The sequence below is a fragment of the Notamacropus eugenii genome, chromosome 1 (assembly GCF_028372415.1).
Source record: "Notamacropus eugenii isolate mMacEug1 chromosome 1, mMacEug1.pri_v2, whole genome shotgun sequence".
Lineage (NCBI taxonomy): Eukaryota > Metazoa > Chordata > Mammalia > Diprotodontia > Macropodidae > Notamacropus > Notamacropus eugenii.
Window position 1 is genome coordinate 416,741,271 of NC_092872.1, and position 50,964 is coordinate 416,792,234.

Here is a 50,964-nt window from a genome sequence, read left to right on the forward strand (position 1 = left end):
CAGTCCTTTTCTGCTCCCTTTTGGTAGGAAAATGCTACTATTGTTATCACATTCATAATAATGAAAAGAAAACAAATTTTAAAGAAGGTTTAATCATGTCATAAAAATCCAGGAACCAGATGGGAGAAATATGGTGGAGAGCATATGCATGAAAGTCAATGAAAATAAATGCTTTTATCATCTGAGTATACCATAGACCACCTGGACAGACAGAGGATATAGATAAAGAGTCTATGATACAGACTAGAACAGAGGTATGATATAATAGTGTTCAAACATCTATTGGATTATTTCTCTCTGACAATAACTTCTAGAATTGACAACCAACATTTCATCTTTCAAAAGGTTAAAGAACCAACAGTGGAGAATTCTATTCTTACCAGTAAGGAAGAACTGGAATTTCTATGGGTAGAAACGGTGGGAACTTTGAAGGGAAGTGATCACTCCCTCCTAGAGTTTGTGAAAAAGAGAGAAAAGACAGGAAAAGTCTGATGTCCTCCCAGTGGTGTGTTGGTTAATGTTTAATGACTTGCTCTCTGGGGGAAAATGTATGCATGTATAGACATATATAAAGTTTATTATAAATTTTACTAATATAAATGATGTATAGCACACAATTTAAAAGTAATTATAAATATGAAAAATTCTTTGTTGGCAATTCTATAGGGCTATGTGATTCTTTTTTTTTTTTTTAAGTAAATTTCTTATTCACTTTAAACTTAAATAGAAAAACCAGAAAAGGAAAAAAAATTTTCAGAACATAAAAGAGGATTCAATCTAAAACAATACATTTCCATTTCAAGAAAACCTATGCAATAAATACTACACATTATTTTCAAGCTACCCAGCTTTTCTTTGTTTCCTTCTAGGTTTTCTTTTGTTCTCTGCTGTGCATTTTTTACTTTTTGGAGGGGATTGGGGGCTGATTCTTACAGAATGTTATCGTTGATCATTGCTGAACTCTTGTCTCAGAAGCCAACCTATGATTTCAATTCAACCATGGTTTAATGAAAGGAGTTGCATCCTGATCTGCTAGCTCTTTCCCCAATAAATAGCAAATAGCTAATATTTATACAGGGCCGACTTTGTGCCAGGCACAAAGCACATTACAATTATTATCTCACTTGATCTTCACAACAATCCTGGGAGGTAGGGTTATTATTAAGTCCATTTTACAGATGAGGAAATTGAGGCAAACAGAGATTAAGTGACTTACCCAGAATCACACAGCCAAGTAAGTGTCTGAAGCTGAATTTGGACTCAGGTCTTCCTGATAGAGCTCTATCCATTGGGCCATCTAGTTGCCCCTAAATGTAAATTTATTGTCATTAAATCTGATATATGATCTACTGTTAAACTGTTTCTCTCCTTTATATAGATTCTTTTCATCAAATTTCTTCCATTTTCAGTACTATTGATGACAATTATGTTAACTATTTTTTTAGCTTCTTATTTCATTGCAGGAATTAGGATATTGTTTGATTTTACATTACTACTTACCAAGTGCTGAAAAATATTCAAATTAATTTCATGTTTTAAAATTTTACTTAAATGATACTGCTTTTTTCACCACCTATCTACGGTAAAATTAGTTTTTTATAAGGCCTGGTCAATAGTTCTAATAAATTAAAAATATACAACATATAATAAATTAAAAATGTTATCATCATTTCTGTCTGATTAAAGATATAAGTTGATGTGCTGAATTATATTTTCTAGCAACATTCCAAGGAAAAACATTACTTTTGTTATTTTCATTCAATGGAATATCTTTAAATTTATTGAAATTGACAAAATCTTTAACTTGAAATTCATTCTTTCTAGCACCAATCTTTAAATTTTCCAAAGCTTTTATGGTATGTTTGATTAATTTTTGTGCTTTCTGAATGTTAGTTGATCTTGATTACAAGGTGTTCGGCCCTGAGGCCGAAGGGCTACCCTAGTCTTACCTTTCACCTGTCGCAGGTCTTCAGCTGGCCAAACCAGATAAACGTGTTGAGAGAAGAGACTTTCCAGAGTCAAACAAGGGTTAGGCTTTATTCAGGGTCTTAGTTACATGTGCAGGGTGAATTCTTCCTCAGGAGAGAGGAATCCTCCTCCTCCCAAGGAGGCAAAGATCTTACAGCAAGAGAATGGGAGTGGGAGAGGGAAGGGACCCTCTGCCCTCTAAGGGCCCTTCAGCGCAAAGAGCGCCTTCAGGCTTTCCTGACCCTACTTAAGCTCTCCCGCTGCATAGTTTGCACCTGAATACTGGGCATGCTCTCAGCCTTTAGCTAGTCAACAACAGGTGTGCTCAGACCATGGGTTAATCTCAAGGGTGGGATGCTCTCCCCAGCAAGTTTCCCATGGAGAAGAGGCGGAAATGCACGAGATAGCCCGTGTCTCACGCCTCAATTCCCAGCTGTTCCTGGGGGGCCTCATGAGAACTCTGAGGTTTTAGAAGTCCTCACCTTTACCTGCCCGAGACTGTCCACATGAAACTGAGCTTACACCCCCAACATCAAGGAATGAAAATTCTTCAAAAATGTCAATCATTAAAACAGATCTTGCAAGAACTGAATGTTAGTTAATCTGTTTGTCAAATCAGAATAAGAACAAAAAATGCACATATTCAGTGCACAATATTATGTACACTACACAACAGTAGCAGCTCATAAAATATGTCACCCATCTTTGACCAAATACACGACCACTTTTAATAATTTCAATTTCAAATTCTGTAGCTACAGTTTCTAGCTTAGTATGATATTTGTTAGCTTGGTGATAAATAGAATGTATTTTATTCAGAAATACTTTAAAATGATTAACTTGTTCTATTTTGAATATTGAATCAATAAACAATCATTGCAATTGATGATTTAAACAGTGTCAAATGTTAATTTTAGGAAATGTTTCTAATAACTTTAAAGCTAACCTCAGAGTTCTTCCCAGCACTGTATTAGCACCATGAGAACAGGATGTAATTAAGTTTCCTTTCATTCAGAGGTGAACTGGAGCTAGCTAGCTTATACAGGAATTTTCAGTGTGAGCATTTAAACCTCAGAAATCAACAAACACTACAAATCTGAGTTTGATTTATTGTTTTGTTGACTTCTAGGTTTAAGAAAGCGAAGGAGAAAATACTAATGCAGGTTAAAATTAACAGTGTGTCCTCCATACATTCCCCGCCTTCTCCAGAAAGCAGGTTAAACAGCACACCTCTGCATTCAAATATTCATTATTAAAACCACAATTATTTAAACTAGACAATGATTTACTGAAAATACAGTCTGCTGTTGTTGACACCAATTCTTTTAATAACAAGGAGCTGGTAAAACTTCAATGGCTGAATTTAACAACTGGCTTACAAAATTCCTGAAAATTTAACAATGGGCTTTTGTGACCCTGTATGAGCTGACGCCAGAACCCCACTGTATCCACTCTTGATTTTAGGAGGACACATTTCAAGGGATTCAGAAGAAATTTATAGAGAAAATCAGATAAGTATAGATGGAAATTCAAGAATGAAATTCCAAAGCAACATGTCGCACAAAACACGAGTGGCCCTCCTCGGCTGATGCTAGTGAGGCAGACAACCAATGCCACTCTCTATCCTGTACTTGCTCTTGGGGTTCGTGCGCAGGGTTTATTGCACCAGCCTTGCCTGCCTTCACAATAGAGGAAGCAGGCTCTGAAACTGGCGTCATTCATTCACTCTTCACTCCCTCTTTGGTAAGTCTAGGGAGAGATGCTTGGACCTTCTTGTCTTCTTGAATGTTGCAAGAGAACTGCCAGTCAGAAGCTGTTGTTGCTGCTGCTTCTAGAGGCTTTTATGACTCAATGACCAATGAGGGAAGAGGGGAAGAATGGGAACTGAAAACAACAATGAGTCATACAAACATAGTTGGAAGCAGGCAAAGGATATCTGGCATGTTCCAGGGTGGGGGCAGGGCTGGTAACCACTTACACCCTGGGGAAAATTCTAATAAGGAAGGGAAATGGGAGTCTTTTGAAGAGATGGATGTCAATAGGTAGAGAATTCACATACACACACACACACACACACACACACACACAGATTTTTAAATAGATTTTAAAAGGTATGGATAGAAAATGGTAGCAAGGGTAGAAAAGAGAGCCTGAATATGAACTATGGTCCAATCTTGTAAGAGCAGTTATGGTTTCAGGAGTTTTATAGCTTAGAAGGATGAGCTGTCTGGTGAGAAAACCTAAGGACAATAAAAAGGAAAGTTTTTGTGTTTTTAAAAAGTTATATTGGTGGAGTGAGGAGTGTCAGAGAAAGGTAAGTTTTCTGCTCAGAGTGGGGAGGGATGATGATATGTGACCACAAAGAGTGGCCTGAGATGCTCGTTTCTAATTTTACTTTTTAATTTTTCCTCAGATAAGGAGAATGATCTTTGAAATAGAAAGAAAAAATGATAAGCTAATATGGAATTAACAGCCCAAGTAAGTAAAGAGAACATTTAACTGCCCTGGATGAATTTAAGTCACCTGGCACAGATGAATATAAGGCAGCTAAGATGGTGTAGAAGGTGAAGGTGCTATAGAAGTGCTAGGTCTAGAGTCAGGAAGGCCTGAGTTCAAATCCAGCATCAGATATTTACTAGCTGTACCACCCTAAGCAAATTACCCTCCGCCTGCCTCAGTCATCTTATCTGCAATATGGTTGTAATAGCACCTGCCTCACAGCATTATCATGAGGACAAAATGATATAATTTTGTAAAGCACTTTGCAAAAGTTAAAGTGCCATTTCAATATTAGCTGTTATTATTACAATTGGATGCACGAAAAATTGACAGCAGGGAATACTGAAGTCAGGGTCAGTATTATTTGAAAGACAGAAAACAGGTCAGGTGCTAGAAAAGGACAAACATCGCAATCTTCCAAAAAGGGAAGACAACACTTTTAAAAATCAGTGAGTTGGATAAAATCACTGATGGGATGGATGCCTGCCAAATGTTCAAATGATACAAAGGTAGATGAGGTAGCTAACACACCAGTGAGGAGTCAGGGCCCCAAAACATCTGATAAGCTAAAGCATTGAGTCAAATGGAATAAGATATAATTTAATAAACATAAATCTAAAATTTCATTCTTTATAATGGGACCTTGTTATGCATGCTCAGATGACCTAAAATAGAGGCCTCTGCAAGGGAATCAGCAGGGGTCTGCTTCTGAGGAAAGACATCCTGCTGTTCTCCCTCCACCACCATCACCTGGGTGAGAGCAGCCTTTTTGATACGGCTGCACAGGCTGTGTTTCTAAATTAGGGCAGTCTCTCTCTCTCTCTCTGTGTCTCTCTGTCTCTGTGTCTCTGCCTATTTTAGTCTGTCTCTGTCTCTATCTCCAGTAGAGTATGAACTAAGCAGCGAGGCAAAAGGGGTAGAGCTACCTTCCTTCTCCTTTGGGGCTCTCTGAGCCTGGGAACTTGCCATGGGGGTTTGGTCTCTTGCATTTATTCTTTTTCAGTTCTAGGTACAGGTATTAGGGTCCCTAATAAGGGATCTTATTAAGCTTAAGCTTGAGCCATGAAGATCTTGGAGTCAGAATTCTAAGCTAGATATTGCGGCCAGCTTGTCAGGGAAACCCTGCAAAGCCAGGGTGCCAGAACAGAAGCCCAGGGGGGCTATGGATTTGGAACTTGGAGTTGTTGTAGTTGAGTTATGTTGGACTCTTCATGAATCTTTTGGGGTTTCTTGGCAAAGATACTGGAGTGGTTTGCCATTCCTTCTCCAACTCATTTTACAGATGAGGAAACCAAGGCAAACAAGGTTAAGTGACCTGCCCAGGGTCGCACAGCTAGTAAGTATCTGAGGCCAGATTTTAATCCAGGAAGATGAGTCTTTCTGACCCTGGGCCTAGGGTTCTACTCACTGTAACATCTAGTTGCCCTTGGAACTTAGTAGAATCATGTTATCTAGGAACTGTGTTAAATTGTGAGCCTAAACCCTCACCACTCACCAAGAATTAAATTGGTATGAGAGACAGATTATACTCCACCCCAGGGAGTTTCGGGGGAGGGGGAAAAATAAACATCCTAAATATGGGTTTTTTGTTATAACTTTGAAGTAAGTATTCATTTGTAAAAGCTAATCTGACTGTAAGTGGTTAAATGGAACTAAAAAGCAAGGAATTCCTAAAATTGAGGGAAATACAACCCAGTGGGGGCATGAGCCAATGGCAGAGAGACTTGACCTCCCAAACACTCTTAAGGGTACTGGAGAACCTTGGGGGAGGCAAGAAATGTCACATCCCTAACCTTCAGGCAGTAGAGGCCAGGGTAATCTCTGTTATATTCTGTTAACTAAATTGCCTTTATAAAGTAGAGATGGGGGAGGCATCCTTAGCAGTTTGTCTGAAAGAGATATAGGGATTCTACTGGATAGAAAGCACTCATCCACAGTGTGATATAGTGACCAGTCATGTTGATGCATTAAAGATTTAGAGCTTCCAGGAATAAGGAGGCAATAGATTCTGTAGTCTGCTCTGATCAGACCTCCTCGAGAATCTCTTAGACATTTTAAAATCTGTCATTTGAATTCAGCTAGACTTGTGCTCCACGATTGTATGAGTGTCTGATCTCACTGGGGGCTAGAAAATTCCTTTCAACCCCAGCCATATCCCCATCAATTTGTACCTCTATAAAACAATCTAGGGACTCCACTTAGCAAAACTACAAAGGAACTATGTGGAGCTGGGATGATGAGGTTCTTTTCAGTTTCCATAATGCCTCTGGTTGCCATGTGAATGGACTTGGAACTGGTGACCTCCACCGTGGTTTTTTTATTCTACATTCCTACCTTTGTAATGTGTTCCTGGCAACAACAAAATTTCTGGTCTCCCTACAAAGACAGTGAAAAAATAAAATAAAACATAAACACCATAAATTCTGCAATGCAAAAAAACCAAGCAACAAGAACAAAGGAAACACAATTGACATTTGAAATTGAAATAGAAGTAAAGGAAGGGACACTAAAAGATAAAATAATTTGCCTGTTGATATTTATTGAACATAAGGGCAGCTAGGGTTGTGTAGAGGACAGGGCACTAGGCTTAGAATCTGAAATTCTCATCTTCTTGAGTTCAAATCTGGCCTCAGACACTCACTAGCTGTGTGACCCTGGGCAGGTCACTTAACCTTGTTTGCCTCAGTTTCCTCATCTGTAAAAATAAGTTGGAGAAGGAAATAGCAGACTATTCCAATATCTTTGCCAGGAAAGCCCTAAATAGGGTCATGAAGAGTCTGAAGAGCAGCAAAATTTATGGACAACAAAGGCCTCCTGTGAGATTCTCTTGACAGAATTAATATTACGTTGCCTTTTTTTTCTCTTGTATTATTGACATTGCTATATAAGGTGTGTGAACGCATCTTGCCCTGGGTACTTCTTGATCTTTTTAAGGCACTTTAAAGATGATTGATTGGTTTTGTGGCCAATTCATATGCTTTATTTGGCCGCTGGCCTTGGCTTTTATTTATTTATTCAAAACAATTTTTTGAAAACATTTTTATTTTCCTTCTAAATTCTCTTCCTCTTTCTTCCATCCATTGAGAAAGCAAGGAATACGATACCTATTATACATGTGAAATTGGTCTTGGCTCCTTTTGAAAGGAGACTCAGAAAACAGATACACAAAACCAGAATCAGAAATATTATATGAAAAGCCTCTAAATTCAGTTTGTATAAATTGAGAGCTTCAATTTTGGCCCACAGGTTAAACATTAGAAAAATTAAAAGGAAATTCAAGTTTAACAAAAGAAGAGGAAAAAAATAAATAATTTATAAAAATGCAGGGCAACATAAGAGGGTAAAAAAAAACTCAGTGGAAGAAGATAAAAGATGAGTAAATGTACCTGAGCAAAGACCAATGGTCAATGAGAGTAAAATCAAATAGCAAGTCTAGATTGCCACAAAAATTTAAAAATCCTAACGTAATCACAATAAAAGATAAAGTAGTAGATTTGGACAAGAGATTGAGAGTTTCAAACATCAGACTAATTGGGATTCCAGAATATAAAGAACAAGAAGAAAAAGAAAAACTTCACATTAAAAGAAATGATTGGAGGAAATTTCCTAGAATTGAAATAGGGATCATTTCACATGTAGAAAAAATTAATAAAACCCCAATATGAAAAAATTCCAAACTCACATCTCTAAGAGACATAATAGTGAAATTTTAAAATGAGTAGGAAAGCTCATTTTTTAGAACAATAAAAATGGAGACAATTAGATATCGTACAGTCTTGGTTAGAATTTCCCCAGGATTTTTTTAGTGATCACACAAGAAAGGCAAAGTTGGTGCCAAAAATTTTTAGGAAAATCTTAAAATACATAGAATTGGTTTGGGAAATTACATATACTCCAAATTTGAACATTTTATTTGAAAGTGGAAGGACTAAAAAAAACCAAAAGACCAATTTTAAAAAACTGCACAGTAAATGTATACCTTCAGACTGTTGGTGGGACAAGATAAGACCAACCTAAACAGTAGGATAAAGTAGGTCTGTCATTATCTTTAGGGTTTTTACATATCCCTGACCTCTGTAGTACAAAAGAAAATGGAGAAGTTTTAGCCTTCACAGCTCTAGCCTTTTGCTTTTAGAGTAGAGGAGGTCACCGAATTGATGTGGTCACACAGGGTTCTTGAATGGGGTGGCTGGAGAACCCTCACATTCTAAGCTGGAGACTTCTTATGGGGAAATAGGCCTTACTGAGACCCTCTTCCTTTCTAAGGGAATTAGAGAGGAATCCAGCAAAGCAGAAGTTCTCAATGCGTGATCCAAGCGGTCTTTGAGACTTTCAGGGTCTGCAACGATTTACCTAAAAATATACTCTTGCCTTTTATAATGTTAACCAAAAACAGTACCACAAATCCATGCAACTGGATTTATTATAGGGGCCCCTTAACAATAGCTACATAGTAATAGGAGAAAAATAATGGCAAATGAAGAGGAAAATAGCAAACAAATTCAGTATCTTTGCCCAGAAAACCCCAAATAGGATCATAAAGAGTCAGACCCGACTGAAACAACTAAGCAACAATAGCAGCTGTGTTCAGTTGGATTTTCTTCATGTACTTCAACAAAAACATAGAGTCCTCCTTAATAGACTGATCCTTCAACTGGAAGATGGTCATATAACTGAGAACCAATGTGGTTTCAGCACAGTAGATATGGTGTTTGCTGCCCAACAACTCCAGGAGAAATGCCAAGAGTAGAACGGAGGTGTGTACACAACATTTGTAGATCTGACCAAGGCTTTTGACACTGTTAGTCATGGGGGCTTATGGAAAATTATGTGAAAATTTGGCTGCCCAGAGAAGTTCATCAATATTGTACGTCAATTTCATGATGGCATGATTGCCCAGGTTCTGGATAATGGACAATGCTTTCGTGCCTTCCCAGTCACCAATGGAGTGAAACAGGGCTGTGTGCTTGTTCTCATGCTTTTTAGCATGATGTTTTCAGCCATGTTGTCAAATACTTTCAATGAGGATGAACATGGCATCAAGGTCAACTACCATACTGATGGTAAGTTCTTCAATTTGAAAACGTTACAAGCCAAGACCAAAGTGGAGGGAGTGTTTGCGCATGATTTTCTGTTTGGAGATGATTGTGCACTCAATACAACCTCTGAAGCTGAGATGCAACGAAGTATGGATCAATTCTCTGCTGCCTGTGCTAATTTTGGCCTATAATTAACAACAAGAAAACACATGTGCTCTATCAGTCACCACCACACCATTCATATGTGGAACCATTGGTTACAACAAATGGAGAAGTTTTGAATGCTGTGGATAAGTTCATTTACCTTGGTAGTGTACTTTCCAGGGATGTACACGTTGACAATGAGGTTGATGCATGCTTTGCCAGAGCCAGTTCAGTATTTGGGAGGCTCCAAAGAAAAGTTTAGGAGAGAAGAGGTATTAGACTGACTACCAAACTGGAAATCTACAGAGCCATTGTGCTGACCTCGTTGTTGTATGCCTGTGAAGCATGGACATTCTACCAGCGCCATGCCAGGAAACTGAATCGCTTCCATTTGAACTGTCTTAGAAAGATTCTGAGGATCACCTGGCAGGATAAGGTACCAGACACTGAAGTCCTTGCTCAGGCTGAACTGCCAAGCATTCAAACTATGCTTCAGAGGGCGCAACTCTGATGGGCTGGCCACGTTGTTTGAATGCAAAATGTACATTTGCCAAAAAGACTATTTTATAGAGAACTCACATGGGGCAGATGATCACATGGTAGTGAGAAGAAGCAATACAAGGACACTCTCAAGTTGTCTCTCAAGAACTTTGGATTTGACTGTGTAACATGAGAGACACTGGCACAGGATTGCTCAGCATGGTGTGCCCACATCAGAAAGGGTGCTGTGCTGAAGTAAATGTAGGATGCACAAATTTGGAGTATCCACCCCAAATATTCACAGGGACTCTCTGTGCCCAGCCTGTGGTAGAGCATTCTGAGCTCCTATTGGTCTGATCAGCCACAGTTGGACTCACTGAAACTTCACTTTTTCACGGTGATGTCATTTTGGTCCTCTTTGAGAACAAAGGACAATCACCATCACAACATATCACAACAGAAAGGAGAATCCAGATTCTTCTATGAAGTCAAGCATTAAAGAGATTCACAAATATATGCAAAACCACAATTCTCTCTAATTTTTTTTTGTTGTGGAAAATATAGTTCTTTAAAGTAAAAATATTTATGTTAACATGTACTGGGTTTATCATTATTTAAATGAATTTGTAAATTAAAATTTTATCAGTTCTAATTTCGAATAAGGCATATATCAATAGCTATAACCCATCTAAACAAAAGGTCTTTGGGGTTCTCAATAATTCTTAAGAGTTAAAAGAATTTCTCAAGATCAAAAAGTTTGGGAACTGTGGCATTAAGGGGATGCAGGCAGGATTGTTCCCAAGTGATAACTGAACTGATCTCACTCTTTCCTCCTCCCCACCCACTTAGGCAAATCCAGTTGTTGTGAAAACCAATGTGTTAATTAAAAAAAAAAATATTTATCATATAGAGAATTCTGAGTTAGGTTGTGGAAGATAGAGAAATTAATAAAACTCAAGAAATTCCCAAAGGGCATAGAAGGGGAGAAATGATTATAAGACATCTCTGGGCTGGCCCAGAGGAGTCTAACACACTAACAAAAGGAAAAAGGAAAGGGACACAATATGTTTTCTAGGTTCTTCCCTAAACTTAGAGTTGGTCCTTTGAACTGTGTATTCATGAATCTACAAGATAGGATCTATTGTAGATAGGAAAGAAGAAGTGGGTCTGCTAAAAGACAGAAACATAGAAATTACAATTGAAACTTTGAAATGTAAAGAGAAGGGCTTTTAGATGCAAAATAGATATTTTCCATCCTAGAAAGAGTTTTAGGCTTGAATAACTCAACCACATAAATAAAGGCCAGCCAGACAAAGAACCAGGGTACACACAGCATTCCAGTCTTTGTGGGAAGCTTTTCATCTACATAGGGCAGCTGGGCGGTGCAGTGGATAGAGTGCTGTGTCTGGACTCCGGAAGACTCTTCCTGAGTTCAAATCTGCCCTCAGACACTTACTAGCTGTGTGACCCTTGGGCAGGACACTTAACCTTGTTTGTCTCAGTTTCCTTAAGGTAAAATGAACTGGAGAAGGAAGTGGCAAACCTTTCCAATATCTTTGCCCAGAAAACCCCAAATGGGTTGTGAAGAGTCCAACAGAACTGAACAAAAATCATCTACAGAAGACTCCCAAAGGAATGTGGGGAGTGGAATTGATTGAATTGAATCTGATCGCCCTAAGGCAATAAAGCTGTGGAATGGTTTCCTAGGGAGTAGGGAGGGAGGGGAAGAGTTTATCCTGGAAAGGTTCTAGAAAGGCTACATTTTTGCCATTCTATTACAAGTGACAAAATACATGGGAACTGAGCCTCAGAGAGAGTCAAAGGGGAGAGGCTTCAGTTAATCCTAGCCTCATTCCCTAGCTGAAAGAGCTATGTAGCATTTCAGCTAAAAGGGCACAATAACATTCCAGTTGGAGAGATTACAGTACCACCCATTCAAACCAGTGGCTGAAAGTGGAAAAGACTATAGCTGTCCATAGAAGAACTCAAGGAGTCTAGTGGATTGATTTATTCACAATCAATCAATAAAAATGTATTAAGTGCCTACTATGTGCCAGTCACTGTGTTAAATACTGGGGATACAAAAGACTGTCCCTGACTTCAATGAATTTACAATCTAATTCAGCAGAGACACCTGCTCTGAGAAGAGCCCTGCAGTCAAGCAATCTGCCTAGCCCAGCCTGACATCAACTATTCACAGTAACAGAATAGTCTGTCTGTCACCATCTGACTGTCAGAAATACCCTTGTGGGGATCACAGGACTTCCCAGGCAAGGTCAGGGAGTTAGCCCGGACTAGCTTCTGCTGTTCACTGCTTCCCTGGTAGCATGCCCTCAGGAAGACCCATTCTCACTGAAAGAACTCAAGAGTGGGCAGAGGAAGGTATTTCTTACACTTCCCAGGAGGAAGCAGGTTTGGTGCTCACTAGGAACACTCCACACTGAGGTAGAAGCAGGAGTGAGTTTAAATAGTTCTACTTTCCCTTCAGTCAGAATTGGTCCAGACTCCTCAGGGTTACACTCTTTATTATGCATGAGGTTAATTACAAAGGCCTAGTCTTGAGGATACTTGTGACCTGGGAATGAGCCCTAGGGTCTGAGCTGTTTGTCATGTCACCACCTTTCTAGTTTTCCCTGAGGTCAGGATGTGCTTGACCATTGTCCTTGCAAAGCAGGTTATGCATACTTATCACAAGCTCCCTTTAGTTCCTCCAGAACTTCTGTGGGAGCAAAACAAGGTACTATAGTATTTGTTCTTACTTGACTGCTGTGGTTGGAAACTATTCCACCCAGTTCAATAGTGAATGGGCCTGTCCACTTATGAGATCTAACCCTCAGAGTAAAGTCTGCTATGTTATTGGGGCATTTCAGTCATCACCGAAAGTAACACACAGCAAACATCTTAAACACTCTCTGGATAAAGGAAGGCCTTTGAGACCCTAAAGTTCTGAGTTGCCTGTGTTCTATGTCTGCTACATGTGCTATACTGACATTGTACTTTTAAATTCAGGCCAATTCTTCTCCCCAGCCCCAAACCAGTTCAGACTCTGTGCATACCTTGAAGAGAACACCTCCCTGGAGCTGGGGGAGGTCTTTGTAACTGCATTCCTCCTATGCCATTTGAGTAAATGCTTTGGTTAAAGAACTGAGTCCACTAACTAATTATTAAGGGGAAGCACAGTTAGGGGCTTGTGTTAAGAGGATAGCCACCCACATGTTACCCTTAGAATCCTGATAATAGTACCAGTCCACCTGCTGAAATGGGATTTAGTCATGAACACTCAAAACCTGAGACTTAAAAGAGTTAAAGGAATTTTCTAACCCTAAGTCAGATAGTTATCTGTGATCAAAGACCATCGGTGGGCATCAGGAGAAAGCAGTTTTTAAAAAAAGGTCTTAATTTTAGCCTGGAGATTTCTACTGGTGTTGCCTGGCTGGATGGATACTTTATAGACACTAAAAGAGCATTAGCCAGTCCTTGTCAGAAAGGAGCTTTCTAGACACTGTACTTTAGTACTACTGATGTTGGCAAAAAAGTAGCTTATAGTAACTGTAGACCTGAATGTTTGGTTAAAGGTAATTATAAATTCATATTGTTTATTTCCTTAAAGCGAGCTGATGCATGCTGCATGGAGCCAAAACCTAAATTCTGACTGACTGATAAAAGAATAACTAAGCTTAAATATATTTTAGAACAATTCCATCTCAGGGTCTCTATGTCATTCAAATTTATAATCTCTATTTATGTTTAACCATATTATGAGAAAGGAATTTTCTTAATTGAATAGGTGGTAAATACAATGAGAATTGACAAAGTGTCAACTGAAATTATGACCCAGGATACTTTGTTTTCTTTAACATTAACATGCCATAACATAGTATATGTCCATAAAATGTTAAGAAAAGAAAAAGTCCCATTATTCAAGATAGTGTCTCAGGTTAAGGGTCTCATCCTTAATGACTATGAACAAAGGAAACTGCCCTTAAATCAGCCCTATCTAGGCTTGTTGACATAGGAAAAGGATTTCTCTGAGTTTACTCAGAGAACAAAAATGCTGTTAGGTCCAGGCTCTTCTTCTGGTTGATTAGTTCAGACTCTGGCCCTTATTGAGATTCAAATTATATTAAATGATTATCACTGTGAAGAAGCTAAATAGTTGTAGGTCAGTAGATATTAGAATAGTGCTGCTCAGAGCCTGATAGATGTATTCTGCAAAGATGACAAGACAGATCATGGAGACATGACACTAAGCAGTCATATCTGGCCCTGTGGAGGGTAGAGATGTCATCAACAGTTGAGAAAAACATGATTACTTAACTGCAGGACTTCTGCAGCTCTGCAACAGCAGAGGTATGGGGTGTTCTGGTCATCAATCATCCGCTATGTGCCAGGAACCTACCATGTTCATGAGATACAAAAAGAAGCAAAAGACACTTGCTGTCCTGAAGGAGCTTACATTCTAATGGAGGAGATATCATGCAAACAAATATATACATGTTTGTCCTGGCTACATGTGTTTCTGTGCGGAAGTATGAGTTACTTTGGCCACATATGTGTATATGTCCCTATGTGTTTCCTCTATGTGTTTCTGGTCATATGTGTTTTTGTGTATGTCCTCCACCACTGGTAGTATGATAATCTGTGGGAAGATGTAGCTCATATATGCATAAGGTATCTTTTCTCATCACTTAATGTGCTATACTGTCTGATTTTGCACTGAATTAAGATGTCCTCTGGTAGGCTGGTGAGGGTAAACGTGCTATTGAGAACTCACAGCCTATCGATTTTGATTGGATACAGATCAAAAAGTACTTCAAACCAATATGAGCTTTTTCTAGGACCCACATTTGTAGGGCACCCCAACTGCAGTATATACGTGTTTTAGGGAGAGCCCACACAATGAAGATGCAGAAAAGATCCCTGCTCTTATGAGTTTTCTATTTAAAAATGGAATGCTTTAATAATAATAGCTAATAGCTCTTTTTGTGGTGGGAAAGAATTGGAAATTGAAGCCCATCAATTAGGGAATGGCTGAACAAGTTGTGGTAGATGATTGTGATAGAATACTTTATGCTATAAGAAATGACAAGCATGTTGGTTTCAGAAAAACTTGGGAAGTCTTATCTGAACGGATGCAAAGTGAAGTGAGCACAACCAGGAGAACATTGTATACAACAACAGCAGTATTGTGTGATGATCAAATGTGAATGACAGCTACTCTCAGCACTATAATGATCCAAGACAGTTCTGAGGGACTTGTGATGAAAAATGATATCCAGCTCCAGAGAGAGAACTGATGAAATCTGAATGCAGAATCTGAATTCTGCAAATTATGGAGAAACATAATTTTTTTTGCTTTATTTTACTTGCTTTTTTTTTGGCTATGTGGCTAATATGAAAATGTGTTTTACATGATTTCACATGTGCAATTGATATCACATTTCTTGACTTCAATAATAGGTAGGACAGAATTCAGAACTCAAAATTTAAAAAAATGAATGTTAAAAATAATAAAAAAATTTAAAATAATAATAGCTAATATTTGTAAAGTACTTACCATGTGCCAAACTGGCATCTAGGTGGTGCAGGCACTGGGCTACAAATCAGGAAGACTCATCTTCATGAATTCAAATCCAGCCTTAGACACTCAACTAGCTGTGTGACTCTGAGCAAATCACTTAACCTTGTGTACCTCAGTTTCCTCATCTATAAAATGAGCTGGAGAAGGAAATGGCAAACCACTCCAGTATCTTTGCCAAAAAAGTCCTAAATGGGGTTCAGTCAAACATGACTGAATAAGAACAAAAATGTGCCAAACATTACTCTAAGCACTTTATAAATATCTCATTTAATCCTCATCACAGTCCTGGGAAGGAGGTGCTATTATTCCTTCCATTTTACAAATGAGGAAGCTTATGCATAATTTAAATAACTTGCCCAGGGTCACACAGCTAGTATCTGAGGTCATATTTGAAGTCCTCAGCTCTTCCTGACTTCAGGCCCAGAACTCTATCTACTGTGCCAGCTAGCTTCCCCAGTCTGACTTCTTTACTAAGTCTAAATAGCTTGCTCAGAAATTCAAAACAAATTATGCCTTTGAAATGTTATGTGTTTAGTGTTTTAAAATTTTCCTCTAGAATTTCTAAGTCCAGCCCTTCAGAGTGGATAATTTACAGAAAAAGCCAACACCTAGAAGGCTGTAATGAAAGAAATATTGACAAGAAAACTCTAAAAGGTCAGACTTAACAACGCAAATCTAACATCCAGAGATCTTCTCTCCCACATCAGCATCTTCCCTCACCTTAGAAAAACCATGCTTGGACCTCTTTTATTTGAATAGAATCTGGATGATAGCACTTTTTTTTTAAACCCAGATGTTCCTTCTATCAATCTCCATGTTTCTTCTCCCCAGTCAATCAATCAGCATGTATTAAGTGCCTACTACTGGGTTAATCACTGAGCATACAAAGACAAATGTGAAATATGCACCATTCTCAATGAGCTAGAAGCCTTTCTCTAGATACTTTCATATTTCCTGGATACCACTGCAATATTGGGCTACCTATCAGTTTTCCTTCAGTTTCCTGAATGTGAGTGATCCACCTTCTTTTCTGATCAAACATTTCCTTAATGATTTGAATTATACCAGTTCTCATGCTGAAATAATTGTTGGTGGTTGTGTGTGTGTGTGTTGATCAGGATACCCTGATCAGTTAATTTCTGCCCATCCTCCTAGTGGACGAAATCACAGAAGGTGAAGAACAAGCAGGAGAAGCAACAGTATATTATGGTTCTAAAAAGAAATAAGAAGTGTTATACATTCTATTATGTTTTTACCAATAGTGAAGTTCTTTGGATCAAAACTGATGAGATTAAAGAGTAGTAACCATTGACTGGTGGGGAGACTGGCCACATTCTTGGTGATCTGCCTTAGAAAGCAAACTTGCCAGTTCCCAGGGCAGTCTGAGGTAGGCTATGGCTCTGACGTAGGAGGTGTGTGAACTCTGGTAGCATGGGAGAGAGCCAGTTAAAGGGGTTTGGAAGAAAGTAGGAATCCCCTCGTTCCCCCAGAGGGGAGGTGTGATTTTCCCCTCAAGGACTAGCTTCTTCTTCCAAAGTTTTGTTTGGCAGTTTTAATTACTTAGAAATTATGTGCTCCATGATTTGCAATTCTAGAGCATCCCTGGAGAAATATCGTTAAAAAGGGGAGTTTTTGCATTGGGAAGCAGCTTGCATGGATGAAGCACTTGATGTATGTTTATGGATTCTCTTGGAGAGGACATAGCTACAAGGATGATTCTCTACCACTCGATGGCATGGGGCTAGTTGTGTTTGATATTGTTGACCTGAAAACTTGGTTAAAGAAAGGCAACAGGCTAATGCATACATTTTATGATTTAATTAATTAATCAATTCCCTATTAAAGACAACGGTAACATAATGCATTATGGAGCCAGAAATGTTCTGGCTACCCAGTGCAGAAATCTTCTGGCTTATATACATTTTGCCGTGAGAAAGGAACTCTCCTAGTTGAACAAATCATAAATTTAGTAAGACAAGACAATTAACAAAGTAATGTTGGTCAGGCCTTGGGATTCCAGCTGGGTAAGCATATGTCTTGGTGATAAGGAAAGAAACCCCACCACTAGTAAGTGGTAGGCTTCCTCCCTTAAACAGATAATTGACATAGGAAAGGGTAAACAATGTTCAATAGAAATTATGATCTAAGATGTCTATATTTTCTTTATCATTAATACGCCATAACATAGTATATGTCTATAGATCAAAGGAAAGTCCCATTATTCATAACATAGTATGTGTCTATAGATAATAAGATTCATCAAAGGAAAGTCTCATTATTCATCAAAGGAAAGTCTTATTATTCAAGATATAGTGTCTTAGGTTAAAGGTCTCCTTAAGGAGTGTAGAGTCGGCCTTGGCTGGCTTTTGCTGACATAGGAAGAGGCACTCTCTGAGTTTACTTCAGAGAGAACAAAGAGATTATTCTAAAATTTTATATTAAACATTATCAATATTAAGATCTCTAAATAGCATCAGTCTCTGTATGTTAGGTGACCAGAGTCTGTTCTGGGTCTCTTAGCATTTAATTTTAGGACTACGAACAAAGAGAAAATGAAGTGGAAAAGTTTCTGGCTAAGGATGACATGAAGAATGAAATTGGGATTACTGGTTTAATAAATGCTTGTGGATTAAATATTAATTTCCGTCAAGCTGTCTAGGTGTGTTAACCAGGCCTTGCATTCCCAATATTGCTTGCTATAAAGAGAGAGTCAATTTGTAGCTGTCCCTTTGTGCATCCCAGCCTGGGTGGGTTCAATTTTTAAACCAAGAACACCAGGATCTTTGCATTTCTGTGACTCTCCGACTAAAGTCCAACCCGATTAGCTTTGAAAATGGGATCCAGGCAATTTGCAGTTGTCCTTTGGGTAGGGCTCAGTCCTGGTATCTGAGTTATTTCACAGTCCAAGGTTATATGTGGCACAAACCAGGCATTGTCATTTCACAATCTTTATAAAGTAGCTAATTATGTGAGGAAGAAAGAAGACAAGCAGGGGAAGGAAGCCCATTGCCTATCTGGCTTTGGATACCCCAGAAACCTATTTACTGTTGATGGTCAAGGAGATGGGAGGGACTTCTCAAATAAAGGATAAAGTTACCTTCGTATCTGGATTTCCACACACCCAAGTGCTGGGTGATATGCTTGACTGTGTATTTTTAATGTACTATCTAATGTATATCCTGTGTGGTAGGAGTTACATCTACTTCAAGTCATCTAGGCTAAAATTTTTTTTTCCAGAAAGGGAAGGAAATAGTCCTTGAGATATAATTAGTCCATTAGACTTTGACCATTGAGGTAGCTTCCCCATTGCTAGAGCATAAAAAACCTAGCCCACAAGGAGTCAGCCCCTTAGGCTTGATGGAATCTTCTCTGCTACATGGGTCAGCCCTAATCGGCCTTCTTCTGAGGCAGAGGAGGGGACCCTTATCCACCTCAAACACAGCTGTAGCTTTGCTGTATATCTTTCTCATGCTATTGTTAAGCAAATGTCTAATGGTTTACAAGTGTCTCATTTGGTTCCTATCCTGAATCAGCAGGCCTGGCCTAGAGCAGTCCCTTCCCTCCCACCAAATTTCCCCTATACCAGTCAAATATCTTTTGTGGCTCTGACAACAAGACAAAAACCATGAAGTAGCAAATACCTGGTAGCAGATACTGTGTCTGGATAGAATTTGCATTTGAAAGACTGGTCCTCTGGTAATTAACCAAGGCCCAGGAGCTTAACTTTATACTGTTTTATCCTGAGGTCAGCTCTCAGTATATCAGCTGCCAGAGAGAATTCCTCACTTATAGTCTCTGATACTGATGTTTTTCTCTTCCCATTTTCAAGAAACTCAAGTGGAGGAGGTGACCTCCAAGGATCCATGACATTGGTATAGTTGAAGTGGGATATCCTGAGAATCCACCCTCTTAGGAGCTCCAAGTCTAAAGCAGCACCCTCCTTTGCCCACTAAGGTCTAAGCTCCCGGCTTCAGGACAGCTCAGAGGTGCTATTTTATTCACCCCTTTACCCCAAATTGGTTGTGTATGGTCACCATCAAACCCAAAGGAAAAGCAGGGATATGATTCTAATAGAGGGGCTGAGACTGGTTAGGAAGTCTGATTTTTGTTGTTCATTCATTTCAGTTATGTCTAACTCTTCGCGAGTCCTTTTGGGTTTACTTGGCAAAGATACTGGAGTGGTTTACCATTTCCTTCTTTGGTTCATTTTCACATATGAGGAAACTGAGGCAAATAGGGTTAAGTCACTAGTCCAGGCTCATAGTAAGTGTCTTAGGTTGGATTTGAACTCAGGTTTCCTTGACTCCAGGCCCATGCTCTATCCACTTGCCACCTAGCTGCCCAAGGATGGCCAGTACACTTATGTAATATAAAATGGTGATGTTCTGATAGGAAAGTGGTTAGGGAGCTCAGACAGATAGAGAGCTTAGACTGGTTAACTCCAGACATCTTGTGTAATTCCAGATATTATGCGCTACAAAATGTGTTGCGAAGGCCTGATAGTATTAAATGTCCCAGACATTTATATTGGGATTAGGGAAGGTAGTAGAGGAAGGGGACTAAGAATTCAAGGTAGGTTTTGGCAACATGGTATAATAGAGTATTGGATTTGGAGCCAGGAAGTTCAGGGTTCAAATTTCACATTTGGGGCCACAGGTAAATTGCTTAACTTCTCTGAGCCTCAGTTTCATTACCTCACAGGGTAGGAGGCTAAAATCAGATAAGGTATGTTAATAGAAATGTCAGTTATGGTTATTACAGCCTATATGTGGAATGAGAGGCAGAATGGTGTAATGGGTGGGGAACCGGCCACAGGTAGATAATAGATAGAGAGCTGACCTCGAAGCCAGGAAGATGAGAGTTCAAATCTCACCTGTGACACATACTGTCATGCTTCACAGGATATTTAACTCTAGAGCTGAAGCTGATAAGGGACAGAATAAACTCCTTCTCTCCTCTCTTGTCCAGGTGAGAAGAGAACTCAAGGGTTGAGTAGTTTACTCAACTAGAGAAAAAGGAAGAGGGAAAGGGGCCTGATGTGTATTGGGCTCACCAGCCTCCTGTGACTTGCCCCTTCCAGTGGTGACACGGCTTCTTCACCACATTGCACTTTGGGCTTTCCTTGAATCTGTCAGGAGAGGCTTGCCTCCCAGTTCTCTGCCCCAGAGAATAGTCCCAGAATCAAAACCATCTCCATGCCACAGTCCCAGCATGGTGGCTGCACCTCTCTGCCCTCGCACTGCCTCACGTGGTTTGGCTAAGATGGATTCTCCATGTACCCCTTCTCCAAATGTCGTGGGTCCTGTTTACCCTGGCAAAAGTCTGCTCAGTTGCCATAGTTACTTCCAGGCTCCTGAGTCTCCCTGGCAATGATTACCAAGCTGGAACGGCTGGAGTGAGAGGTTACACAAGGAATTTTTTAATTCCAGATGAGATAGTTGTCTGTTGATATAGCAGATTCAAAGACAAATTACTCTCTTAAGGATGTACTTAACTGGCTGGCTACTCTGTGTTCCAAATGAGCTTGTCCTCTGGAAGTAGAGATTTGCCTTCTGGAGAGAAAAGATGATAACTGACAACATTCCCTCTTGATTTCAGCAAGCACTGCACTAAGCTCTTTACAAATATTATCCCATTTGCTCCTTAGAACAACCCTAGGAAATAGGTATTATTATTCCTCCCACTTTACAGTTCAGAAAATTGAGGCATACAGAGGGCAGATTGGGTCTTTCTGACTCCAAGCCCAGCATTTTGTCTATCTATCTAGCTAGCTAGCTAGCTAGCTATTAGGTAACTCTGAGTCACCTAACTTGAGACTAGATATGTGCTTCCCTAAAAAAAGATAAAATTTAAGCCTCCATTTTTTAAGTTTAAAGAGAGATGATAGAACCTGCTCTTCTGCTTAGGGGAAAAGGTAACAACACCTCAGCTGAAGACTCCAGCTGGTGTCATAAGCTGGAAGAGAGATAAGTTCTCTAACTATGTGCCTGGTGGAGCCTGGCCTAGCATCAATCTTGAGACTAACCAAACAAAATAATTACTGTTATTGTTGTTTTTGATTTGTGTCCAACTCTTTGTGACCCCATTTGAGAATTTCTTGGCAAAGATACTACAGTGGTTTGCCATTTTCTTCTCCAGCTCATTTTGTAGAGGAGGAAATAGAAGCAAACAGGGTTAAGTGACTTGTCCAGGGTCACACAACTAATAAATGTCTCAGACCTGATTTGAACTGATTTGTAGATGAGTCTTCCTGACTCCAGGCCTGGAGCTCTATCTACAGCACCACTTAGCTTGCCCACAATAAAATTAGTTGTACAAATAACTTGCATGAAAATAATCTTTAAAACTTCACAATGACCACAACCAAAACAACTAACTTTCCTGTATCTGTCCAAAGATGCAATAAAATTTAATGTGTCAATATGACAAATAGTCAACAGACAACATAAAATGACCAGCTTCTGCCTAAAAAGAAAGTAGAGACTATAGCCATTAATAATTGGCTATATTGGTCATACATTAATATATTAATTATCATATTAATAAGCACAATTGATTCTCAGGTAAAATATAAGCACAAGCATGCTGAGGGAGTTAACAGAGAGAAAGCCCGGTAGTATGACAGCATTAGTGGCCTCACACAGAGCTATGAAAAGCCTATACACAGGCATGTCTTGGTAGCATGTGCCCATCTATAGATGTATCCTGGAAACATGCTCCTAATGTTTGTATCTTTCCACTTGGGTAGCCCTGCACATCTGTGTCCATTCTTCTCCTTAATTATGTATGAAGTTGTGAGAGACTGTGCCCTAGGTTTATGGAGGAATGTTCTATTATTACTTTCTTATTATAGTATTTCATGATTCCTTTCATGATACTTTTCATTCAAAATGCCTTTGTTTTGAACCAATTATGTTTTCTGACTTATTTCCCCTAGGAGAATATAAAGGTGAGGGCTTATGAACCACGGTCCTTGAGTTGAAAAGAGTTATGACTCTCCGTATCCCACAGAGCAGGACTATCTGCAGAAGTTGTTCTACCCGATGAAAGTCCCTGAATCTTTGCCCTGATACCTTTTTATTCCTACCCCGCACAGATTCGAGGTACCATTCATTTTGAGCCTAACTGTTTGGGACTCTCACGTTTATAGATGCAACTAAGGACTAGATCAAATGGTTTGACTGGACATTTTAGTAAAATCAAAGGCAGCCATTGCAAAACATACTAGAAATAAATACCTCATGAAGTCCGTGATACAAATCAAGCAAGGAGAATGACTTCCATCTGAAAAGTCCTGTATCTTCTCCATCACACCTCCTGCAACTGTGAAAGATGAAATCTGAAATAACCGAAGAAACAAAGGTTCAAGCTTTTGAGCATATTGATTTGTTAAGCAATGGAGGCAGCCAGATGGCTCAGTGGGTAGAGTGCTGGGCCTAGAGTGAGGAAACCCAAGTTCAAATCTGGCTTTAGGTACTCACTAGCTGTGTGATTCTGGGCAAGTCACTTAACCTCTGCTTGCCTTAATCTACGAGAGGAGAAAATGGCAAACTACTCCAGTATCTTTGCTAAGAAAAGTCCATATTGGATCATGAAGAGTCAGACATGACAGAATGACTAAATGACAACAAAAACATGCCAATTACATAACAAATTGCAACCAAGCCTCCTCAGCTTGGCACTGGACCCTGAACACAGGGGGAGACAAATTTTTAAAAGAAAACAATCAACAGGACAGGTACAAGATTAGATAATTTGATTTCTAATTGCAAGAAAAATTAGGGTCTTTCCAGGTATTCCCCACTCCTCAGGTATCTGTATTCAATCAAAGGAACATGGGAACGGTAACTGGGGCCAGTCTTCAGATAAGACACATGGGTCTCATAAGATGTGGTTGTTTTTGTTTGTTCTCGAAGAGGACTATGACATCAGGAAGGTGATGCCATGATATGTGGGGGAATTGGATTTAAGTGAGGGAGGTTGTGCAAAGTCATCAGCCTCACCTTCTCCTCTGGAGCCATATGGGAACAGTGGCAAGATGTAGGTCAGGACAACTGGAGATGAACCCCCTGCTTAAGGTGTGTAATTGTGAGAAAACTCTTTGCATCAGTCTTTAGGTCCGACAGTTTCTGGTCAGCATAACTTAGGTCCTTAGTGAAGCGTCTCTAAGGAACAGAGGTGGTCCAGCTTTTCAGCCACACAAGACTAGATTCAAACAATGCAATAAACTTTTCATAATTCCCATAAATAAATTTTCCCAATTCATTTCCCAAAAATTAACCATAATTTTTCACAATTCATTTTTCACAATTCCTATAATTGAATAAAGTTTTCTCACAAGACAGAAATTGGACTAGATCCATAACTGAATAGAAAGGAACTGAGTTATCTCCAAAACTGAGTCACAAGATGGAGACAGTGTGGTTCACACAATTCCCATATGACCTGATCAAGAGCTGTTAGCATGTCATATTGTTTCCTATAGTGGGGCAAGGGCATCTTCCTTTATTGCACCTGTTTCTTAATTCTCTCCCCCCACTAGCCCGCTCTGGTTCTACTGCTAGGTTGAGTAATTCTGTCCTCCGGATAGTCACATGACCAAATTTTTAACCTAGTAGGCTTGACTTTCAGCATCTAGTCATCATTGTTATGATTAACTCACAAATGGAAGGCAGTTAAGTGGCACAATTAGGTAGACCTGGAGTCAGGAAAACGTAAATCCAAATCCAGCCCCAGACACTTACTATCTGTGTGACCCTGGGCAAATCATTTCATCTCTGTCTGCCTCAGTTTCCTCATCTATAAAAAAAGGAATAATAATATTTCCTGCCTCGTAGGGTTGTTGGAAGAATAAAATAAGATATTTGTAAAGTACCTTGTAAACCTTAAAGCACCATGTAAATGTGGGTTATTATTATTATTAAGACTGTCGGTGCAAAAAGCATGAGATATGGGATTGAAGGACCTGCGTTCAATGTAAGCTGTTACTTTATACTTATACAATTTTAGACAAGTCCCTTTCCTTTCCTGTACCTCAGTTTTCCAATATGTAAAATGAAGGGATTAGACTAGATGACTTCTAAGGACTCTTCAAGGTCTGAGACTCTTGGATCTAAAATCAGGATAAAATAATTTATTTTTAGATATCATATCCAACATGTCCAAATAAAACATCTGGAAGTTGGAGCTATTATGTTTATGTTTAGCAGAAAAGCTAACTACTTCCTCTTGGACTTCCCTTCCCCTCCCCCCATCGTGGGTGGATAGAGCCAATCTTTCTTAGGTCCACCTTTCAGTTGGCCCAGTGGAAATGACTTTTACTTGAACCAACACTCTTGTTCTTCTTAGAAGTAGGGAATGGGGCATGTTTCTTTGAATTTCCTTTGGAAGAAAACAATGATGGGAAAGGAGTTGTCAGAGAATAGCTGCCTCAAAGAGGCTTAAATAAAGAATTTCATCTTGCCTCTTTTCCTTTGATGCTACTGCTTCATTAGTTCTCAATCCAAGGGAATCAAGGAATAGTCCAGATTAATTTTCTATCTCTACTTCTGAGGAGTTTAATAAATGCTTTCTTTAAGTATTTTATTTTTCCCCCAATTACATGTAAAAATAATTTAGAACATTTTCATTTTTTTAGATTTTGAGTTCTAAATTCTTTCCCCTCCCTTACTCCTGTCCCCCTTCATTGAGAAGGCAATGCTGTACATGTACAGTCATGCAAAACACATTTCCATATTAGTTATGTTGTGAAAGAAAACACAGAACAATAATAACAAAAAAAATTTTTAAAAATTTTTTAAAATAAAGGTATGTTTCTATCCGCACTCAGAATCCATCAGTTCTTTTTTTTGACAGTGGATAGTATTTTTCATCAAATTCCTTCAGAACTGTCTTGGATAATTTTATTGTTGAGAATAGCTAAGTCATTCACAGTTGTTCATCATACAATATTGCTGTTTTATTTATTGATTTTTAGTTTTCAACATTCACTTTTGAAGATTTTAGTCTTCCAATTAGAGTTCCATTAGTGTTCCAATTTTTCCCCCTTCTTCCCCTCCCCCATCCCCATGACTGCATACCATTTGATATAGGTTATACATGTATAATCATATTAAACATATTTCCACATTAGTCATGTTGTGAAAGAAGAATCAGAACAAAAAGGAATAACTATGAGAAAGAAAAAACAGAGAGAGAGAGAGAAAGTACGCTTCAGTCTGCACTCAGCCTCCATAGTTGTTTCTCTGGATGTGCATAGCATTTTCAATCATGAGTCTTTTGTCTGTTGTCTTAGATCATTACATTGCTAAGAAGAGCTAAGTCTTTCAAAGTTGATCGTGGAACAATGTTGCTGTTGCTGTGTACAATGTTCTCCTGGTTCTGCTCACTTCACTCAGCATCAGTTCATATAGGTCTCTCCAGGTTTTTCTAAAATTTCCCTACTCATTATTTCTTATGAAACAATAGTATTCCATTACATTCATATACCATAATTTGTTCAGCCATTCCCCAATTGATTGTCATCCCCTTGATTTTCAAGTTTTTGCCACCATAAAAAGAACTGCTATACATATTTTTGTAAATATAGGTCCTTTTCCCTTTTTTGAAAAAAATCTCTTTCCAATACAGATGTAGTAGTAGTATTGCTGGGTCAAAGGGCATGCAGAGTTTGATATCTTTGGGCATAGCTCCAGACTCTAGAATAATTGGATCAGTTCACCAACAGTGCATTAGTGTTCCATTTTTTCCATATCTTCTCCAGAATTTATAATTTTCCTATTTTGTCGTGTTAGCCAATCTGATAGATATAAGGTGGTACCTCAGAGCTGTTTTGATTTGCATTTCTCTAATCAATAGTGATTTAGAGCATTTTTTTCTTATGATTATGGATAGCTTTGATTTCTTCTGAGAACTGCCTGTTCATATCCTTTGACCATTTATCAACTATGGAATGACTCATATTTTTATAAATTTGACTTAATTCTCTACATATTTGAGAAATGAAGTCATTATCAGAGAAACATGCTGTAAAAATTTCCCCCTGTTTTGTTGTTTTCCCTTTAATCTTGGCTGCTTTGATCTGTTTTATATCCTATAATGCTCTATATCCATTGTTTGGCTATAAATTTTACCTTTATCCATAGATCCAATAAGTAAATATTCCATGCTCCCCTAATTTGCTTATAGTATCACTCTTTATGTCTAAATCATATACCCATTTTAACCTTGTCTTGGTCTCTCTCTTTCTCTTTCTCTCCTTTTATCCTGTCCCCCCTCAAAAGTATTTTGCTTCTAATCATTGTCTCCCTCAATCCACCCTCCTTTCTATCAGCTCCCTCTCCTTTATGTTATCCCTTCCTACTTCCCTGTAGGGTAAAATAGATTTCTAGGCCTGAGTATATATGTTATTCCCTCTTTGAGGAAATTCCAATGGTTCAAGTATTGCCTGCCATCCCCCTATCTTCACATCTGCTATAAAAGTTCTTTTATGCCTCTTTTCATGAGTTATTTCATCCCATTCTACTTCTCCTTTTCCCCTTCTCCCAATGTATCCCTTTTTCACTCCCTTAAATTTATATTTTTGGAAATCATCACATCATAGTCAACTAACACTTGTGCCTTCTGTCTATGTATACTCCTTCTAACTATCCTAATAATGAGAAAATTCTTAGGAGTTACATGCATCATATTTCCATGTAGGAATTCCATTATTGAAACCCTTATGATTTCTTTTTCCTGTTTACCCTTTTATCCTTCTCTTGAAAGTCATTTGTATTGAATTTGCATGATAGATATCTATAGATATCTATTTTGTATTTGAAAGTCAAATTTTCTATTCAGCTCTGGTCTTTTCATCAGGAATGTGAGAAAGTCCTCTACTTAATTGAAAATCAATTTTTTCCCTTGGAAGATTATACTCAGTTTTGCTGGGTGGGCACTTCTTGGTCGTAATCTAGCTTCTCTGCCCTCTGGGATACCATATTCCAAACCTTCTGATTCAGTCGTGTAGAAGCTGCTAAATACTGTATTGTCCTGGCTGTAGCTCAATGATTTTTGAATTGATTCCTTCTGGCTGCTTGCAATATTTTCTCCTTGACCTGGGAACTCTAGAATTTGGCTATAATATTCCTGGGAGTTGTAATTTTGGGATCTCTTTCAGGAGGTGAGTGGTAGATTCTTTCAATTATTATTTTACCCTCTGGTTCTAGTATATTAAGAGCAGTTTTACTTGGTAATTTCTTTTTTTTTAATATATAATTTATTTATTTTTCAGTTCTTAACATTCTCTTGCACAAGAATTTGAATTCAAAATTTTCTCTCCATCTCTCCCCATCCCCTCACCCCAGGACAGTATGAACTCCATCCACCCTTTCCTCCAGTCTGTCCTCCTTTCTATCACCCACCCTTCTTCCATCCCCCTTCCCCTCTATTTTCCTTAGTACAAAATAGATTTCTACACTCCATTGCCTGTATAGCTTAATTTCTAGTGGCATGCTAAAACAATTTTTTAACATTCATTTTTAAAGATTTGAGTTCCATATTCTCTCCCTCCCTCCCTACCCACCCTTTTGAGAAAACAAGCAATTCAATATAGGTCATACATGTGTAACAATGCAAAGTACTACCATCATAGTTATGTTGTAAAAGACTAACCACATTTCCCTCTCTCCTATCCTGCCCTGCATTTATTCCATTCTCTCCTTTGACTTGTCCTTTCACAATAGTGTTTACTTCTGATTATCCCTTTCCCCAGTTTGCTGTCCCTTCTACTATCTTCCCTCTCCTATCCCCTTCCCCCTTGCCTTCCTGCAGGGTAAAATGGATTTCCATATTCAATTGAGTATGTGCTATTCCCTCCTTAAGCCAAATCCCATGAGAGTAAGGCTCAATTATTTTCTTTCATCTCTCCCCTCTTCCCCTCCATTGTAAAAGCTCTTTCTTTCCTCTTTTATGTGAGATGATTTGCTACATTCCACCTCTCCCTTTCTCTTACTCCTAGTACATTCCATTCAACAGTAAATTTTATTTTTTTAGGTATTCTTCTTTCATATTCAGCTCACCCTGTGCCCTCTGTCTATGTATGTATGTATATATATATACGCACATATACATACATATATACACACATATATACATATATATACACATACACCCATGTACATATACATACCTACACATATATAATATACACATACATACATACCCATACACACTTACATATATATATATATATATATATATATATATATATATATATATATATATATATATATATATATATATATATATATATATTCCCTCTAACTACCCTAATACTGGAAAAGGTCTCATGAGTTACAAATAACATCTTTCCATGTAGGAATGTAAACAGTTCAGCTTTAATGAGTTCTTTAAGGTTTTTCTTTCCTGTTTACCTTTTCATGTTTCTCTTGATTCTTGTATTTGAAAGTCAAATTTTCTATTCAGCTCTGATCTTTTTTTAAAATTAATTTATTTGTTTTCAGTTTTTTACAATCATTTCCATATATCTTAGATTTTTCTCCCTCCTTTCCCCACATTACCCCCTCTCCCCCTTTCCTCCCTGAGATGGCGTGCAATTTTACATAGGTTCTATACATACATTCTTATTAAATACATTTTCACCTTAGTCATGTTGCATGAAGAATTAAAATGAATGGGAGAAACCATGAAAACAAAACAACACAAGAAAAAATGGTCTGCTTCATTCTGTGATCCAATTCCATATTTCTCTCTCTAGATGTAGAAGGTTTTTGCCTCAAAAGTCCATTGAGAATTTTTTCAGGTCCTTGTGTTGCTGTTCGGCCTTGAGGCCAAAGGGCTACCCGAGTCTTACCTTTCACCTGTCGCAGGTCTTCAGCTGGCCAAACCAGATAAACGTATGAGAGAAGAGACTTTCCAGAGTCAAACAAGGGTTAGGCTTTATTCAGGGTCTTGGTTACATGTGCAGGGTGAATTCTTCCTCAGGAGAGAGGAATCCTCCTCCTCCCAAGGAGGCAAAGATCTTACAGCAAGAGAATGGGAGTGGGAGAGGGGAGGGACCCTCTGCCCTCTAAGGGCCCTTCAGCGCAAAGAGCGCCTTCAGGCTTTCCTGACCCTACTTAAGGTCTCCCGCTGCATAGTTTGCACCTGAATACCGGGCATGCTCTCAGCCCTTAGCTTAGTCAACAACAGGTATGCTCAGACCATGGATTAATCTCAAGGGTGGGATGCTCTCCCCAGCAAGTTTCCCATGGAGAAGAGGCGGAAATGCACGAGATAGCCCGTGTCTCACGCCTCAATTCCCAGCTATTCCCTGGGGGGCCTCATGAGAACTCTAAGGTTTTAGAAGTCTTCACTTTTACCTGCCCGAGACTGTCCATGTGAGAACTGAGCTTATACCCCCAACATGTTGCTGTGAAGGGCTAAGATTACCCGAAAAATTTCTCACACACTGTGGTTGTTGCTGTGTACAAAGTTCTCCTGGTTCTGCTCCTTTCACTCAGCATCAGTTCATATAGATCCTTCCAGGTCTCTCTGAAGTCTTCCTGTTCATCATTTCTTATAGCACAATAGTATTCCATTACATTCATATATCACAACTTGTTCAGTCATTCCACAATTGATGAGCATCCCCTTGATTTCCAGTTCTTGGCCACCACAAAGAGAGCTGCTATAAATATTTTTGTACATGTGGGACCCTTTCCCATTTTTATGATCTCTTTGGGATACAGTCCAAGACAACTCTGGTCTTTTCAACAAGAATGCTTGGAAGTCCACTATTTCATTGAAATTCCATTTTTCCCCCTGAAGTATTATTCTCAGTTTTATTGAGTAGGTGATCCTTGGTTTTAATTCTATCTCCTTTGACCTCTGGAATATCAAAGGTTGGGCACTCTGGTCTCCTGAGAGAAGGGAAGAGAACTTTTCCAGGTTTTCTATCTTGGGTTCACTTCACTTCTGTCTCTGTCTCCTCTCCATATACATATATTTATACACATATGTATATGTGATATTTAATATATCAATATTGATATCTTTAATGATGATTATTAATATAGTATATGTAATGTCTACATTACATATACATATATTCTCATCAAATCCTATGGGATCAACTAGCTTCTCTGAAGACAACTCCTAAATCTACATAATCCAGTCTTCCTCTTTCTACTGAGCTCCAGTCCCAAATGTCTTTCTAAATATCTCTCATTTCCTGGATGGTCCACAGGCACATCAAACTTAACATGTCCAAAATTGATATCATCTTCCCCATTACCACCAGTCCCTCAAAGCTATTTCTTCTCCCAATTTCCCTATTTCTGTTAAGGGTACCACTCTTTTTCCAGACATTCAAGCCTGGAACCTAGGAGTTACCTTTAATTCACCTCCCTCTTCCCATCTAATCAGTTGTCAAATCCAATTTGAATCTATCCTATCTCCACAAAATTCTTTGAGTTCTCTCCTTTCTCTCTTCTCCCAACCTAGCTTAAGCTCTCATCACCTCTTGATGGCATTATTGCAACAGTCTCTCAATTGGTCCAGCTTTCCCTCTCTAATCCATCCTGCACAGTGAGATGAATGAAAAAGCTGAGAGAGTTTCTGAGTAATTAATAATCTATTAATTATGCTAGCAAATAATCAATAAATTGATGGTCAGAGGTCTCTCTTGGAAATCAAAGACAAAACCATGGAGATCATCAAATTCTTGAATACCTTTGGAAAAGTGCATGCTACTGACAGAGGGAGATCAATCCTCATTGGTGAATGATTAATGAAAGGGTGGATAAAAAGGAGATGGGTCAAAAGTCTTCAACTCCTCCTGTTGAGGACATGACTAGATCATAAGACTCAGCTACCTCCAGAAATCTGGACAAAACGGAATCCCTTTCCAGGGGTGTTTCCAGGTCATGAGCCTAATGCTTTAGGGCTGGAATTCACCTAGATTAGATTCCATTTACACTTTAATCAGAAATAGTCTGGTGGGGTCTCACCCAAGATTGAGGAGAATGTTCTAGGAGGATTAAGCCAATCTCATCATTATTCCTGTCCTACAGAGACTGACTGACGTGCAAGGACTGGTCCCTAAATGAGGAAATAGAAAGGAAAAAAGCCCACAATCCTAATTTGATATTAATTATTATCATATATTATTAATTATAATAGAATCAATTATTAATATTAATGACTATTAATATACTATTAATTGTTAATATAGTATTAGTATAATAGAGAAATCATTTCTCTCAACAGATCTGCCAAAACAATATCCCTAAATCATAGTTTTGGCTATGTCACTTTTACAAATATGAATTTAACCTGTCTTTCCAAGCTGATTTTTCATTATTCTCCTTAACACGCTCTTATGTTTCAGTCAGACTGGCCTAATGCTGCCCCTTTTCCACAACATTTCATTTCCTGAGCCTCTGTGCTTGAAATGTACTTTCTTATCTGCATCCCTGGAACATTCTAGCACCTGTAAAGGGCCTTTCTTGATTGCTCCAGTTGTTAGGAGTCCCCCTTCCCTCTCCTGCCCCTAACTATTTTTTGGAGGGGGCATGTGGTGGACCTATATTGTTTTGCCCTTGTAGGCTATGTGTAACCACACAGGTCTTTCTACATGTGACTGACAGGGAGGCAAAAGTAGATATCTCTAGTCTAGAGTCTCCTCTCTCCATCCTTCTCCAAAGAAGACTTTGATTCCTGCCAGGAGGGGAAGCAGAAGACTGGAGGCAGAGGTTCGGTACTCTGCTCTCCTCAGAGAGTGGAGATACAAGACTAGAATCCTGTCTTTCTGCCACTCCTAAATATTATTAGTTTAGGGGAAATAATTTTTAGATTCAAACTGACCTTCTGATCACTCTCTCTTAACAAGGAAGGAGTGTTCCAAGCTATATATTCAAAGTGTGATTCCTCATCTCATCAAATGCCTCTTCCACAAAGACCACATGTAGCAAATAGCAAATTAACCTGTTATCCAAACCAATAGCAAAGAGAAATTAGAGAAGGCACATGAATTAGAATATGTTAGAAAATATAGAACTCTCCTACTAGAAGTAAGATATCTCAGCTCAGCTAAGAGAGATAAAGTCCTAGATCTCATCCAAGAAATTGCTTGAAGTCTCAAAGGTAGCAAGGATAATGGTGTGATTGACATGCCAGCTCCTCTACATATCAATTGCTTCTCAGAGTCTTTTTATCTCATCCAGTACCTCTCCCTGGAGAGAATTTGGAACTGTGTGTTTTCTCTCTCAAATCTGAAATCCGGATGACTAAGGATCATTCTTCTCCAAAGCACTCAGCAATTCTGCCTCTCATGCAGGGGCAGAGCATTAACTAATCAGTCTCTACCAATGAGAAGAATCCTGTGCAAATAGACTTTGAGTATACACTAGGATGAAAGATGAGGCCCTTTGTCTTTTCAGGTACAGACACGGTCCCTCATAGTTCCCAGGGGGTTGGTAAGGGAGATATCAGAATCCTCTAACCACCAGCAGACACTGTCTCCAGTGAGACTACACAAGCCTTCTCCAACTCATTTTCTTTTCCACTAAATTGACCCCTCTTCCAAGCTTCCTCATTCCTGTCAAGAGCATGATGATTCTTCCTATTCACCCATGTCTGCAAACTCCATGTTATCCTTGACTCCTCATCCTTATTGACCCTATTCATCCATTCATTTGTCAAACTTCACCATATCTATCTCTATAACATCTCTCCTATATATTCCATCTCTCCAGTTATAGTCACCATCCTAGTTTTGCTTTCACTACCTCCCACCTAGACTATTGCAATAGCTTATGCGACTTTTCTTCAAACCTCTCAATTCATCCTATAGTCAGTCAACAAGTATTTATTAAATGCTTCCCATGTGCCAGGTACTGTGTTAATAGAGGGGAATACAAAGAAAGATAGCTTTCTTTCTTGAAAAATTTTTTTTATTTTATGTATTTTTCTTACATATTAAGTTCCAAACTATCTCCTTTCCTTCCTCTCCGCTTTACTCTAGAGAAGGCTATGATTTGACACAGATTTATAAATATATGTAAAACCAAACTATCTATACTTCTATTTATCAGTTCTTTCTCTGGAGTGGGTAGAATCTTCCTTCATAAGTCCTTTATACTTGATTTGAGTATTTTTAGTACTCAGAATAACTTGATTGTTCATAATCATTCTTTGAAAAATATTGCTGTTACTGTATATAACATTCTGTTGGTTCTGCTAGCTTCACTTTTCATTATTTCTTTCCATGTTTTTCTAACATCAGCCAACTCATCATTTCTTACAACATAGTAGTATTCCATCACAATCATATACCACAACTTGTTTATCCATATCCTAATTGATGGGTATCCCCTCATTTCCCAGTTCTTTGCTACCACAAATAGAGCTGTTATAAATATTTAAGAACATATAGGTTCTTTTCCTTTTCCACTGATCACCTTAGGAAACAGATCTAATAGTGGTGTTGGTGGGTCAAAGGGTATAGAGTTTTATAACTCTTTGGGCATAATTCCAGATTGCTCTCCACAATGATTGCATCATGTCACAGTTCCATCAGCAGTATATTAATGGCTCAGTTTCCCTCCAATGTTTGTCATTTTCCCCCTTCTATAATTTTATCCAATATGATAGGTGTGAGATGATATCTCAAAGTTGCTTTAATTTGCATTTTTCTAATCAATAATGATTTAGATAATTTTTTAAAATATGGTTATATGAAGTTCTGATTTCTTTACTGAAAAACTGCCTATTCATATCATTTAATCATTTATCATTTGGGGAATGACTCATATTCTTATAAATTTGACAAAGTTCTCTCTATATTTAAGATATGAAACCTTTATTCAAGAAACTATCTATAAAATCTCTCCTCCCCCAATTTTCTGCTTTCCTTCTAATCTTACCTACATTGGTTTTATTTCTACAAAAACTTCTTAATTTAATGTAATCAAAATTATCCATTTTATATCTCATAAATTCTTAAATTCGTCTATCCATAAATCTGATAGGTAATACATTTCATGTTCTTCTAGTTTTCTTATGTTATCTCCCTTTATATCTAGATCATATACCCATTTTGACTTTATCATGGTAAATGGTGTAAGATATTGATCCAGACCCAATTTTTGCCAGACTTCTTTCCAATTTTCCCAACAATTTTTACCAAAAAACCCGAAAGTTTAAATCTTTACATTTGTCAAATACAAGGTTACTGTAACCATTTACTACTGTGTATTGTGTCTACTCTGTTCCATTGATCCACCTTTCTATTTCTTAGCCAGTGTCAGATAGTTTTGATAATTATGGCTTTATGATATAGTTTAAGATCTGGTACTGCTAAACCTCCTTCCTTTACATTTTTTTCATCAATTCCTTTGATATTCTTGACTTTTTGTTCTTCCAGATGAATTTTATTATCATTTTTTCCAGTTCAACAAAATTTTTTTTTGGTAATTTAATTGGGATGACATTGAATGAATAGATTAGTTTAGGTATAATTGTCACTTTTATTATGTGGTTCTGCTTTACCCACTAATATTTCTCCAATTATTTAAATCTGACATTATATATATAAGAAATATTTTATAATTATGTTCATGTAGTTCCTAGGTATATCTTGGAAGGTATGCTCCCAGGTATTTTACACAATCTACAATTATTTTAAATGGGATATCTCTTCTTGCAGGGTTTTGTTGATAGTATATAGAAATGCTGATGATTTATATGGGTTTCAAAGTGATTTTCTTAAAGTGCCGGGTTGATCATGGTACCCAGCTGGTCAATATACTCCATGGGTCCTGATTATCTCTAGTATCAAATATTAACTTGTCTAAGAGAAATTCTAAATAAGTAAAATAAATTATTAGTGGGAATATAAATATACAAGCATATTTAAAAATAAAAAGTCTATGTATCAAAAAAGTACTCAAGACAAAAATAACAGATTGGAAAAATATTTATGTCAAATATGACACAAAAACTCTGACATTTAAAATGATAAAGAACTGTGAAAGATATGGAATGATAGCATCCAGTCCCCTGTCCATTAGCCAACAAGCGTTTAAGCTGCCTACTATGTGCCAGGCATTGTACTAAACGCTGGGGATACAACAAAGGCAAATAGCTTTCCTTCTAATGTGGTAGACAACATGCAAACGAATATGTACAAATAAGATATATACAGGATAAATTGGAGCTAAACAATGGGGGGAAGGCATTAAGATGAAGGGAAGACTGGGAAAGGCTTTGTTTCAAGGGTGGGGTTTTAGCTGAGACTTGAAGAAAGACAAGGAAGCCAAGAGGTGGAGATGAGGAGGAAGAGAATTCTGAGGCCAGTGAATAGGCCCAGAGTCAAGAAAGGGAGGTTCCTTTTATTTGAGAAAGAGCAAGGAGGTCAGGGTCACTGGATCAGAGAGTACATAAAAGAGAATATGGTGTAAGAAGAATGGAAAGGTAGGAAAGGACCAGGTTTTGAAAGGCCTTAAAAGCCAGCGATTTTATATTTGATTCTGAAAGTAATAGAGTACCACTAGATTTTATTGAGAAGGAAGGGAATATGGTCAGGTCTGTGAATTAGAAGGACTACTTGACCAGCTGAATGGAGAATGAAGCAGAAGGATAAAGCAGAAGAATATTACAACAATTCAGGCATGAGGTAAAAAGGGTCTGTACCAAAGTGGTGGCATTGTCAGAGAAGAAAAGGGCATGTACATAAGAAATGTTGTGAATGTAGCATCAGCAGGATTTAGCAACAGATTGGATGTGGGGAATGAGAAAGAGTGAGGAAACTAAATGTCTGCCTGGGGTGACCTGGAGGATGGTTGTACCTTGTACAGTAATAAGGAAGTTAAGAAGAGGGTAAAGTGTGTGCGTGTGTGTGTGTGTATGTGTGTGTGTGTGTGTGTGTGTGTGTGTGTGTGTGTGTGTGTGTAGAGATAATAAATTCAGTTTTAGGCATGTTGAAATTAAGCTGTCTATGGAGCATCAAGTTTGAGATATCTAACAGACAGCTGGAGGTGTGAGACTAAAGGTCAGAAGAGAGATTATGGTTGAACAAGTATATTTGAAAACCATTAGCATGGAGATGATAATTCAAACCAGAGGAGTTGATGAGATTACCAAGTGAAAGTTGTCTCCAATAGATAAAAGATCAGAGAATATCGAACAGACAATTTATAAACAAAGAAAACAAATTTTAAGTAATCATTTTAAAATGCTTAGCTTCACTAATGTACAAGTAAATGCACATTAAAACAACTTTCAGGTACTACCTAATACATATGATGTTGATAAAAAATAATTAGAAGGAATAAAGCTTAATGCTGGCTGGTCTATAGAGCAAGTGTTAGCTGTATTCCTGGGGCAACCACATGTGACACCATAGAATCTTTTTGGAGAGCAATCTGGAGCTACTCTGCAAGTAACAAAAATAATTATACCCTTGTGTTAATCATGCACAAGGAATGTACCCTGAGAGTGTTCTGAAAAAGGATAAAAGAACTATCTGTTCAAAGATATCTCTAGCAGTATTATTGTAACTGAAAAAAAAAAACTCAAAGGAACCTAGTGTTCGACAATAGGGGAATTGCTTAAATGCATTTTTTCATATTAATGTAATGGAATACTAGAATTCATTTAAGAAGGATAAGTAAAGAGAATATAAAGACGTCTGAAAAGACCTTTATGAAACAATACAAAGTGAAAAAAACCCAGCAGAATCAGAAGGCGGCAAAAGGAAAAATGTGTAAGAAGGAATGGATAAAAGAAGGTGATGAAGACTTAGGAGCAACCCACAAGTTGTTTTGAACATTTGGTGTATTGAAATTCAATTAATCAAATGTAAGTATTTGTAGAGCAGGAATAGGTTTTATGGGTTTTGTTATACAGCCCCACTATTCCAGAATCTCTGAGTTGGAAGAGCTCTCAGAGGTCATCTAGTTCAATCCACATTGCCACAGGAATCCTCTCTATGACATCCCCAATAAAGCATCTATTCTCTACCTAGCTATTCCAAAAATGCATGCTAGATATTTTGGAGTATATGAGGAATTTCTTCTTATTGATGACTTCCTTTGGAGATAAACCCGTTGGCAGAATCTGGTTCAAAGGGTAAACACCTTTTATTCACTTTATTTGTATGATTCCAAATTGCTTTCTAAAAATATTAGTACCATTTTATTATTTCACCAACAGTGAATTAGTGTTCCTATCATTCCATAACACCTCCAACATTGATTTTTGCCGTTTTTTAGTCATTTTTGCCAATTTGCATGGTGTGAGGTGAAAGTTCAGAGTTGTTTGGATTTATATTTCTCTTATTATTAGTGATTTGGAACATTCATTCATGCCGTTGTGAATATTTTATAATTTTTTTTGAGAACTGTTAAATTTATATCCTGTGACCATTTATCTACGGAGGAATTTTTTAACAAAATTTTTACAAAAAATTGAAGTCATCTGCCATGAGCTCCCTCTTCTCTTTTCTTCATCTTATATTACTCATATGCCTTCTGTCACTATCTTCTCCATTCCTTTTTTACTCCTTATCAAGGCTAATCCCTTTACTTGTTCAAGGGACCCTATTCCAACTCATCTCTTCCAATAGATTGTTGTCTGTTGTCCCTACTCTACAATCTTTCCTTTTCTAGCTCATTCCCTACTGCCTACAAAATGCCCATGTCTCCCTTAACCTCAGAAAACCTGCACTTTGATCCTTCCATCCTTTGCTTCCATCTTGCACACAGACTAGAACTGGAAGCAAATGTTGCCGCAGTCTCCTGTCAAAGTAATGAGCCCAAGGAGACAGGGAAGAAGTCTAAAATTCCAAACTGGAGAAACTCAAGAACTGAGGAACCCACCACTGCCTCAGAGAGTGGGGAAAATGGGCAGCGAAAGCGGTCCTCCCAGCCAGCATCAGCTTCTAGCACTTCAAAAGGTGGGCCCTATTATGTACCTACATGGAGGAAAGCAGGAAAAGAAAAACAGCAGCCTAGTTACAACCAAGGTGTTTTGACTGTTATGAACTACTTAAAGAGGACTATTCATTGCATGGGTGTATGTCACTCAAAGTGAGTACCTGATAAGACCTTAGCCTAAAATGGCCAGGGACTCCCATTGCATCCTGGGCCATCTCCAGTCATACTGATGAATATCAGGTCACTGGACCCAGATGGCTCAGGAGAAGAAAGTGAGGCTAGTGACCTTGCACAGTTCTGCCTCACTTAAATCAAAGTCAAGTGCAAGTCATATCATCATCTTGATGTCATGGTTCTCTTCAAGAATGAAGGACAAACACAAAAACAACAAGTTCTTCAATCTTTCCATCCTTGCTAACTATTGTCCTATTTCTCTTCTGCCTTTCCAGGCAAACTCCTTGGAAAGGGCAACTACAATACGCTCTTCTTAACTCCTTATAATCCAGCTTCTGATCTCATCATTCCATAGAATGGCTCTCTCCAGTCACCAGTCATCTCTTAATTGTTGAATCTAAATAAAGTCTTTTCTCAGTCCTCATTCTCCTTGAACTCTGTAGCCTTTGACAATGTTGATCACCCTCTCTTCAATACTCTTCTCCATGGGTCTTCAGAACACATCTCTCCCGGTTTTTCTTTTACCAGTCTGGTCATTCCTTCTTGATCTTTTCTGTGGGATCCTTTTCCAGATCACACTCTCTAACCTTAAATGTCCCTCAGGTTTCTGTCCTGGGCCCTCTTCTCTTCTTCTTCTATACTACTTCACTTGGTGAACTTGTTAGCTACCAAGGATTTAATTACCATCTATAATGATTTTCAAATCTACTTATCCTGCCCCAAACTGTCTTTGAACTTCTAATCTACCATCTCCAGCTTCCTTTTAGATATCTTGAACTGGATGTTGAGTAGACATTTTAAACTGACACATCCAAAATTGAACTTGTTATCTTTCCCCCTACACCCTTCCTTGCCCCCAGCCTGCAAATTCCCCCCATCTCTTCCCTAACACTGTCAAAGACAACACCATCCTTTTTAGTCCCTCAAGTTCACAATGTAGGCATTATCCTTGATTCCTTACTATTTCTCATCCCACCATATCCAATCTGTGACTAAAGCCTGTCAATTTTACCTTTGAAAATTCTCTCAAATATGTCCCCCTTTCTCCTCTGACACCATCATAACTCTGGTATAGGCCCTTATCACCTCACACCTGGACTACTGTAAAGCCTGCAGATTGGTCTGCCTGCCTCAAGTCTCTCCTCATTCTCATCCATATTCCATTCAGTCACGAAAGTGATTTTCCTAAAGCATAGGGTCAATCATGTTCCTCTACTTCTGCCCTAATAAACTCTAGTGGCTCCTAATCACCTCCAACCCTTCATAACCTAGACCCCTCCTACCTTTCCAGGCTTCTTACACCTTCTTTTCCACCTTGTACCCTTCAATCCAGTAACACTGGCTTCCTTGGTGTTCCATGAACAAAACACTCCATCTCTGGACTTGGGACATTTTCTCTGGCTGTCCCCCATTCCTGGGATTGCCGCCTCCCTATCTCTATCTCCTGGCTTCACTGGCTTCTTTTAAGTTCCTACTAAAATCCTATCTTCTACAGGAAGTCTTTTCTAATGCCTCTTAGTTCTAGTTTCTTCTTTTTCTTATTTCCTGTTTATCCTGTAGGTATCTTGTGTATGTGTGTGTGTGTGTGTGTGTGTGTGTGTGTATAAGTGTAAGTAAGTGTATATATGTGCATATGCCTGCATATACATGTACATATACATAATATTCATATATACATATATCTACTCACACACATGTACGTATACTGTCTTCTTCACTAGATTGTGAATTCCTTGAGGACAGGTACTGTCTTAGGACAGTACTTGACACATAGTAGGCATTTAAATGTTTGTGAACTGACTAATAGGTGGACGCCCCTGCTAGGTACTCCTTGAGATTAATGACTAGGAGGTTGGCAGGGAAAACAGCTGTTGACAGTCTCTTTTCAAGAACCTTTTCAAGAATGGCTATGAAAGGATACTTAAGTTATCTTGAGTCCTACTGCTTTCTGTTAAGTCCCAAATAAATCTGTTCATCTTGCCCTTGGTGGTTACACATGCTTTGAGTTTAGTGAATTTATTTGCTTGTAAAGGAAGTGCATGATTACACCTCTGGGAGTAAGGATGGGTCAGATACTGAAGTTTGAAGGCATGTGGTTGGGGGCAATGAGATACAGAAGGATCTCAAATGCACTTAGGTCTTTCATGTCAGGAAATAGCCTCTGACACAAAGGTTACATTAAGTCTAATTTCTACAAATCCCTCCAGAGAAAATTGCAGTGTTCTCTCATGTTCAATCATTGCTAACAATATCAATTAACATAATATAAAATTGGCAGACTACACTGTGATGCTAACACTTCCCAGGCTTCCGGGGAGAGCACACAATATTGCCAGCACATAATGTTACTGGCACTCCCTGGATGCCCTGGTAACTGGAATAGGCAGTGATAGTCCCTAAAGGAAATCCTGACAGGTACTGAAGGAGGATGACTGGTTTCAGCTAGAAAAGAAGTTGTGAAAATTTCTCCTCCAGAATTTTTGGGTGGATTACATAGATGGGAGAAGGAGCATTCTTCTTCTTCCACCCATCATGCTTTGCTTTACTTCTGGGGTATTCTTTGCCCTGAGAGGACCAGAGAACTCTCATCAGGTCAATTCACTGACAGCAATGTCTTGGCAGCTGTAAACCTAAGTGTAACTCAGCAGATCCAGCAAAAGTATTTGACTTATGCTTTATATGGTAAGTTCTTTCTGTGTAGGGAATGCTTTTTTTTCCTTTCTATTTGTGTCTTCTAAAGCCAGCAGAGGGACCTTGACCATAGCTGACTGTATAAATATTGGTTAAATTGAATTGAATGGAGCTTTCATGTCAGAGTTTGACCCCTTGCTCAACTTTCCAAAGTTCAAAATTCTATTTCTTTTGTCAGAACCCTGAAATGTTAATAGAAAAACCAGAAACAAAAAAATCTCCATCCCTTTTTGATCCTCCAGAAGCAAAATAAATGGGTGAGCCATTCTCTTTTCAGTCTACCTTGGAAGCCTTGTTGGTCTCACTCAAAGGCTATGATTATTTCTTAGGCCATAAGGGGTTCCCAGCTCAAACTCTAGGAAAACTCATGTTAAATTTTGTTCTTTTAATTTTTCTCCCCAACAGAGGCAAAATTTGAAACTGTTTTTCTCTTTCCCCCTTTCCACTGGAGTCTTTAAACCTTTTCTATAATACATGAGGCTTGATTTATAAAATAATATCTTCTTGTCATAAGAGGCAGCTAGGTTGGCTCAGTGGATAAAGTGCTGGGACTGGAGTCAGGAAGAATTGTTTTGAAATCCTGCCTCAGACACTCACTTACTGGGCCTGAGCAGGTCACTTAACCTCTGTTTGCTGTAACTGGAGAGGAAATGGCAAAGCACTCCAGCATCTTTGCCAGGAAAACTCTGTACAGGATTATGACTGAACAACATCAACTTCATGGAGAGTGAAGTTTTCTGGAGTTAAAAATACGTCCATTTATACCTGTCTCCATTATTTGCAAAAGTAGAGGTTTTCCGGTGTGGAATAGGGCATATACTGCCAGGCTGAGATAATTGTTAGTATCTCTGCGATGCGGAGAAATTAGATGCAGACAATGGAAGCCCTGTAGGTCAGAATAGATCCTCTTGGCTTGCTAAGTGCATCCTTGACACTGTACGAGTAGATAATGAGGATCATCAAAGAAACTCATATTGAACACCAGCATGAGGTGCAGGAAATTTGTGTTGAGGTTTTTACTTTTGTCCTGGAAGGAAATGGAGAAAACACCAGCTGTCTTCCTTGCTGCTACTATCAAAATGGTGGGGTGTGGGGGTGGAGCGGTGAGGAGGGCAGTGTGTGAGAACTACATCAGGGGCTAAGATAAGAGGCATGGTGGCCACTTGGTTCTGGTGAGCTGGATGATGGTGACACTTCCCCCTTTTCCTCTTCTCATTTTCTTTCTCCCTTCCAGATGGAGTTCCTATTCCAAAGGTTTTCTGTTCTTTAAAGTTACTTTTATATCTTATGTTTTAATGAAAACCAATGACAGCTGAATGAAGGATTAATTATAACTGTTTCTGGTTGCATACTTAATTATTTATGGAGGGGAAGTATAAGTAAGGTGGATTTTAGTTAAGTGAGGTGGATTTTAGTGTGTGCAAAGTGGATATTTGTTATTATTTCTTAGAGTTCAGTTTCCCAGGACCTATAGCCATAACAATCTCTTGTTCCCAGGTATTAGATATGAGTTCTCACAATAATGGTTCAAAGTATCTCCACCACCCTTGCGCAGAGTTATATAATGGTAAATAACATCAACATTTGTGCTTATATTGTAAACATCCACTGGGACTGCACAGTGAGATACAGGGATGAGGTGATGTAAACTTGTGAGGCTATTGCTGGCAATATGCCTTCTTTGTTTATTGCCCTATAAAGCAGGGAGGCACTGGTCAAGGGGTGAGGAAACTTAGAGTTGAATACACAAGGTGGAATGCTGTGCGTGCATTGATTGGCCCCCATCAAGAATTGGGGGAAATCTGTGTTTGCCTCAACTGGCCCCCATTGAGGCTTGAGTGGATTCAGGGGAAGCACAAGTCATGCCTGTCTTGACTGAACCCATCGAGATATAGGTGTAGCTGCCCCGCTTCTCGCAGGCCCCTGTGAGAAGGGTGATTAGGAAATGCTGTAGGAGTTTGTGCTTGCATTATTAGCAACTTTTCTGAGAAATCTAGAGTAGAATAAAGTAAGATTGTTAACCCCTTCTTAGTGTCTTTTCTGTCTGACCAGATCAAGAGTGAACCTGTGCTAGCATCCCTCCTGTGTACTGTGTTTATCTGTCTTATAGTAAGGCAGAAAGAAAAAGGGCAGTGAATGAACTGTGGTCTATAAAGATAAAGGGACAGAAGTTTGGACTAGAAGGGTCCAGGTCACTTGACTCCTTCTTGACTTGAACCAAATGAGGAAGAATGTTATTGATCTTGATTTTTTAAAAAATAATTTTATAAATTCCCCAAGTGGGAAATGAATCTGGATCTCATAATTCTTCTGGGGCACAAACATATCAGAGAAAGAAATTTGGTGATCAAGAGGACACTTTAGCCAAGGTCACTTTCCCCACTGTTCTGATGACCTAGTCTGTTACTGAATGCTGCCTGCCAGAGTACAAGCATTGATAAAAGGTAAATATGGCTTCTCGGGCAGGTTGAAAGGAGGAGTTGCGAAGCAGTAGCTCTGCCTACAAGAAGGTGGTGGTGCCATCTAAGAGGGAGAGACTTGATATCTGGCACTCTAAACTCCCTCTAACCCTAAACCCTGCTTCCTCCGCTTCTTTTTTTGTGTTAGTTTTTTGTTACCACTGCTAGTACCTCTTTCAGCTACATACTGTTGCAGGAGCCCTGGGACAACTCTACCCTGATGTTACCTTGAGGACTGGTAAGTCTGCCTGCAACTCCATAGTATAACAGCCTTTAAGCTCATCCTTTTCCCTACTGCATCTCACCCTCCTGCCTGCTCTATATCCAACACCAGTTGCTTAGAGTGTTCTTAGGGACAGTGATAACCTGCCTGAATTCATTCCTCAATGATTAACATACTCCTGGAATGTCATCATACCCTTCTTATCCCAGTGACTCTGAACCCCTTGACAATCATCATACAAATCTTGTTCTCCATCCTACACTACCTAGTTTCCTTTTCTCATCCCCCTCAACCCGAACTCACCTTACAATGTATCACTCAAAGTCAGCCTACCCCTTCCTTTATGCTCCCTGGAATGCCTGTTCCACAAGTAATAAGCCTGCCTTCAACTTAACTCTTTTCCTTTCTCCTTCCATCTTCTTGCATTCATACAGAATTGACTCCCTTATGAGGACACAGCATCATTGACCACCTGTTTAGCATTGGTTACATTTTCACTTGATTGTCCCAACTCATGTGGGTCACATCATAACTCTATAAAATAGGTATTATGGGTTATTTCTCCATTTTACAGAGTAAGAAATTGAGGTTCACAGAAGTTAAGTAGCTTGCTCATGATCACACAGATAGTTTTAAGGAATCCTTAATCTGGGGTTTGGCTGTGGGAGCACCTTGGGAGAATCTCATCCATCAGCTGGGTCCACAGGCAATTAATAATTTCAGAGATGAACTGAAAAAAGGGAACAGTAAGTTTATTCAAAGCTATTTAAGGCTGCTATTTCACTAAAAAGTAACTTTTTGAGCAAAGGTTTAGTTTACCTTTTGGTAAATCTTGTGCTGTGAAGCTCATCCCTTTCCCCATATAGAGGTTACACAGCTAATACTGCACAAGTCAGAAACCAATTACGTAAGGATATCCATCTAACAGGGTCCATAAGGTTCTCTATCCTTGGACTTATAGGATAAAAGCATCCATTTGAGAGTATTTCACTTTTCTTTTCTAGATTAGTGTTCCAGGTGGCATTTGAACCCAAGTTCTGCACTCTATCCACTGTGCCACAGCAGGAGTTTTTTATATTGCCTTACTTCTCTGAGTGTATGTAGTTTCCCACTAGTAGAGATGGGAACTTTCTTGTTTTGTATTTTTCTTTCCTGGAACTGTGCCTGCCACATAATGAATGCTTGTTTGATGGAACTGGGGATAGAGTGGAGATAGACTAGATAGATTCATATTAGTCTAGTGTAGAGTGGGAAATGGATGCTTTGATTGAGCAGAGAGTAGAAGCAATTCCTGCAGCAACAGGGAAAGACTCTTTGTGTTGAGGGCCAGCACCCAAGGCATAAAGAACAGGAAGTTTTAAATAACCTTCAAGGCATTTCAATTGCAGAATCAACCCTCTTGGTCAAGCTGCTTGAGGGCTGGCGCCATTTTCTGAGGGGTGAACAGCAAACAGCAGGTGTGAGGGGCAAAGCAGAACGTGGGAGGGTGTCCAAGGTATTAACAGGAGCAAGATGGACCTGTGACACCTGTCATTATCATGGTAATATCAGGATCTTACGGATAGGGTCACAGACTTAGAACTGGAAGGGCCCTGAAAAACCACCTAGACCACCATGGTTTTACAGATGAGGGAACCAAAGCGTCTAGTGTCAGAGGTGAAATCTGATCCCAGATCCTTCTGACTCGGTTATTATCCACCAAACCCCATCATTTTCCCTATGAGGTCTAGAGAAGGAAGGCAACTATGTGGCTCAGCATCCTTTCCACAGCACCAGCTGCATCTTCATGTTTGGTAGAGCGATGGGGTCAGGGTGGGGGTGAGGAACTCACTTTCCCCCTCCCCACCGGGACGGTAGTGCTGGTGTAAGTCACATGGGGTAACAAATGAGTCACCAGAGAAAGAGCCGGACTGTCAAAGTCGCTACAGATAAATAGAGCTGAGGCTCCCAAGGTGAACTCTGAGCCATTCAGGTCAAGAGCGAGTCTGACGTAAGGGTTAGGGGTCATCTGAGTACCTCGGGGGTTCAGGAAAGGTGCGGCCAGATCCTCCCAGAGGACGTCTGCCCCTGGGGTCTTGGGGACTCAAACTGCGCGTCCAGACCTCTCCCTTTCTCTGCATTACCTTGAGCCACAGCCCTATCCTGGGCAAGCGAGGCTGAGGCCTCCGAGCTCAGGACAGATGGTGAGTCATCCCGTCACGTGACTCCTGAAAGCTGACCTGGGACTTTCAACCCTGCGCATGCGGAGTCAGGGAGGAAGTTATTTTCCAAGGTTTGGGGGATTTCTCTGTATCTACAAATTATCTTTTTTTGGGGGCGGGGGAAGAAGGGGGAACGCGATTCTTTAATTTCCGGAGAACCGGGCGTCTCCACGGGGTGCCTTCCCCCCTATCCTGTCGCTCCCACCCCCCACCCCCCGGTCCTCTCTGGACATTTCCACTCTCGGGCTTTCTCGGGTGTGTGCCTACTCTGTGGTCTGCTTCCCTGTCTGCGAGCAAGAGCACTTTCTTGTTGTCCTTTTTTGTCACGTCGGGGGGATGATAAAATTCTCCGATCATGGGAAAGTGGCTCTGACACCGACCTCCAGAACGAGGGGCGGGCGCACGGGAAGACGAGAGGTGAGGTCGCTGAAGGGGGCAAGGTAGAGGAACTGCAGAGAGGAAAGAGCATCGGAAAACCGGGGAGGGGAGGCCGTACGAAGGGGCGGGGCTTCAGGGAGGGGCGTGGCGACGCACTCCGGGAGCCGGGCGAGTTCCGAGGCGAGAGGAGCTCCTAAAAAGGTGAGGCGGGATCATAACAAAGGGTGAAGCACAGAGAGGCGGGGTCACCGGAAGGGGCGGGGCAGAGAGGGAGAGATCATAAAAGAAAGGGGAGGCCAAAGGGGAAAGGCGGGGCCCCCGGAAGAGGTAGGCGGAGAGGGCGGGAGCATGAAAGAAAGGAGGCGGTATCAGGGAGAGGCGGGGCCACGTAGAGGGACGTGCCCACGCCGAGGGGCGGGGCCCACTCCGGGAAGAAGGACCTCCGAGGTGGCTAAAGCCTCGGGGATGGGCGGGGCCCGAGCTCGGCGCGTGTCTCGTCTCCTACCGCAGCCTCTTGTGTAGGGAGCCGCGTGATTGGGCCCCTTGCACCTTGTGCTGTGCCGCTCTGGGCTGGTCCCTCCCTCCCAAGCTTATTTTATTTACCTGGAATATCAACATATTCACATGGAGAGCGAGAACATCAACCACTTTAATAAAAGGAAGAAAAAAAATCACAGTGTCCTACTTTTTTTGTAACGAAAACAGATGGGGGAAAACCTTCAAACCTTAAAAAAAAAGGCACCGCTGCCAGCGGTCTGGGGTGCGAGGGGACCGGGAGAGGGCTGGGGAATGATCAAAAAAGCTTGGGAAGTGCCCGGAGCTCCCAGGATGATCTCGCGTATCCCCATAATAACAATAGCTGGCATTTATGGAGTGCTTTAAGGTTTGCAAAGCGCTTTACAAATCCTCAAAACAAACCCTGTTATTCTCCCCATTTTACAGATGAGGAAACTGAGGCTTCAAGGGGGTCACGTGCCTTGCTCCAGGCTCACAGGCACCATATAAGCCTAACCTCCCTACAGTGTGTCCTGGAGCCCGATTATTTTCCCTACTGCCTCAACTCTCTTCGGTCCATTTCTTAAAATTAAGAATTCTCCACCCTAGCTTCAACAGTTAAAAAAATGGATATATTTTGTTTTTGTATCAATTTCATAGCCCATCCCTTCTAGCAAGAAATAAAAAAGGAGGGGGAAAGGGGTTGAGGCAAACTAATCTCGTGGAGGGAGTTTTGACAGCTTGTGTAATATTCCACAGGCATAATCCTCTGTAAAGAAGGAAGGGAATTGTATTTTCTCATCTACGTGACCAATAAAGATGCCTTGGTCTTTCTCAATATAAAAAAAAAAATCCTCCGTCCTTCTGGTCGTGTCCATAGTCCTGGGAGGGACCTTAACAGTCTGAGAAGGAAGCAATTCAGTTCCAGAGAAGTTTGCTTGAAGGTCACGCCCAGTACGTCCAGCTGGGACTCCCACGGCTACAGTGGGCAGCCTCCCTACAAACCTCCTTGCTACCATGACGTAACTGCTCTTGGTGCTTGGCTCCCTGTCCCAGATACGCTCTGTGACTGATGGTGAGGGTGGAGAGGAGGTCATTGCTCTGCACGTCTGTCATGTGCTGGGCCGGCAGAGGATAGAGCGCTTTATTTGGAATGAGGAAGACCTGAGTTCAGATTCTGCCTCCGACTCTCTCTAGCTGCGGAACCCTGGGCACATCTCTTAACCTCAGCCTCAGTTTCCTCTTCTGTAAAATGACCATATAATAGCACCTCCTTGACAGTGCTGTAAGGATTAAACGGAAGCAGCCAGGTGATGCAGTGGTTACATCACTGGGCCTGGAGCAAGGGACGCCTGAGTTCCAGCGTGAGCAAAGATACTTACTAGCCAGGTCACTTAACCTTGTTGGCCTTAGTTTCATCATCTGTAAAGGGAGCTGGACAAGGACAGGGCAAAACCCTCCAGGATCTTTGCAGAGAAAATCCCAAACGGGGTCATGAAGAGTGAGATACATGAGTAACAGCGAGGATATTTGTAAGATACTTTGTAACCCTTAAGGCAGTAAATATATAAACGCCTGATGATAATGACTGTTGGGAACATCATGTGCGAGGTCCCCAGGACTCTCTGAGCTATCATGCCAGACTCCTTCCTACCCCTGCACTGCCCACCGCTGACTCCTCCATGCCTAGAATTCTCAGAGCCACGTTCTCTCTCCTTCATCCCCGTCTTTGCCTCTGACTTCAGGGAACCTAAGGAGATGAAGAAATAGCCCATACACAGGGGTATTATTATCCATAATAATAAACTAATGAATAGTTATTTAATATTAAATATTAAATAAATATTAATAATATTTAAAAATATTAAATAAAATTAATAAAATAACATTAAAAATATTATTATATTGTGAGGGCTTAGAGGGCCACACATGGCTTGGAGGTTGCAGATTCCCCACCCATGTTGCCTCTGGAAGGAATAAAGGGTAAGGAAATAGGAGTAGTAGTGTAGGAAAATAAAGAGGAAGACAGTCAAATGAACATCAAACTTCAGTGAGCCAAATCAGTTATGCTCACTTCTAAGGATCTAACCATGAATTCAAATTAATAGAGGGAAATAAGAATAAAAATGTACAAATTTACAGAGATAAAGTTCCAATAAGTTTCTACTCAAAATGGTCTTTAGGCCACCTGCTGGTCTGAAATCCAAGGGCCAAATTAGCTGGTCACATCTTTCTCAATGGTCTCTATCTATTCCTATGCTTGTCCAGATTCCAAGTAAACTTAGGTTCAGTTCAGAAGTTTATGGAATGCCTGAGTATTACTGAAAGGCCCTCATTTGACAGAGGAGAAAACTGGCCTAGAAGTAATTAGCCCAAAGTCACGCAGGTAGTGACTAGCAGTGAGAGTTTCAAGCTTCACATTTTCTCCATTTCCTCATTTTTTTTTCTTTTTCTGAAGAGTGTTGTATTCAGTTTTCTTGTTCAGTCTTGAAAAGTTTTGTTTTTCTGGCTCTGGAGTCAAAGGACTTGGGTTCAAATCCTGTCATTATCTCTGTGATATTGGACAAGTCAATTAACTTTCTTGGGCCAAAGTTTTCTCATCTGTAAAATCAGGGAGTTGGCTTAGAAGGTGTCTGAGGTCCCTTCCAGCTTCAGATACACAGTACTAATTTTTTTTAAAATAGGCATGAATAAAAATATCAGTCACTATTAAGAACACTATTAAAACTTGAAAAAAAAGATTTATTGTTTTGATCTTTAAAAAAAAAGGAATACACCGAAACTAGGTATAGACCAACTTTTCACTCTATACCAAGATAAGTTCCAAATGGTTACATGACTTAGATGTAAATGGTGTTAAAAAGATTTATTCTGTTTTGATCTTAAAAAAAAAGAATACACTTAAACTAGGTATAGACCAACTTCTCAGTCTATGCCAAGATAAGTCCCAAGTGATTACATGACTTAGATATAAAAGGTGTCATCATAAATTAATCAGAAGTGCAAGGAAGAACATATCTTTCAGATCTGTGGATAAGAAAAGACTTCATAACTAAAGGATAGAGATAAGATGGGCAATTTTGATTATATAAAATTGAAAAGTTTTTGCATACACAAAATCAATGTAGCTGAAATTAGAAGGAAACTGGGTAATGGAAAAAATCTTTGCAGCAAGTTTTTTTGATAAATGTCCTATTTCCAAGATATATAGGAAATATATGCAAAACTGTAAGATAAATTGATAAATGGTCAAAGGATAAGAACAGGCAGTTTTCAGAGGTTGATATCCAAGGGATCAATAGCCATATGAAAAAATGCTTCTAATCACTAATAGAGAAATGCAAATTAAAGCACCCACCCCACACCTATAAGATTGGCAAAATTGACAGAAACAGAAAACAGTATATGCTGGAGGGACTGCAGAGAAAACAGGCACATTCATACATTGCTTACTGAACTAGTCCAGCCATTCTGGAAAACAATTTGGAACCATGCGCAAAAAATTACTAAATTGTACATAACTTCTGAACCATTGACTGGGCCTATACTCTCAAAGACTTCAGAGAAAGAGGAAAAGAACCCACAAATATAAAAATATTTATAGTTGCTCTGTTTTGTGATGACAAAGAAATGGAAACTAAGTGGGTATCTATAAAATAGAATGACTGAATAAATTATGGTATTTGAAAATAATAGAATGGTGCTGTGTGTTT

At 39.4% G+C, this 50,964-nt stretch overlaps 1 pseudogene; it reads right to left on the minus strand.

The window, feature by feature from the left end:
• Positions 1-949: 949 nt before the first annotated feature.
• On the minus strand, positions 950-48,348 carry LOC140518068 (E3 SUMO-protein ligase KIAA1586-like; annotated as a pseudogene).
• Between the last annotated feature and the right edge of the window lie 2,616 nt (positions 48,349-50,964).